This window comes from Hevea brasiliensis, chromosome 11, assembly GCF_030052815.1.
Source record: "Hevea brasiliensis isolate MT/VB/25A 57/8 chromosome 11, ASM3005281v1, whole genome shotgun sequence".
Taxonomy (NCBI): domain Eukaryota; kingdom Viridiplantae; phylum Streptophyta; class Magnoliopsida; order Malpighiales; family Euphorbiaceae; genus Hevea; species Hevea brasiliensis.
The window spans coordinates 19,452,605-19,524,693 of NC_079503.1; the positions used below are offsets into that span (position 1 = coordinate 19,452,605).

General features: G+C 33.6%; 1 protein-coding gene across 1 annotated transcript; it reads left to right on the top strand.

Annotated features, from left to right (window-relative positions):
- Positions 1-8,667: 8,667 nt before the first annotated feature.
- On the top strand, positions 8,668-40,839 carry LOC110660283 (dehydrogenase/reductase SDR family member FEY). Its single transcript, XM_021818533.2, has 8 exons — positions 8,668-9,054; positions 10,640-10,760; positions 10,956-11,073; positions 14,484-14,620; positions 33,202-33,303; positions 34,463-34,555; positions 39,983-40,055; positions 40,308-40,839. Exons 1-8 carry the CDS (start codon positions 8,834-8,836, stop codon positions 40,565-40,567), a joined length of 1,125 nt encoding a protein of 374 aa, XP_021674225.2. The 5' UTR covers positions 8,668-8,833; the 3' UTR covers positions 40,568-40,839.
- The last annotated feature ends 31,250 nt before the right edge of the window (positions 40,840-72,089 follow it).

Genomic DNA, 72,089 nt, shown 5'->3' on the forward strand with positions numbered 1-72,089 from the left:
TCCAGATCGGTTAATTGGTCCAGTTCTCTCACCATCATCAGATAAGGTTATCACGATTATTCGATCATCGGGGTCGTAAATTTTCAGTTGGGGAATAAATAGGTCCATCGGAAAGGGATCAACAGCCACAACCATGGCCGGAACTTCTACCAGAGCAGCTAGAACTAGAAAGTAAGAAGGAAGAGAGGAAAATCAAATGAGGAAAGTCTCTTCTGTCAGGGGTATATATAGGAGAAAATTGGGCATTTATTGCTAAGCAGAAAACGAAGCGGACGCTTCGGGAATCGAGGGGAATTAATGCTTTGACCGGACCGGACCTGATTAAAGGGAGGACCGGAACGATACAGATCGAAAAAAGGGAGGTTGGTATAAAAGATCGGAGAAGGATCATGTTAAGAAGATCAGAAAGGAAGAGAGAGCAGAAAACAAAGAGAACAAGGCGCTTACCGCTGTCGTCATAATCAGAGCCGAGGTAGTTAAAGCGATGCAGGAGAAATCTCAACCGCACGCCCCAGAATCGCCCGCATTTCTGACATGCGCCAGGGTACGTCAGGACAGTGCTGTACATCCTAATCTCCACCGTTGATCTTACTTGTAGGACGAGCTCGGAGCCCTTGGATCAAAGAAGAAGACGACAAAACCAGCGCCTTTCACTCCTAGCCCTTGGATCGCCCCGGACAAGAGAATTTGGGACCGTCAGATTAGAGGAGGAAGAAGACAAATATTCTGAAGTGGATCTTGGCCGTCTATTCTGATTCTCTTTAATTCTTGAGCTTAGGATTATGTCCTTTGAAATCTTGACCCTTCATCTCCCTCAAGATAGATCCTGACCCTTCAAAGGGAACACTCGGTCCCTATAAATACCTGCATGAAAAACTGTTCAGGGGGGGACAAAAAAAAAGAAGGAAGTTACTACAGCGAAAGAACTCTGAAATTTAATTCAGGTCGTTACTCTACTTTCATAAGAAGAACTTTTGGAACCAGTTTTCTGAAGTGTTTTCTTAAAAGATTTGGAACGCTGAAACTCTCCATTTTTAGCTCGTTCATTATCCCGTAGCGTTCACATTTTTCAGTTCCTTGTTATCTTTATTTTCACTTCCATCGCCCATGCTCAATCTCATTTAAACTCGGGTATAATTCTGACTCGATTGCATTTAGTGAGGCGCTCTTTGTTCCAAGGCGAACCTTAGTCTCCCGGCTATCAACTTGCAATCTTATTGCGTTTTGTGATTCTCGGTTAGTTCACTAGAATCGACTCCTTACAGGTCAGTATTCATGTTGCCATTTTATTAAGTTTAGTTCTTGTTTTACGCATTTCCATTTTTCTTTCTTTATGTATGTTATTTTCTTTAAGTTCATATCACGCTAGAAAGATACAGAGAAAGGTTGTGCTCTAGTTTATTTCCGTGTCGATACCTTTGTTAATCTTTATTATTTCTGAGTGTAAGTCATCTAATTCCAAGCGATACATAAGTAGTTGGATGAGATGCAGGTAACGGCAACTAAAGAGTCCTTTTGAAATAATGATAGGTCTGAATAATAAGCCTGGAAAATGGTAAAGCTGAGTCACTAGAATAACTCAATAGGTCATAGGGCAAGACGTCATAAGACAGAGTAAAACCAAACCCCGGATAACTAAATGGAATAGATCGACAACCAAAAATGCTGGTGAGGCGACCATATAGGAAAGTCGGAGGATTCGGTTCGGCATCCCCTGCCCAGTCCTAAGGTACCAATAAGTTAAAGAGGTCTTGCGCAGACCCCCTGACACTTTTGAACGTCAGAACCCTTAGCCTTAGGTCCTCTCGATAGGTAAAATTTAGAGAGATCGGAAAGACCCTTATCCGACTACCATTTAAATAGAAGAGAGCAAAAAGGAGTCTTTATCCGATCCTCAACCAGAATTTCAGCAAATAATTTTAAAAGAGATCGGAGGAGGATTCTTATCCGGTTCTCAATCTAAAATTCTAACAAATATTTTAAAAGAGAACGGAGGAGAGTTCTTATCCGATTCTCAATCCAAAAATTTTAATAAATATTAAAAGAGATCGGAGGAGGATTCTTATCCGATTCTCAATCTAAAATTTTAACAAATATTTTAAAAGAGATCGGAGGAGAGTTCTTATCCGATTCTCAATCCAAAAATTTTAATAAATATTAAAAGAGATCGGAGGAGAGTTCTTATCCGGTTATTAAGCTTAAAAATTTTAATAAATATTAAAAGAGATCGGAGGAGGATTCTTATCCGGTTCTCAATATAAAATTTTAACAAATATTTTAAAAGAGATCGGAGGAGAGTTCTTATCCGATTCTCTATCCAAAAATTTTAATAAATATTAAAAGAGATCGGAGGAGAGTTCTTATCCGATTCTCAATAAAAAATTTTAATAAATATTAAAAGAGATCGGAGGAGAGTTCTTATCCGATTCTCAATCCAAAAATTTTAATAAATATTGAAAAGAAATCGGAGGAGAGTTCTCATCCAATTTCAAAAATTGGATTTTAATAAAATAGCCCTTCAAACAAAACTAATATACAACAGTAACTCACTAAGGTTATCTCATTTACTTATGTATCTGGGTAATCCGAACTTAGTGAAAAATTAAATATTCCTTTTTGTTAAAAGGATTAACATTTCCATTCAAGCCCTCCTAACTAATTTATAAAAATGCGAAGTTAAATCTACTTACCCTTATTAAGGGACGAGGTGGGGTGCCTAACACCTTCCCCATCCGTTTAAGGACCCCAAACTTAGAATCTCTGTTTTGAAGTGGTTTTATTTCAATTTGTCTTCATAAATGGTTTTCTTTAGTTTTCCTCAAAACTAAGGTTGCGACTCCTCATTCTTTTCCACTTCGGTGAGGGTTCGTTCAGGCGACCGCAAAATCCCTTGCGACAAATACCTAATATATTTGGTGCCTCGGATGCAATCTTGGTAGTGGTTTTTGCAAAAGCAAACCCTAGTTCAAAATCGACATTTCGACCTAATAGGCTAGTTTTGGTTTGGCGTGTATATGCTGCTTTAGGGTACACCTAAAGGCCTAATTTGGGTTTGTACGTTATAATGACATAATTGTGGAATGAAAGGAATGATGGATTAGTTTAATTCAGGATTAATGAATATTTTTGGACATTATAAGTGTTTAGGCACCTAAAGTTAATGAATTGGTGCTAATCTATCTATATATATGTATATAATCTAACTATATCTATAAAGTAGAAAGGTATTCCCACGGAAAAGATATGTGTTATTATTTTTCTTACCACATGGCACTCTCAATTCTATTGCCACAGGACGTTCTCCATTTAATTCTCTTTTATTATTCTTTAAAGTATATTATTATTATTATCATTACTAAATTTTAATGATGTAAATGATTTTTTTTTCATCAAATAATCAAAACCCAAGATTTTTGTTATTAAATTTGCTATTTACAAATTGTTATAGTATTTTTTTAATGAAAAATAAAAATAATTAATAATACTTTTATTTAATGTTTATATATGTATGTTTGTGTGTCCACATACATACATACATACATACATACATACATACATATATACACACACACATATATACAAAGTGGTAATTTATTTATATAATTTACTTAATTTCAATAAATTTTATTTATTTTTTGTTAATTAGTTATTTAATTACTTTAAATTATAATTAAGTTATTAATTCTCCAATGATATATATGTAAGTTACAAATTATTTAATAGTTACTCTCTCAATATTATAATAAGTAGTCATTATTATAAGCTAAGTTATAATATATTAACATATATTTATTACATATACATGTAATTTTATATAGTACATATATAATTTTCATTTCTTTTTTTTTTACGCTTTATTTTTTTTCTTTTTCATATCATTAATATTACTTTTAAGAATAATATTAATATTAGTAAATAAAGATAATATTTAAATATATTATATTTCTTTAATATATTAAGAGGATATAACAAAATTTTGATATTAAAAACAACAAAAATGATTACATAATTGAACCAACTTCAAATGATTTTATATCTTTAATAAGTATTTCTATTATATTACTATGTTCTTATTGTTTTTTATTATGAAATGTTCATTAAAAAGTTTAAGAGATAAAAAAATTAATAAAAAAATATGAAACAATATTTAATTAATAAAAAATAATATATATATATATATGAAATAATTAATAAAAAAATTAAGTCATTATTTAAATATCATATATTAAAATTAAAAGAAAAATATATAAATTAAAATTATTAGTAGCTACATGCATTGACACAAATATTTCCCTAGTTAAAATGAATGGCAAGCCCCGAATGGGTATTGTGATGTGTATTGCGGGTTTGAAGCCTCCTAAGTTTTTACTTGGGTTATATTATTATTATTATTATTATTATTATTATTATTATTATTATTATTATTTTTCCAAGAGGTTAGCTTCTAAGTATAAAGAAAAATTTGCTGAAATTTCGACATGATTTTAATATGGTTAATTGTTTTCATACTTTGATTTACTAGTTTGTCATTGATGATTTCTTTGTATGTGTATAGGTGATTTGAACCAATTGTCTTTTCTTTCTAGTCAGATCATTTGTTGTGTAGTTGCTCAGCCTATTAGTTGATATTAAACATGTATTAGTATCAACATTATGTATATAAATTATCATAATCATGCATCATTGTATATTTATATGATAGATGCATAATTTAGGTCATTTAATTCTTAATGCTTTATTTTAAACACTATTATATTATGAGTGAAATGCCTTGGAAGTAGTATTGGGCTATGCAAGCTCCTTTAGTCTTCATACCTCCTTTAATTTTCTTCTTAATCATTGCTCTTTACTCCACGTTCATTGTCTATCTCCTACATAGTTTTATTTATTTATCCTCCTTATATGAGAAGAAGATCAAAATTAGTACTTTGTGCTAGTGATAAGTGGGTACACTTATTTTGAAGAAAATTTATATGTTTTCTTGTGGTGACACTCAATATTAAATATGACTGCAGTCATAAGACATACCAAACATTTATTTATAAAGTAAAAAGATATTCAAAAAAAAAAAAGACATGCGACATTATTTTTTCATGGTATTATCACGTGACATTCTCTATGCTATTGCCACATAACGTTCTCCATTTAATTTTCTTTTATTATTCTTTAAAGTATATTATTATTATCATTATTAAATTTTTATGATGTAAATGATTTTTTATTTCAATAAATAATTGTCAAAACTCAAGATTTTTGTGATTAAATTTATTATTTACAAATTATTATATTATTTTTAATGAAAAATAAAAATAATTAATAATACTATATATATATATATATATATATATATATATATATATATATATATATATATATATATTTCTTCATGTTGCCACATAGGATTATGAAATTATTCAAAGTGGCAATTTATTTATATAATTTATTTAATTTCATTTTTGTTAATTAGTTATTTAATTACTTTAAATTATAATTAATTTATTAATTATTTAATTATGTACATGTAAGTTATAAATTATTTAATAGTTACCCTCTTAATATTGTAATAAGTAGCCATTATTATAAAATAAGTTATACTATATTAACATATATTTATTACATATATGTATAATTTTATATAGTACATATATAATTTTCACTTGTTTTTTTACACTATTTATTCTTTTTCATATAATTAATATTACTTTGAAGAATAATAATAATATTAGTAAATACAAATAAAATTTAAATATATTATATTTCTTTATTATATCAAGATGACGTAATAAAATTTTAATATTTAAAATAATGAAAATAATCACATGATTTAATTTCATTAAATTTTTTTATTTTTTGTTAATTAGTTATTTAATTACTTTAAATTATAATGAAGTTATTAATTCTCTAACTATATATATGTAAGTTATAAATTATTTAATAGTTACTATCTTAATATTATAATAAGTAGTCATTATTATAAGGTAAGTTATAAATTATTTAATAGTTACTATCTTAATATTATAATAAGTAGTCATTATTATAAGGTAAGTTATAATATATTAACATATATTTATTACATATACGTGTAATTTTATATGGTACATATATAATTTTCTTTTCTAATTTTATTTATTCTTTTTCATATCATTAATATCACTTTTAAGAATACTATTAATATTAGTAAATAAAGATAATATTCAAATCTATTATATTTCTTTGATATATCAAGAGGATATAACAAAATTTTAATATTTAAAATAATTGAAATAATCACATGATTAAATTAATTTTAAAAAAATTTATGTCTTTAATAAATATTTCTATTATATTATTATATTTTTATTATGAAATCTACGTTAAAATGTTTGAGAGATAAAAAATTAATAAAAAATATAAAATAATATTTAATTAATAAAAAATAAAAAATATATAAAATAATATATTAAATAATTAATAAAAAAATTAAGGCATTATTTAAATTTCATATATTAAAATTAAAAAAATTTATAAATTACAATTATTTATATATTAAAATTATTATTAACTACTTGCATTAGTATGAGCAATTTTCTAACAAATGACTATAGCCATAAAACATACCAAACATAAGCAATAAAACCATTTGTTAAAAAAAAAATCACAAGTACTTATTATTATTATTTTTTATATAAATTACATGGCTAAATGCGATCAATTTTTTGCCACAGGTAAAAAAGATAATACTAAAAAGTCCATCAAAGTGTGCCATGTTAGCCAGCACAACGACATTACTCGCTTCACCTTTTATTTGATTAACGGAAAGATCCATAAGGCATTAAAGAGATAAATTAAACCAATCTAAAAAATAAATAAATAAATAAAACCACATGTTTTGTTTTTCTAATTTACTTTTATAAATTATGAAGCACACACTAAAAATACACATATAAAAAAAAATTCATATTTATTTACTTATTTATCTATTTTTGTCCAATTAAGTATTACATCGAGAATAAAGTGAGCCAAAAAATAATAAGGAGAGATAAATTCTCTATTTTAATATTTTAATTTTATAATAATTAAATATATACTTTTTTTATATATATTATCATAAAATAGTATATATGTTCATATTAAATTGTTAAATAATAATAATAATAATAATAATAATAATCATAATAATAATAAAATTAAATAAAAATGGTGTGTTTTTAAAGCAAAATAATATTTTTCATATTTATGCAATTTAAAATTATAATGCAAAATATAATTTTATGTTAAATCAAAATTAATCCTATTCCCTCCATGTTGTCATTGATTGGGCATGGAAAGGTTCCCATTGGGACAGATCATGTTTTACATACCTAACCCCAAGTTACTTTTATCATATTGATAGAGAAATTGTTAAGAGTACTGTTCCTTCATTACTTTGATTTGTTACTTCCAGATCTCTTAAACCCATTGCTTTTTTGATATTTGATTGTCGATTGCCTGAACCAGAAGTTCCAACTAGAATATCCACAGCTTCCTTGATCTTCAATTGTCTAAACTCTAAACCAGAGCTTTAGGCCTTTTCGAGAATATCTACAACTTTTTCTCGTTGTAGAAGTGGTGTGAGTCTCGATTATCGATTTGTCGCTGTCTCTTTGAGTTTCTGCCAGAGAGTTGTTGCTGCCTAAAATACAAGTCCCTCACCTTTTGTCCTTTAGTTCGTCAATTGCAGGCGAGAGTGAGCACTTGATTCGATTGTGGACTGCCATAATCTCCATTGTCGAAGGCAAGAATAAGAGATCACAATAGCCCAAGTTGAAGAGGCTTGAGTAATTACGTGGTCATCTTAACTCTAAGTATTGTGTAACGTTTCAGAAGTTCCCTACTCCTATTCTTGACAGTTGGCAAAGTCGTCACAAGTTGTCTCTTACCCTGTGGAGCTAATCAGTGTGAATCTGTACAGTTACGTGTCAGAAACCTCGAACATGCTTATTATTTGGGTTTATGCAAGCATGCCAGATTGGAAAAGGCTGACCTAGGAGCTCTGGTCAAGGGAACCTAAGTGCCGCACGGAGCTAGAACTTTCGTCCCGTGAATTGACATTGGCTATTACTATTCTTCACTTTGCTATTTTATTATATATAAATATGATAATTAGTTGCATTGCAAATCTAAATATCATGATTTGGATTATGTTCTTTCGATGTATAACTTCAATTTTAAAAGATTTATGGAGGGATCGAGAACTATGTAATGTGTTAATTGCTAATAGAAAATCACTCTATTTTAGTGAATAACGTAATTAAGATGAAAAGAATCTGAGTCCATGTATTTTATCACATTAAAAATTGTATTTTGGTGAAGAATTGAAGAAGGAAAGCATTGACATAAAAAAATATCTTCTTCTGTGAATCTTTTATTTCATTAAAAATTCCCTTTCTATTATTTTATTATTCTCAAACTTTTTTTATTATTTTCCATTGGCGCGTTCTTTCTATACGCAGAACAAAATTGAAGATACGCAAATTTGGCCCAAAACTTAAAATTGGGTGAATTGAACCTGAGGGTGATATTGAACATTATTTCATTAATTAATTGCTTTCTTTCCTGCATTGTGGCATAATGGCCCGGCGGGTCCAACCGGCTCATGAGACCGGGTTGATCTTGGGTCTTTTAAGAAGCCAGGGACCAATAGCGTACAGAATATTTACAACTCTATAATGCACTCTTTTTGTCACTGTTCTCCGCTCGCTCACAGATCTTCTTAGCTTGGCGCTCATCTTCCAGCTCAAGCACACTCAACACTGAACTGGGAAAGAAAGAGAGAGAAAGAGAGTAGGGATCTAAACTCTCCAAGCTTCAAGGGATGGCAACGACGTCGCCTCGGTCAGAATCATCATCGTCGACGAAAAAGGAGGGATTGGGGTGGATAGAGTGGCTAAGGGGATGGACGTATGTGATACACGAGATGCTGTTTCAGAGAATCATGGCTAGTCACTTGGAAAACCCTCTTCCTTTGCCTCCCGTCAACGACCTCACTTGCATTGTTACTGGATCCACCAGCGGTATCGGCTCTGAAATCGCCAGGTTTTTAATATTATTATTATTATTATTATTATTATTTTATATATACTATGCAATCTTTAAGTTTGCTTACTACATTCAACCTTTTCTAGGATCCAATTTTCTAATTTTCTAAATGCTTTTTATGGATGGGTTGCTTCTCCATTTTGTGGGTTGAAAGTTCTTTTGTATTTGATGCATTCCAGTCTTTGGTTTTATGAATTTATGGAAAGAATCTAGAGGTTGAGCTCAACGCCACTCGCCTGGCCATTTTTGGATAGCTTATGACAATGTGGAAATGGAATTGAGTAACTATAAAGATTAGCACACCATATTCTTTACATTCGGAATGACAGGAACTTTTATTGCCTTAGGTATAGACAGCTTTTTATTCATAAAAAGAACGTGGATGTGCATCCTGAACCGTAATTTTATGCTCCAATTACTCCAAAATTTGATTTTAGTTGACACATGACAGTGAAGGTTTGATTTTGAAGGGTTAAAGAATTAAGCAATTGTAAAATCTGAGAATTTGTGTAAAATTAATTTGCAAAATCAAAGTTGAGAGAGGGATAGAGATATTTTATGCTCCAGACCTAGCATTCTTTAGCCACACCTAGAGCTAGGCCTAGAAATGCATAATACAATCCCAATGAGTTCTAAAAGCTTTAAAATTTCTGTAACATTCTGATAGAGTTAGGAACTTAAGTAATTGGAAAACAAGAAAATCTGGAAATTGTATTAAGAACTTGAGATTGCAGTGAAGGAATTACACCAGTAGTTCTCTCCCTCTCCCTCTAATTCTCAATACAAATGCAGCAAGAAAAGAAAAACTTCCAAACACTCTAGAGAGAATGCTTGGCCCAGCAACAATGCCGAAATAAAAGGACTAAGCCCTCACCTCACAGCAAATAGCTGCCAATTAACATAAAGAATTCACACCCCCTCTTTTTGTGATAGCTCTTACTTATACTGGTATTAGATGCTTTGTTCTGGTAATAGTACCCATGTGACTCAGCACCCATAATTCTCTCCAACAAATTTCCTCTGCCAACTAATTCCAACTGTATGATTCTGGATGCTTCCCTTCCTGGCTCTTCCATGTGCTGGATCCTTCTTAACATTTCTTCCATAGCATACTCTTACTGATATTGGGCCATGAATCTTATTTTCTGGGCCTTTAGTTGGTTTCTTATCACATTCATATTCATTTTTCTATCAGAAAATTTACTGTTATAACCATGCATTTTTATGCTCTAAATAATCCATAAATGATAGGTAGTTAGACTCCAAAATCACCAAAAACAGAAGATATAGAATTTACTGCAGGCTAGGGAAACCTATAGAAAAACCACACTAAAGACCAATAACACAATCACTTTTGTCGATATTCAGAAAAATAGCGAAATTACAGTTGAATTGATTATGCTGATGCATGTTATGTGATGCATTTTGTTGTTCTGCTGCTATGATGTGCCTGAAAAATTTACATCTTCATTTTTCTTTTTAACCAAGGGCATCTGTGCATTTACTATTTGAACATGAAATCATTGCAGCACAATCTCTTTTTCTTAATGGATTAGTGAACCTGTTTTCTTCTATTGAATAGGCAATTGGCAGAGTCAGGGGCTCATGTTGTTATGGCAGTGAGGAATCCAAAGTTAGCCCATGAACTGATCCAGAAATGGCAGAATGAATGGTCTGGAGTGGGCCTCCCTCTCAATGTTGAGGTATCGGATAATTTCAACTGATCAGTGCATGATATAGGTCTAATTGTATTCTTTTATATTCTTTTGCTAAAATGTATTGTTCAAATGACAATTTTACTGTTATCCAAAGAAAGAGAAAATATCCAAAGAAAGAGAAAATATCTGTTCCTGTGTTTTGCGATTTGAATGATTGACATGTATTTTTTGGTTCTTAAGGTGATGGAACTTGATCTTCTGTCCTTGGAATCGGTTGTGAAGTTTGCTGAAGCATGGAATGCGTGTTCAGGACCTTTGCATGTTCTTATTAATAATGCTGGGATATTTTCCATTGGAGGTCAGTCTTTTTTAATCAATTCGCCTGAATGCTACTTCTTGTTGTTGTGTTATTTTATTTGTGGCTTTAAATTTTTATTGTTTACAACAAACTATGTACCTTTATTTCTATGTTATGTAATCTTCAGGCTTGCAAGTACATTGCAAATCAGTAAGTTCTGACCACTTGTAAGTCTTATCTCGGTGATCTTTAATGGTTTACATGTATATTGGGATTGTTTGTGTTCTCAGTCCAATCCATGTGCTTTTCAGTGATAGAGGCAAGTGGGTGGAATAGCTAAAGAGTGACAAATAGGAAGATGTTGGAATCCCTTAAGATGGGAGGATTAGACGATGTAGTATGCAATCCAATAGCAATGTTCCTGCAATTTTCCGTGACAACTGTGAGATGCATTTTCAAGTCCAATCTGTCTTTTGACTTGGTAACTGTTTTTGTTTGGCGTAAATTTTGGTCAGTCACGAAGGCAAATTGGAAGAAAATCTAAAGGGAGACTCAAATAAAGTGAGAGTGAACTCCCTTCAAATGTGTGGTTATAGTTGTATTAGATGAGGTCATATACCAATCAATGGTAACATTCCTATTGTGTGTTAGCGAGAATTGTCACTGCACACAAGATTTGGGAACACATAAAGAGAACGCTCCTTTTGGAGGAGATTGTTCTTGAAATTGAGGCAGCCCCTATTCATTGTATAATTTTGAAAGAATAAGATGGCTCAACTTGATATCCTATGTCAAAAAATGTATTCGTAATTTGGAGAGTGTATGAGTTGCCTATTTCCTTGAAATTTGAAAGTGACAAGTATCTTTAAAGATATGTGAGCGTCCCTATATTTTACATATGTTTTGCTTTCCTTCCTTTCCGAAAGTTTATGAGATTGATATTAAAGAGAGAGAACAAAGATAAAAGATGAAGCTTCCCATGCTTCATATTGTCAAGCTAAAACTTTTAATGCCATCTCTATTTATATGTTACTCTAGATAAAGTCCGTAATGAGAGTATTAGAGAAAATGTAGGAGTGGTACCAATTAAGGATAAGTTGAGAGAAGAGAGATTGAGGTGGTTTGGTTATGTGAAGCGTAGACATACGAAGGCTCTAGTTAGACAAGTAGAGCACATTAGGGTAAAGGATAGAAAGAAGAGAAGGGGTAGACCTAAACTGACTTGGAGGAGAGTAGTACAACATGACTTAAAAGCATTACACATTTTCGAGGATTTAACCCAAAATCGTTTAGAGTGGAGAAAGAGAATTCATATAGCCGATCCCAAATTTTTGGGATAAAGGCTTAATTGAGTTGAGTTGAGTTGTATAACACATATAATGGCATACATGAATCCTTTTGACTCACTAGTGTTGCATAGTCAACATCATTGATCATGTGACATTGCTGAAAAAGTTCCCATTAACAACAAACCTTTCATGAGCCTATTCTGGTTCATTATCAAAATGTGGCTTGTGTGACAAGGATATTATGCCTGTGAATAATTTTTTTTTGTTTTGTCAAGGTGATTTTATTGGCTATAGCTTAGCTCAATGAATCATAGCATTGGGACTTCAGTGTCTTGACTTTATTTTGTAAAAATTAATAGCCTCTGCAAATTTATGGGCATATATGATTGGCAAGGATTTCCGTAAAAGGGAATGTACATGCATATATGCTGGTTAGTATTCTTTTGGTTTGGTTAGGTGAGGGGTAATGCATGTGAATGATGGGATGATAATTTAGTATAAGTTGGAAGGATAGGAAGCCATTCTATGGAGAATACAACATAGCATGGTAGGAAAGATAGAATATGGATGAGGACTAATGATTTGTTTGATTTGTCATCTTTTACAAGGGGAAGCCTAATGGATTTTTGTAAATAATGACACCTATCAATGCTATGTTTTATTGATTGGTGTGTCATGATGCATGTGCATTGAGTCTCTTTCTCCCTTATGCTGTTAGGTGGCTTGGGCCATTTGGAATCACCCTTTTTTTAAAGGAGAATTGGGTATATCCAGACTTTGGAAACTTTTATTGATCTGCATTGGAGAGAGTTTGATGGTAGATGATAGTAATCTGGCATTGCACTCTTTTTCTTGTTTATGGAGTCTTTATACGGTCAGGTCCTGCATTTTTGAAAACAAGGTTTTATATTTTGATTCATTGTGGGTAAAGTGGTTTTCTTTAATTTTGTGGCTGTGCTTTTGGGACTTTCAAGGAAGTTTCTTTGAACGTTATTCAACAGAATTAGAGAGCCCTTTCTTTGCTTTTGTATCTATGTGTTGATTGGGCTAGGAGGATATCTTTTTCTCCTTCAAATTTTATTTTTTCCTAAAAAATTGTACACCTTGTCAAGGATATTACACTTTTCTTTGCAAAAGAAAAGGGGAGAAAAAGAAGAAACCGATTTCATAAAATGGGTGGAGCTATAATGCGAAACCTGCCTCTATTTTCTTTGTAATCTGAATAAAGTCAATTTGCAGACTAAATTTGCTTTTAAAATCTAGGATTTTGTCTAGTAAGTGATATGGAAATGACAAAGGCAAATGACACCCAATAAAGCAATATTTCTTGATGTGAATGTTATGTTTTTAGCAATGATGGATTTTTTATATTCAATTCTTTTGCATTGTTTTATTTCTTGGTCCATTTGGAGTAAGCCTCTTGATAATATGAGTTTGCTCAACAAAACTGGAATATTATTGATTTAAATTTTACGGATCTGGAAGGGGAAGAGATGCCAAAAATGTGTCAGATGTGCTATTTTTGTAGCAAATTGTAATTCTATTTTATTATTATTTTTTTTTGCTGGAAATGAATGCTAGGATATCTCAGGTTTTGCCTTTTTATTAAATGTAGGATATAATTGCCTTTCTGGGTTTCTGCTTTGTGATTTCTATCTGAAGGGCTTTCAAAGGAGTGTTTGTTGATATTTGACATGATTTGATGGTTATATTTTTACTTTTCCGTCCCGCTTTGCTTAAAGGATACTTTATCTTCTCTTGATTTCACTATACCAGAATTTTTTTATCTTACCTAGAAAGGAATTTGTTTGAAAAACAAGTTTTATGTGAATAATTCAACAAGGAAAAAGTGATGGTTGTGGCAGGTTAAGACTGCAATCAAAATGAAATTTTCGGTTTCCTTTTCCATTTTCCTGCTTTCATTTATTACTCTTATCAACACATGGTTGTTTAGCAACTCTTTTCAGTGTTGTTAATGGTTTAAATGCTTTCTTGATTGAATATTCAGTGGTTAAGTATTGTTGTTGTCATTGTTATTGACAATTGCTTATTAGTTACGGGGATTACTGTTTGTTTGTTTCTGTTTATGAGTCTTATCTGGCATTGAAGTTTGATGTGCTTTTCATATCCATTTACATAATTAGAGAGTCAATAACTGATGCTTTGGCTTTATTTATTTAGAACCACAAAAGTTTTCAAAAGATGGGTATGAAGAACACATGCAAGTGAATCATCTAGCTCCGGCATTGCTTACGATATTGCTTTTGCCATCCCTAATTAGAGGCTCTCCCAGCCGAATTATCAATGTGAATTCAGTTGTAAGTTCCACTATTGACAAAAGTATGTAATACCTTTTTTCTGCTGTAATTTTTTAAATATGTGATTTTATCAGCACCTTTGGGCATTTAGGAAGTAGCACTGACCATAGTTTGCTGAATGGTAGAGACTTTGCATGGTAGATGCAATTTGTTGGATGTGCCTGGTGCTGGAAAATTGATTGAAGAAGGAATTTATTTACTAGATGGAGACTTTAGTAGATGTTAGGTTACAAACCTTAACTATTCAGTTATTGCAAGAAAATAGAGAAGAAAGAATGTTGAAGAAGAGAAAGAAGTAGATAGAGAAGGAAAGAAATAGAGGAAGAAGGGAATAGATTTCCCATTGATAAAGTTGTGGAATGCCTATAGAGAGAGCACTCGAACTCTTTATACCATGTTTCCCACCAGAATCCCAGCTATACTTCTAATAACGGCCTTGTAGAAGACAGAGAATATAGAGAATTTCTTTTATATTTCTTCATACAAAAATGATTTACAAGAATTATAATTTATACACAAAGGCTAGGACTAAATAGGAAACTAATAAATACAATGATTCCTAATTATATTCTAATTGACAGCTAATTTGCTCTAATTAAGGGATTTACACTAATTAAGGGATTCTAACAGGCCTCTAACAGATTTTCCCTCCAAATGAGTAGTTGACTTTTCCACCTTTTCACACTTATTCCAGTCCGTAGTCTATTTCACTTATTCTTCTTAGTTGTATACGTGGTTCTCTTGCATGTAACAATACCCCTCCCATGAGAAAATTCTTGTCCCTAAGAATGTTTGAATTCTGGAAATTGAGCCTGAATGAAGGGTCTATCCTCCCAAGTTGCATCTTCAGTGGGTAGATTAGTCCCACTGAGTCTGAATGAGGTCTTGAACCATTGATTGACTATTATTGGCAATAGTTCTTGTCTGCAACACCCTTCAGCTGGTAATAGTCCTGTGTATGGTTAAAGTCTTGAAGAAAGTTACAGTTGCAATTTTTAGGCAACTTGATATGGTGGGAGAGTTAGGGCAATTAGATCTCAACAATTAGGGTTAGAATAGGGTAATTGTCGTTGAAACAAAAAGAGTTATTTATTAGGTTTAAAGAAAACCCATGAATTAAAATTCTGAATTGAAAAGTATGATAGATACAAAAATTAACTACTGCTGTCCTATTTATACTAGTTAGGACAAATCCTAATCTTCGAGGGAAAATATTCCTAATTAATAGAGTAATAGGAATCCTAAATAAAGACAGAAAACTAAATAGGAATGCTGCATAAAGAAGGAAAACTAAAAAAAAAAAAAATGAAATGCTAATTTAATTTGGATGCTTCTGCATCATTCTCCCTGAATCAGAGAAGTCGGCTCCAATGAGTAAACCTTGACAAATTCCTTATATATGTTTGGATCAACTCGTTTCAGTTCTTCAGGAATCCATATGCTTCCATTTGCTGGTTTACCAAGCCACTTTGCCAAGAATTGTCTGTATGAGTTGATTGAGTTCCCTCGTCTAGATTGAACTTCCTTGACATCCAACACTTCTTCAATAACATCAGCCTTTGCAGTGCTGAATTTGAGTCTTAATGGAAGATACAACACCATCAAATCCATAAGAAGAATACAAGTCCGAAACATTAAAGATCAGACTAATTTGCAACTCAGGTGGAAGCTTAATTAAATAGGCATTTGAACTGATTTTCTTCAACACCTTACAAGGTCCAAACTTCCTAGATTTCAACTTGTGGTAAGTTCCTTTAGGAAATCTTTCTCGTCTCAAATGCACAAGTACTTGATCACCTTTTTTATATTCCTACATACGACAATGTTGATTGGCAGTAAAAGAATATGCTGCATTGCTGGCTGTTAGGGCAGCTTTTACCTCTTCATGAATCATCCAAATGTGATTAGCAAGTGCTTCCGCTTCATCACTTACTCTAGCTTCGTGTGGCAACGGTATCCAATCAAGCACATGTTGAGGTTTCAACCCATAAGTAGTTTCAAAAGGTATCTTCTTTTTTCTTCGATTGACAGAATTGTTATAAGCAAATTCAGCTTGGGGTATGACCAAATCCCATGTCTTTGTGTTGTTCCCTATAAGACATCTTAAAAGATTTCCCAAACTACGATTAACAACTTCTGTTTGGCCATCAGTTTGTGAATGGTAGGTGCAAGAATATTTCAATTCTGTCAAAAATTTTCTCCATAAAGTCCTCCCAAAGTGCCCTGTAAACTTTGCATCTCTATTAGAAACAATAGAAGTTGGTACACCATGTAATCTCACAACCTATTAAAAGAATAATTCAACAATATGAGTTGCATTAGAGGTAGGGGTGGCCACGGTTCAGGAACCGCCGGTTACGGTTCCTGAACCGTCGGTTCAAGTTCAATGAAATCATGAACCTGAACCAAATTGTCATGGGACGATTTGGAAGACGTTCTTGAACCGCTAGTTCCGGTTCGAGCTCCAGTTTAAAACGGTTTAAAGGACGGTTCAAAAAATAACAGTTCAAGACGGTTTGGAGGATGGTTTGGAAGCGGTTTAAGAGCGAATTAAAGGAAAAAATTAGAGGAAAATTTTATTGATTTAGAATCTAAGTTATTTGTAAAAATATTTTAGTTTTTCTTAGAAATCTTTCAATCAAAATAAAATAAGAAAAAAAATAAAAATAACTTATTTTAAAAAAAAATTAATAAGCAAAGACTTGAACTTATTAAAAAACTAGAGATGAAATTAATTTAAAAAAAAAAATTAGAAAAATGTGCATGAACTTAATTTTACCTATGTATCCCTTTAGGATTTAGAGGAATCAAAATTTTCAGTTATAAGTTGAGAGAAGGGAGATTGAGGTGGTTTGGTCATATAAAGTGTAAACATAGAAAAGCTCCAGTTAGACAAGTAAAACACATTTGGTTAGAGAATAGAAAGAAAAGAAGAGGTAGACCTAAGCTGACTTGGAGGAGAATAGTATAATATGATCTATAAGCATTACACATTTCCGAGGATTTAACCCAAAATCGTTTAGAGTGGAGAAAGAAAATTCATATAGCCAACCCCAATAAATTTTTGGGATAAAAGTTTAGTTGAGTTGAGTATTACTTGCCTTTTTTAAAAAAATTATATGATAATTGATAATTAAAAAAATATAAAAGAAAAAAAATTAAAATAGAGGGTATTGAAAATTTTATTAAAGATATAAAATAATAACAGAGTAATTGAGATAGTATTAAAAATTTCAGTGAGCAAATGAAATAATAAAGTAGGAGAATTGTGAAAGTACTGGGAATTAAAAGGAGTGTAGAAAATAATTATTTAGAAAATTTGAGAGAAATTGAAAGAGTATTAAGAATTAAAGAGAGTGTAGAGAATAATTGTGTAGAGAGTTATATATATATATATATATAAATGAATTAGGAGTGGAGTGAGGTATTTATTGAATTATTTTATATTTAAATCGTTGGTTTGATCCGGTTCAGAACCATCGGTTCAATTCGGTTTGGAATCGCCGGTTCTCGGTTTTTAAAAAATATGAACTTGAACCAAACCGTAGAAGGACGGTTTCGGTCCGGTTCGAAGCCGGTTCCAGATTTGACCAGTTTCGGTCCGGTTTTGACCGAACTAGTTCCCGTTTGAAATCGGACCGTGGCTACCCCTAATTGGAGGTTTTAGAACATGGGATAAAGTGTGTCATTTTTGAGAAATGATCTACCACAACAAAGATAGAATCAAATCTCCTTTTACTGTATTTGGAAGTCCCAAAACAAAATTCATACTCAAATAAATCCACAGTTCATCTGGTTCAAGTAAAGGAGTATACAAACCTGTATTTTGAGTACCTCCTTTGCCAAAGAAACAAGTTGGACATCTCTTCACTAGTTTCTCCACATCACTTTGCAACTTTGGCCAATAGTAATGGTCGGTGATCATTTTGAAAGTTGTCCCTGCCAAAATGTCCTCCCAAAACATTTTCGTGAAGTTCTCTAATAATTTGCTCCCTTAAAGAGCCTTCTGGAATGCATAATGGATTTCCTCTAAACAAATAATCTTCATGCAATCTATAGGGCAATTTTTCAGCTTGTGAGGAAGGTTGCAAATCAGCAATTATCTTGCCGAAATAAGGATCAGAACCATACTGATTCTTTAATTCCTCAAGACCTGTGACTTGAGTGCTCATAACTGACAAAAGTAAGGATTGCCTACTAAGGGCTTCAGCCTCAATATTTGATTGTCCTGACATATGTTTCAATGAGAGGTTAAATTCATCAAAGAAAGAACTCCACTTAGCATGTCGATCATTAAGCTTTTTTTGAGATTTTAAATATCTCAAAGCTTGATGGTCAGAATAAATCACAAACTCACGGTAGGCTAAGTAGTGCTGCCAATGGTGAATAGCTCTTACCAAGGCATAGAACTCTGGGTCATAAGTCGAATAACGTCTCCTAAAATCAGACAACTTCTCACTAAAATATTCTAGAGGCTTTCCATCTTGATTTAGAACTGCTTCAATTCCTACATGTGAATCATCACACTAAACGACAAATAACTTCTCAAAATCTGGTAGTGCAAGAACTGGTGCTTCAATCATCAAATTTTTCACTTGTTCAAAAGCTTTTTATGCAGATTTAGACCGCTAAAATTCACCTTCTTTCATAGATTCAGTTACAGGACTCATAATAGAACTGAAATTTCAAATAAATCTCCTATAAAAGATGCCAAACCATGAAAACTCCTAACTTCCTTGATGGATTGAGGTGCTGGCCTCTCAGCAATTGCCTGAACTTTTTCTGGATCTGGTTTTAAACCTTCTGCCAACACAATGAACTCAACAAACACCACTTCTGACTGTAGGAAAGTACATTTTTTTAAGTTTATATACAGCTGTTCCCTTTGAAGTGCTTCCAGCGCTTGTCGCAAATGTTCTAAATGCTCTTCCTTAGTACGACTATAGATCAAAATGCCATCAAAATTCACTGCAATGAAAGAATTCAAGAAAGGCTTGAGTACATCTGTCATGACTCTCATGAATGTACTTGGCGCATTAGAAAGGCCAAATGGTATCACCAACCATTCGAATAACCCATCTGACTTCTTAAAAGCTGTCTTCCATTCATTTCCGCACCTCATTCTAATTTGGTGATATCCACTCTTCAAATCAATCTTGGAAAACATCTGGGAACCCATCAGTTGATCAAGCATATCTTCCAATCAAGGAATAGGAAAGTGATAGTTGATTGTAATCTTGTTTATGGCTCGGCTGTCCACACATTCTCCATGAACCATCTTTCTTCAAAGCTAACAAAGTTGGATAAGCACAAGGACTTTGTTATTGAAAGTCAATCACTATATTATTTCTCTGTATATTTTGTATTTCAATTTAGGATTTCTTCCTATTAGTAGAACACAATTATAGGAATCAATTGTATATATATACCCATGTACAGATTAATTGAAATTAAGGAGAATCATCTCTTTCTACATGGTATTAGAGCTGGTTCATTAAAGAATCTAAATCTAGAATTTCTTTCTTGTCTGTTTCTGGACTGAAACCCACTGTTACCCTAGGTCATCTATTTAGGGTGACTATTTGTTCTCACCAGCCAGCTCAGGAGTCCTTGGCCGCCGACCGACTGTCCCCTCTAATCCGGTCGCCGGAATCCAAGCGCGTGAGGCTCGCACGCCCAACTCAGGTTCTCGTCGTTTCTTCACTTGCTGGCGCGTGGAGGCACGTTCGTCGGCCGTTTCGATTGCGATCAACATCGCTGTCGTCACCTCAACCCCCTCATTCCACCACTGTGTGCTGTTGCCTAGTCCAGTACACCATTAAAGGACTTCTGAGGTTTGGCTCTCAAATCCTCTTTCGGTATTTACTTGATTTGTGATTTTGAGTTATTTTGCGGCTGTAAGCACTTTGGATTAGCGTTTCGGTTAGTTTTCTTTGTCTCAACAAATGGCAGACGATAAGAATGTTATTTCTGATCTGATTCCGGTGATGACTAAGATCACGGAACACAAACTTAATGGTTCAAATTACCTGGAGTGGAGTGAGACTGTTATGATCTATTTGTGTAGCATTGATTAGGATGATCACCTTACCAAAGACCTACCTACTGATGATACACGGCAAACTTGGCTAAGAGAGAATGCTCAGTTGTTTTTGCAGCTTCAGAACTCGATTTACAGTGAGGTAATTAGTTTAATTAATCACTGTGAATTTGTTAAGGAATTGATGGATTACTTAGATTTTTTGTATTCTGGTAAAGGGAATAGCTCCCGTATTTATGATATTTGTAAGGCGTTCTACTGTACTGAGAAAGAGGATAAGTCTCTCACGGTTTATTTTATGGATTTTAAACGGATATATGAGGAACTGAATGTATTGTTGCCTTTTAATCTTGATGTGAAAGTTCAGCAGGCTCAACGGGAGCAACTGGCTGTTATGAGTTTTCTTGTAAGCCTTTCTTCAGAGTATGAGACTGCTAAATCTCAGATTCTCTCCAGTTCTGAGATTTCCTCTTTGCATGATACGTTCACCTGGGTCCTTCGTACAGAGAGTACTCAATCTTCACAGCCTGCCAGTAGTGCTCTTATTAGCTGTAATCCAAATGGATAACAGGGTAATAGAAGAGGAAGTAGAGGAGGAATTACAGGCAACAGAGGTAATCAGTGTAATGGGGAGGCTAGTTCTAATCAGGACTCAAGAAGAGTCATTTATTATTATTGCCATGAGTCTGGCCATACAAAATATAATTGTCCGCAACTTCAAAGGAAAAATCAGCGATCACAGATGGCAAATATGGCAGCAGAGGATTCTACAGTATCTTCCTCTGAGAAAAATGTTTTGATATCTGCAGAGGATTTTGCACAGTTCTCCCAGTATCAGACATCTCTAAAGCCTACTAGTTCCCGTCACTGCTATCGCTGAGTCAGGTAAATTCACTACATGTCTTGTGTCTTCCTCATCCAAATGGGTTATTGATTCTGGTGCGATAGATCACATAACAGGTAATTCTAGTCTTTTATTTGCTTTTCAGTCTAATCTCACTTCCTCTACTGTTACTTTAGCTGATGGTTCTACTTCTTGTGTCATGGGTTCTAGAACTGCGAACCCGACTTCGTTAATTTCTTTGTCATCTGTTTTGTGTTGTCCAAAATTCTCTTTTAATCTACTTTCTGTTAGTAAACTTACTCGTACCTTAAATTGTTCTGTTTTCTTTTTTCCTGATCAGTGTTTGTTTCAGGATCTTACGACGAAGCAGATTATTGGTAGAGGACGTGAGTCAGGTGGTCTCTACATTCTGGAAAATCATGTACCGCGGTCGCTTGTTTGCTCCATTACCTTAACACCTCTTAAAGCTCATTATAGATTAAGCCATCCTTCTTTGTCTACCATGACGAAGTTGTGTCCTCAGTTTCAGTCTTTATCAGTACTAAAATGTGAGTCGTGTCAGTTGGCAAACCATCATCGTTTGCCTTCTGTGTCTAGAGTCAATAAACGGGCTTCATCCCCTTTTGAGTTAGTTCATTATGATGTTTGGGGTCTTTGTTCTGTTACTTCTAAAACTGGATTTCGTTATTTTGTTACTTTTGTTGATGATTACTCTCGTGTTACATGGATATATTTAATGAAGAATCGTTCTGAGTTATTTTCTATCTTTTGTGCCTTTTGTAATGAAATCAAAACTCAATTTAATATTTCTATGCGCATATTAAGAAGTGACAATGCCAAAGAATATTTTTCAGCATAATTTCAGTCTTTATGACACAAAATGACATTCTTTATTAGTCTTCCTGTGTTGATATCCCATCCCAAAATGACGTGGCCAAAAGAAGAAATCGACATCTTCTTGAGGTAGCTTGTGCTCTTCTTTTTTTATATGAAAGTTTCTAAACACTTTTGGACGGATGCAGTTTCTACGGCGTGTTTTTTGATCAATCGTATGCCGTATTCTGTCCTTAATGGGGATATTTTTTATATTGCTTTGTTTTATACAAAATCTTTATTCCCTATTGAATCCCGTATTTCTTGTTGTACCTGTTTTGTCCATGATGTTCATCCACAGGTTACTAAATTGGATCCGAAGTCTCTCAAATGTGTCTTTCTTGGGTACTCTCGGCTCTAAAAAGGATACCGCTGTTTCTCTCCTGCTCGTAATCGTTATCTTATTTCTGTAGATGTCACATTTTTTGAGTCCACTCCATTCTTTCCTCAATCATCTGTGTATGAGAGTCAGGGAGAGGAGGATGATCTCTTAATATATACTGTCCAACCAATGTCTAGTTCTCTCTCACAGCCTGTTCCTTCTGTCTCTAGACCTACTCGACCTCCCGTTGTTCATGTTTATTCCAGGAGATTGGAGATTCCTGACTCAGATCCTCCATCAGCTATTTCGTTGGGAGATCCTGTACCTCATACTGATAATGATTTTGACCTAGAATTACCCATTGCTTTTCGTAAAGGTAGGCGTTCATGCACTTAACCTATCTCTTCTTTTATTTCTTATAATCAATTATCTTCTTGTTCTCGGTGTTTTGTTACTTTTTTAGACTCTGTTCTTATCCCTAATACTGTTGGTGAGGCACTTTCTCATCTTGGCTGGTGTGCCGCTATGAAAGAGAAAATGGAGGCTTTAGATGCTAATAGTACATGGAAACTGTTGCCTTTTCCCATTGGTAAGAAAGTTATTGGTTGTAAATGGGTATTTACAGTAAAGATGAATCCTGATGGTTCTGTGGCTAGGTTAAAAGTACGCCTTGTGGCAAAAGAATATGCTCGGACGTATGGGATTGATTACTCTGACACTTTTTCTCCTGTAGCTAAACTTACTTCTGTTCACTTGTTTATCTCTTTAGCAGCTACATATGATTGACCCCTGTACCAATTGGATATCAAGAATGTTTTCCTTCATGGTGATCTTTAGGAGGAGGTGTATATGGAGCAACTACCTAGGTTTGTTGCTCAGGGGGAGTTGGGTAAACTTTGTAGGTTTCGGAAGTCTCTTTATGACTTGAAATAAAGTCCTAGGGCCTGGTTTGGGAGATTCAGTGAAGTAGTACAGGAATTTGGTATGCAAAGAGTAAGTGTGATTACTCAGTATTTTATAGGTAATCTGAGGCTGGCCTAATTCTTCTGGTGGTCTATGTGGATGACATTATCATCACTGGGAGTGACTTTGCAGGTATTTTATCTCTTAAAACCTTCCTCCAAACTCAGTTTCAGACTAAAGACTTAGGCTTGTTAAAGTATTTCTTGGGTATTAAAGTTATGAGAAGTAAGAAGGGTATTTTCTTGTCTCAAAGAAAATATGTCCTCGATTTATTGACAGAGACAAGAAAATTAGGTGCTAAGCCTTGCAGTGCACTAATGACTCAAAATTTACAATTGTTAGCAGGGGATAGTGAGTTGTTTGAAGATCCAAAGAGATACAGGAGATTGGTAGGAAAATTGAACTACCTTACAGTCACTCGTCCTGACATTACTTATGCCGTTAGCGTCGTAAGTTAGTTTATGTCTTCCCCGACTGTTGCTCATTGAGAAGCCTTGGGATAAATCTTATGTTATTTGAAGAGCGCTCCAGAAAGAGGTTTGTTATATGGTAATCATGGGCATTTGAATGTTGAATGTTTTTCAGATGCCGACTGGGCTGGATCTAAGGTTGACAGGAGGTCAACTACTGGATATTGCGTTTTTGTTGGAGGAATTGGTGTCTTGGAAAAGCAAGAAGCAGAGTATAGTTTCTCGATCTAGTGCTGAATCGGAATACATAACTAGAGCACAATCAGTATGTGAGGTAATGTAGATACTTAAATTACTAGATGGTACAGGTTTTAAGACCGTTCTGCCTACGAAATTGTGGTGTGATAATCAAGTTGCTCTCCATATTGCTTCTAATCCAGTGTTTAATGAGCGGACTAAACATATTGAGATTGATTGTCACTTTGTTTATGAAAAGATTCAACAACAGATCATCTCAACAGGACACGTCAAAACTGGAGAGCAGTTAGGAGATATTTTCACAAAAGCTCTGAATGGAACTAGGATTAACTACATTTGTAACAAGTTGGTCATGATTAACATCTATGCTCCAACTTGAGGGGGAGTGTTATGGAAAGTCAATCACTATATTATTTCTCTGTATATTCTGTAATCCTATTTAGGATTTCTTCCTATTAGTATAACACAATTATAGGAATTAATTGTATATATATACCCATGTACAGATTAATTGAAATTAAGGAGAATCATCTCCTTCTACAGGCTTTTAGTTTTGTGCACCAAACGCTTCTCCAATAACTCCTCGACCTGCATTTGTATTTTAGCTCGCTGCATAGGAGGCATTCTACATGTGGGCAAATTGGTAAAGTTACTCCCAATGCCAAATTAATAGCATGTTGAATGCTTCTTAAAGGTGGTAAGCTTTTTGGCACATCCTTATTGACTTTAATGGGATATTGAGGTGAATTTTCAACTTGGTTACTTTTTGCTACTTTGTTTACTAAAGCATACATGACTCCCAGCTCACTACTTTGAGCTTCAAACTTTTTAGCTCTAAAATACCCATTTATGGTGTTGGTTGTAGAACTCTTAGTTGCCAATTGCTTTACCTCTCTTTCAGAGGATACAAAGTGTACCTCTTGTTGTCTTTGTACGAGTAAGTATTAGGTTTTGTCTTATGAATCATATCATGATCAAACAACCAAGGTCTCCCAACAAGAATGTGTCCAACATCCATTGGTGCAACATCATATAAAGCTTTATCTTCCAAGTTACCTCCAATAGTGAATTTCACCAAACATTGAGAAGTTACTGGTATCACATTCCCCTTTAACCAACCAACCTTGTATAGGTGAGGATGTTTTCATTTTAGGAAGCTTCAATTTGTCCACAGCCTCCTTAGATATGATATTTTCCATGCTTCCTCTAATGACTAGATCACAAACCTTACCTCCACAAATAACACGTGTATGGAAAATACTACACCTCCTCCAATCTTCCTTATCATCTTTGATTGTCACTGTCATCACTCTTTGTACCACTAAGGTTTCACCTTGGGTTGGATGAACATCAATTTCCTCTATCTCCTCATTGTATTCATCAAAAACTGGATCTAACTCTTCCTCAAACTCAGCTAAATTCACCCTTCTTTGTGGATAAGCGAATGAAGTATGTCCCTTCTCTCCACAAGTAAAACATCAGACCTGAGTATTGTTACCTCCTTTAGCTGTAGATGAACTAGAATTGGTTTGTGCACGATGAGGTACTATACTTCTCCTTTATCGCTCCTTTTAACATTTGTTGTTCCTATATTAGTTTTATTATGTACAGTAACCTCTTTCCAGTTTCGTTGGCCTATTTGATACCCACGTCCAACCCCCAAATTGTTTTCTCAATTTGTTTTGCTATGTGTTTTCTAGCACCCTAACATAGAACTCGCTTTTCAGCTGCTAAAGCGTATTGACGAGCATCCTTAAGATTGTGTAAATGAACTACTCCCCTCTCGTCTCTAGTAGAGTGATTCAAATCAGCAAGATAGCGAGAAGCAAGTTGTTCATTACTTTCAGACAAACTAACTCGAATTGATAGGTTATTAAATTCTGTAGCATACTCTTCAATGGACATATTGTTTTGCTTCAAACGATGGAACTTTTCATACAATTTGTATGAGAAGGCAAAAATTGGTTCCACAATTTAGTTTTCATGTTCATAAACTTCTCATACAATTCCATTAAATTCTGTAGCATACTTTTCTTCTTCATAAACTTCCGTGTCGTCTCCTTTAATCAAAGCATTCTCAGCAAGAAATTTTGAGAAGTTTGGGAGCAAGAAAGATACGTCTATTGTTTAAGATTTCAATATTCTTAACGACACTATTGATACCCATGCTTTGTTATGGAAGTCTTTTTCAATTAGGAGACTAACTCCTATAGGATATCCTCGTATAGGATTCCTAATTTATGTAGAAGTAGATTTTTAATCCATTTAAAATAGGAGATGTTTGTGTATATATATATATATATATATATATCTATATCTATCTGTGTAGTAACAAATATATGAAAAATACCTCAATTACATGGTATTAGAGCCACAAGTCCCTGGTTCCGAAGCCCTTTTCCTGAGAATTTCCTCCCGTTCCCCTGTTTTCTTTCATTGACAAACTGTAACTTAGGAGGACTCCCTAGGGCTATCACGGTACCTCACAGCCAGTCTCAGAAGGCGACCCAAGTACCGATTGGCCATCCCTGAAAGTCCGATGATCGGACTTGGAAAGAGTGGCCTCCACACGCCACTTCTTATTCTGGTTCCTGTTCCACACACTGGCATGTGTCCACGCGTGTGGTGTTTTTCGACAACTTCCGACGGCCGGACATCCTTCCTTGGCGTCGCCCCAACATGGTGATTCCATCTTTGCAGGCTGTGTTTGGTTTTGAGGCTTTGTTCTTGGCAGTGTTTGAAGATTCTTTTTTCTTGGGTCACTAGATCTGTTAATATTCGATAGTTTGGGCTATTTGTGAACTATGGACAATTAAGGTGTAATGGCTGATGGTGTGACCAAGTCTATAATTACTAATGTAGTTCCAGTGATGACTAAAATCACTGAAAACAAACTTATTGGCTTGAATTACTTGGAGTGGAGCAAAACTGTTCGGACTTATTTGAGGAGCATTGATAAAGATGATCATCTCACAAAAGATCTACTGGATGATGATGCTAGGCAAACTTGGTTAAGGAAAGATGTTCGTTTGTTCTTGCAGCTTTGGAATTCAATTCACAGTGAGGTAATGAGCCTTATTAATCACTGTGAGTATGTTAAAGAATTGATAGAGTATTTAGAACTTTTATACTCTGGCAAAGGTAATATTTCTCGCATATATGATGTTTGCAAAGCATTTTATTGACTTGGAAAATAAGACAAGACTGTTGCAGCATATTTTATGGAATTTAAACGTATTTATGAAGAGCTTAATGTTCTGTTACCATTCAGTTCTGATATAAAGGTACAACAAGCTCAACGTGAGCAAATGACTGTTATGAGTTTTCTTACAGGCTTACCCTCAAAATATGAAACTGTTAAATCTCAAATTTTCTCTAGTTCTGAGATTTCTTCTCTTCATGATACTTTTAAACGTGTCCTTCATGAAAAAAGCCCTTATTTTTCACATCCTACTAGTTGTGCTCTTATTAGTCGAAATATAAGTGGACAACAGGGAAATAAAGGAGAATATAAAGGAGGGGTTATTAACAGAAACAATCAACTTAATGTGGAGGCTAGTTCTAATTAGGACTCGGGAGGAGTCATTTGTTATTATTATCATGAGCCTAGACACACAAAACGTAACTGTTTGAAATTTCAGAGGAAAAATTAGCGATCCCAGGTGGCAAATATGGTAACAAAAAATTCTACAATGTCTTCCTCTTCTGAGAAAACTATTTCAGTGTCTACAGAAGAATTTGCATAGTTCTCCCAGTATTAGGCACCTCTAAAGCCTACCAATTCCTCAATCACTGTTATCTCTGAGTCAGGTAAATCTACTACATGCCTTGTGTCCTCCTCGTCCTAATGGGTTATTGATTCTGGTGTTACAGATTATATGACAGATAATTTTGATCTTTTATCTGATTTTTAGTCTTTTACTGCTCTCTTTCACAGTCACTTTAGCTGATGGATCTACTTCGTGTATCATTGATTTTGGAACTATGAATCCAGCCACATCCATATCTTTGTCATCTGTCTTGTGTTTATCTAACTTCTCCTTTAATTGACTATCTGTTAGTAAACTCACTCGAAAATTAAATTATTCTATTTGCTTTTTTTCTTGACAATTGTTTGTTTCAGGATCTTACGATGAAGAAGATTATTGGTAAAGAGCATAAGTCAGGTGGTCTCTGCATCTTTGATAAATATGAACCGCGATCTATTGCTTGCTCCAGTACCTTAACTCATCTTGAAATTCATTGTAGATTGGGCCATCCTTCCTTATCTACCTTGAAGAAATTATGTCCTCAGTTTTAATCTTTGTCAGTACTAAAACGTGAGTCATGTCAGTTTGCTAAGCATCATCGTTTACCTTCTGTACCTAGAGTTAATAGACGGGCTTCGTCCCCTTTTGAATTAGTTCATTCTGATATTTGGGGTCCATGCTCTATTACTTCTAAACTTGGATTTAGATATTTTATTACTTTTGTGGATGATTACTCTAGTGTTACATGATTATATTTAATGAAGAATCATTCTGAGTTATTTTCTATCTTTAATGCTTTTTGTGTTGAAATTAAAACTCAGTTTAATACTTCTATACATATGCTAAGGAGTGATAATGCTAAAGAATATTTTTCTTAGCACTTTCAAAACTATATGAATCAAAATGGTATTCTTCACTAGTTTTTCTGTGTTGATACACTATCTCAAAATGGTTCTGCTAAAAGAAATAATCGACATCTTCTTGAGGTAGCTAGGGCACTTCTTTTCCAAATGAAGATACCTAAACATTTTTGGGTTGATGCAGTTTCTACAGTATATTTTTTTATCAATCGCATGCCATCTTTTGTTCTTGATGGGGACATTCCTTATACTATTTTAGTTCCATTATTTCTTGTTGAACCCCGGATTTTTGGTTGCACTTATTTTTGTGCGAGATGTTCGTCCACAAGTTTCTAAATTGGATCCAAAGTCTCTTAAGTGTGTTTTTCTTGGATACTCGTAGCTCCAAAAAGGATATAGGTATTTTTCTCCAACTCTTAATTGTTATATTGTTTCTGCTGATATTATATTTTTTGAGTTTACTCCATTATTTCCTCAAACATCTATGTATGGGAATCAGGTGGAGAATGATGACCTTTTAGTTTACACTGTTAAACAAAAACTTCCTCCTCTTCCTGCTCCTTTTGTCCCTGTCTTCGTCTCAGTCAGACCTCCTATTGTTCATGTTTATTCAAGGAGATTGCAGATTCCAGACTTAGATCCTTCACAATCTTTGTCGTTGGAAGATTCAGTTACTACTAGATCCTCCACCATCTTCGTCGTCGAAAGATTCAGTTGCCACCGTTGATCATGATCCTACTTTAGATCTTCCCATTGCTCTTCGCAAAGGCAAAAGTACATGTACTTACCCTAACTTTTTTTTTTATATATGATTATTTGTCTTATCCTTCTCGATGTTTTGTTACCTCTTTAGATTCTATAAAAATCCCTTGAGACATTATCTCATCCTAGTTGGTGTGCTGCTATGAAAGAGGAGGCTTTAGATACAAATGATACATGAGAATTGGTGCCTTTGTCCACAGGTAAGAAGGCTGTTGGATGCAAATGGGTTTTTCTAGTAAAGATGAATCTTGATGGTTCTATAGTCAGATTAAATGCACGTCTTATAGCCAAAGGATATGCTCAAACATATAGGGTGAATTACTCTGATACTTTTTCTCCTATAGCTAAACTAGCTTCAGTTTGATTGTTCATCTCCCTAGCAGCTACATATGATTGGCCTTTGCACCAATTAGATATAAAGAATGCCTTCTTTCATGGTGATCTTCAAGATGATGTATATATAGAGCAACTACCAGGGTTTGCTGCTCAGGGGGAGTTGGGTAAAGTTTTCAGACTTTGAAAGTCACTTTATGGCTTGAAACAAAGTCTTCAAGCTTGGTTTGGGAGATTCAGTGAAGTAGTACAATATTTTGGTATACAAAAGAATAAGTGTAATCATTCGATGTTTTATAGGCAGTCTAAGGCTGACTTAATTTTACTGGTAGTGTATGTTGATGATATTGTTATCATTAAGAGTGACTCTGCAGGTATTTGATCCCTTAAACACTTTCTTCAAATCCAGTTTCAAACAAAAGACTTAGGCCCACTTAAGTATTTCTTAGGCATTGAAATTATGAGAAGTAAAAAATATATCTTCTTGTCTCAGCAGAAGTATGTTTTTGATTTATTGATAGAAATTGGGAAATTAGATGCTAAGTCTTGCAATGCATCAATGACCCCAAATTTACAACTTGGAGCAGAGGATGGTAAGCTATTTGAAGATCCAGAAAAATATAGGAGGTTGGCAGGTAAATTGAACTATCTTACAATAACTCGTCATAATATTGCATACTCAATCAGTAAGGTAAGTCCGTTTATGTCTTCCCCAACTGTTACTCATTGGGAAGTTTTGAGACATTTTGTGTTATTTGAAGGGATTTCTAAAGCGAGGCTTATTATATAGTAATCATGGGCATTTAAATATTGAATTTTTTTCAGATGCAGACTAGGCGAGTTCTAAGGCTGATAAAAGATCAACAACTAGATATTGTGTTTTTATTGGAGGTAATTTGGTATCATGGAGCAGTGAGAAACAGAGTATAGTCTCTCGGTCTAGTGCTGAATTGGAATATAGAACTATGGCACAATCAGTGTGTGAAATGGTGTGGATAATTCAATTAGGAGATGAGGTTGGCCTTAAGACCTCTTTGCTTGTACAATTATAGTGTGATAATAAAGCTGCTCTTCATATTGCTTCTAATCCTGTGTTCCATGAATGAACTAAGCATATTGAAATTGATTGTCATTTTGTCTGGGAAAAGCTTCAACAAGAGATTATCTCAACACAACACATCAAAACTGGAGAGCAATTAGTAGATATGTTTACAAAAATTCTAAGCGGATTTCGCGTTGACTACGTTTGTAACAAGTTGAGCATGATTAACATCTATGCTCCAACTTGAGAGAGAGTGTTAGAGAAGTCTTTTTCAATTAGGAGACTAACTACTATAGGATATCCTCGTAAAGGATTCCTAATTTATGTAGAAGTAGATTTTTAATCCATTTAGAATAGGAGATGATTATATATATATATATATATATATATATATATATATATATATATATATGTCTATTAACACCTTTGAATATATGAAAAATACCTCAATTACACTCTTAAAGGCATCCACTTGAATTGAAGAATTCAGGTTGAGGGTAGAAGCTTGATCATTATTATCATCTGATTGACTATTGAAATGCTTAAGAAATCCTAAAATTTCCTCTTCAATCTTTTGTCAATCGTCATCCTTCACCAGGGAATCAATAGTAATTGTTTTGTGGACTTGACTAAACACTCCAAATCTAATGCTTTGAACACCTTCTAATTCCATTGTAGAACAAGAACTCCCTTGATCTCCATTTTGTGGAGTCGGAATTCCCTTGGGACGGGCAAAATTCCTTGGCTTGTAACTCCATTGGCTTCTTTGTCTCCAAGGCTCACTTCTTTTCCTTTGTCTCCTAGAATCTCCATTGCTAGCCGTCTCAACTCATCAATAATTGCCCGTTTTAACTCAGCTGCCTCCCTTTTGATTTCTTCTTTCAGATTCTTGAAATCTGTCCTGAGCATTTCCACATCCTTTCAGCTTCCATGATTTAATCAAGGATTGTGATGTGAAGGGTTGGGATGGTTTTAAGATCATGAGAATCATTTTTGTAGTTATCTATTGAGTTATATAGGAGGATTCTTTGTCCTCTATGGTGTACTCTCCTCTCTCTCTCTCTCTCTCTCTCTTCCTCCATAAAATTTTCTTTTTTAAAAGGAAAAAAAAAAGACGGAAGATAAGCATATGCTTTCAGTTTGTCACTGGTCTTCCACATTTTCAGATAGATAACCAATTTCTTTCAAATTACAAGCAGCAGACAGCCCATAAACCAGTTGCAACCCATGCCAGTCTTGATCATCTCATCCTGTTTCTTCAAATGCCAACCTTTAACCAACTGCATAATTGTATTAGGGAGAAGTCTCTACCAGATAAAGAGAAACATAGGCAACTCTCTTGTCAGTAGTCACTGAATAATGGAGCATAATATGATTGATTAACTGTCTACCTTGCTCTCATAGATGACACCAATTAGCCTAACTTGTAGCCCCTGCAAATAGTTGACACTAAGAATTTTTGCACATGTTGCAATCCATCATAGGAAAGGAAAATTTTACCGTATAGCCATACAACCGGCCATGTTATATGATAGTGAGTGTTGGGTACTAAAGTAGTCGTATGTGTCTAAGATAAGAGTTGCGGAGATGAGAATGTTAAGGTAGATGAGTGGTCATACTAGACTAAATAAAGTCCGTAATAAGAGTATTAGAGAAAAAGTAGGAGTGGTACCAACTGAGGATAAGTTGAGAGAAGGAAAATTGAGGTGGTTTGGTCATGTGAAGCGTAGACATACGGAGGCTCCAGTTAGACAAGTAGAGCACATTAGGGTAGAGGATAGAAAGAAAAGAAGGGGTAGACCTAAACTGACTTGGAGGAGAGTAGTACAACATGACCTAGAAGCATTACACATTTTCAAAGATTTAACCCAAAATCGTTTAGAGTAGAGAAAGAGAATTCATATAGCCGACCCCAAATTTTTTGGATAAAGGCTTAGTTGAGTTGAGTTTACAATCCATCCAAAGAAAGCTAATTTTCTTGCACTTTTATTTGCGTGTTTTGCTTCTCTCATCAATTACTGGAATAGCTCATCGTATAACATCTAAATTGTTCTTGTGCGTTTGCTATCATACTCTTACACTTGAATGTCTGGGAGTGTTTTTAACATATTTATCTTGTGTGTAGATGCATTATGTTGGCTTTGTTGACACTGAAGACATGAATGTTGTTTCTGGGAAGCGAAAGTATACAAGCTTAGTGGGATATGCTAGCAGCAAGTTGGCACAGGTGCTTTTAGCCGTTGATATTTTATTGCCTTGACAATTCAGTCTGGATACTCTTTCTGCATTTTAATTTGAGTTTGGACAATGAATGAAAATGTTTCCTTTAACAGGGTATTTTAACACTTTTAATGTTTATGCGTGTATCAAGTTCTTGATAATGTGTTGTTAAAAGTGTGCTTGAGGTGCAAGTGTCAGGGCCTCAAGAAGCAAAAGGCTGGGATGTTAGCAAGGTGTGTGCCTTGCACCATGCACAAGGCGCAACCAGGCACGCCTCAAGCACATTTCACTCATCCTTGTTTCTTTTTTTACCAACCACTCCCATTTATATCAATACAACCACCTCTCCCTAGGAATATTGCTTAACTTTTGAGGCATTATAGTTTTCAAGACATTGGTGTCTTAGTAGTATATTTTTATTTTATTTAGATTGCAAAAATATTGCTACTTGATTGCTTATTATTCTTTAGTTTTATTTTATTTCACTTTTGATGGATTATTCCCATGTATTTAATAGTTAGAATTTGAAATGTAGGCTGGTTTTTAAGACATTAAAATCTATAATAGTTTAGCCTTGTTTTATTTGGATTGCAAAAATATTGTTACTTGTCTATTTGAGTGTTAAATATTATATGGTAGTGATATAAACAGTTGTCTTATATAATATATTATTTTATATTCTTTTTTTTTTTTGTGCCTCACGTCATTTGGATATGCGATTAGGCCTCAGGATCCCTTTGCGCTTTTGTGTGCCTTGCGCCTTTAATAACTGTACATATTAATTGGCTACTCTCTCTCTCTCTCACACACACATGCATTACAAACCTGCACACTCACATAATGGCCCTGTTTGTGAAGAAACGGATATTATGCTACCCAAACATCCCGTTTTAAGATTATTATTTCATTTTTGAGAAAGAACATACCTAATGTTTCCTTTGAAAATACTAAAAATTACTTTTCATTTACACCTGTGTTAAAGTGAGTCAAACATGGAGATGTTATAAAGACATGTTTTCTTTGCATACCAAACAACACATATTTCTATTCTGTGTTCACATTCAATTGCCATTTCCAAGGTAGTGGAATGCATATGTAAGCCGACACCTAAGTATTTGTGAATGTTAATGCGATGAATTTTAAACATGGTGGCCTTTGGATTGCAGGTCATGTTTAGTAGTGTTCTTCAGAGGCGCCTTCCTGCAGAATCTGGCATTAGTGTAGTTTGTGTATCACCTGGAGTTGTCCATACAAATGTTGTAAGTCACTTTGGGAAATTCATTTTCTATTTATATCTTGAAAAAAAGGACTTGCTCACATATATGTGCATGCAATGTATATATACAAGTATTTGCGTGTATATATGTAGATATTTATGTGTGTTTGTCAGTTCATATTTTGAATGAAGTGATGTGTATGATGTTTGCTATATTTACCTAGAAAAAGCTTATATGATGTAATATTCTGCTCTAAAAGAGTGAACAAGGCTTTTACTTGCAAAAGAGAGATATTTCTCCTATATTAACCTGATCATGAAATTATTTTAATTTTTTCTTATTGGTGTAAAGAGTACAACATTTTTACATTAACATCTTCATTTTCCATAATAAGTGGAAATAATGCTTCTGTTTCTTTTAGTCAGGTATCTTCTAAATACTCTTGCCAATGCTATCAAGTTATAGGGAACCAAAATCTTAAATAAGAGTGTTTTGTATTATTGTTAGAGTCGCTGCCGAGAAAATGACATCCTTAAATATGCCTAAATCTGGTGACAATACTGGTTACTGGCTCTGTAAAGAAGACTTTATGCGAGAAAATAAGAGTGTATTTAAGTAAAAGAAGAAAGGGAAAAAAAAAAAAAACTGAAAAGGGAACACTTTGTTCTGCTTCTCATTAGCCTTATAAACAAAAATACATCCAGTGCATAATCAATACTTACTTCCGTAAATTAAGGAAGTTTGTCTTCATCTTTCTGGCTTAAACTAAGCTCCTATACAAGATAAATTTACACTGACAAGTCATAAATATTACAGCAGAAGACATCTGTTGAATAGAACAAAATATCAAGAGACAAAATATAATGTAACAGCACTTAGTGTGTATCACAGCCACTAAATGCAAAACAATCAAGCCATATATTATTTTATGAAAGTTGTGGTTTTATGCTTGTTCATAGTTAAAACAGCACTATTAGTTCTCTGATAACTTCTAGAGATATGTTGCTGGTATTTTTCATTTTTAAAACATTTTTGGACCATGCAAGTCCATTCATTAGTTCTTTGTGTGTGTGCATTCCATTTGCCTTTTGTTGTAATAGGTACACTCTTTTGTCTTCTTTTGCTAGTTTTATTACAAATGTACTTCATCATGATGTAGAATGCAATATAAGAAACAAATTAACTTAAATATACGGTTTTGGGGAAAGCATGAAGTCAATTGAAAATTTCATATGTTCATCACTATTTTTAGCTTTACATATCTTTTTTGACTTGGTGAAATTTAATCATTTGGTTGTAGGGGTTAAATAAATATGTTGGAATCTCAATCCCTACATTAAAGGGATTATTATTTCTTTCTCTTCATATATATCTTGTTTTCTATTTGTATTAGTTTCCATTCAATTAGATTTCCTTGTAAAGCTAGGAATCTTGTATATAAATAGGTATATGTATAAAGTCATTGATACATATAAAAAATACAGAAATTTCTCTCAAATATATTTGTTTCATCATGGTATCAAAGCTTTGGATTCATTAGGGCAGGCTTTAGTATTGTTGATTGGTATTGTTTATGTGTACTATTTGCACGCACTATTTATCAGTATTGTTCATGGATACTGTTCACATACTGTTTATGTGCACTGTTTATCAGCACTGTTCATAGCACGTGGACCTCCGACTTTTTCAATTGTTCCTCATGTGTTGCGCTTCTACCCAGCTTTTGTCCTTGATCTAATCATAAGCAAATATGTCTAAAACCGTGGATTACTCTGAAAGAACAAATGATATTGATATTTTTTTCCAATAAAGAAGTTCAATCCCTAAGGTATTTGTTGTCTCGTCTTGAATCTCAATCTTTAACTGTTGGTTCTTCCAATTTTGTCAAATAAGGTAATGTTTTTCCTATCAATCTTGACAAATCTTGTTGGGTCATAGATTCTGGAGCAAACAAACATATGGCAGGCTCTTCAAATAAATTCTTTGCCTATTTTCTATGCTCAAGAAAGGAAAAAGTCCATATAGCAGACGGTTCCTTAATAATAATTTCTACTATAGGTGCTGTTACATGCATTCCCAATATAAATCTCACTTCACTTCTTCATATTCTCAGCTTTCTTATTAATCTTTTTTGTGTCAGTTCTATCACCCAAGCTCTTCATTGCAAAATTTAATTTTTTCCTACTCATTGCATATTTCAGAAGTTAAAAATAGGGAAAATGATTGGCAATGATAGATTGCGAGATGGTCTGTGTTTTCTAGATGGCAATTGTAGTTCCTCAAATCTCGATGCAAACCAGGCTTTGTTAGGACAGACTATGAATGCTAATTAGGAGATTATCCAGTGGCATAAAAGATTAGGATATCCATCTTTTTCTGCTTTAAAAAAGTTATACCCTAATTTGTTTAGAAGTTGCAACTCAAAATTACTAGTTTGTGGTGCTTGTGAATTTGCTAAACACACAAGACAATCTTATCTTTCAACAGATAATAGAAGTTTAGTTCCTTTTATGACTATTCATTCTAATGCATGGGGATCTACCCAAACTACTTCTTTGTGTGCATATAGATTGTTGCACTAAGCTGATATGGGTTTATTTGATGAGAGCAAAAATTGAAGTGTTTTTTTATAAAATGATTTGCGCACAGTTTGATGCTAAGGTTCAATTTTAAGAACTAATAATGGCACAAAATATGTTAATGGTGTTTTTTTATGCTTATTTGGTTTCAAATGGTATAGTGCATCAAACTAGTTGTGTCAAGACTAGCGAACAAAATGGTGTCTAAAAGAAAAAAATAGACATTTATTGAAGATGGCTCGATCTCTTATGTTTACTATGAATCTACCTATACTTTATTTGGGGGATGCAGTTCTTGCTACAAAATATCTTATCAATAGCTTGTCTGTAAGAACATTGAACTTTAAGAGTCCTTTAAAGGTTTTACAAAGCCTTAATTCTTATATTGCTCCTCCAAAAATTTTTGGATATGTCTGTTTTGTCCACAAAACAAATGTTGGGAAGTTAGAACCTAGAGCTTTTAAATGTGTGTTTGTAGGTTAATCTAGTACTCAAAAAGGTTATAAATATTATCATCCTTCTACTAAGAAATATCAATATAGATGTTACCCTTAGAGAATGAGAGCCTTATTTCCTTGTCAAGTCACTACTTCAGGGGAAGTACTAGGAGGAAAAGAAGAAGTTTTTTTTTCCTAACCAGGTTATTAGACTTGGGTCACGCCTTGGTAATGAGCCATCTAACCAGGACCAACCACCTCAAGGGGAGATTATTAGGCTTGGGTCATACCTTAGTAATGAGTGATCTAATCAAGACCAATCACCTTCTTAAACCTCAGGGAGATTAATTATGTTGGATTTGAGAACCTACATGCTTCGGAATAAGACAGATACAACCATTGAACTTGATACACTTGATCAATCAGCATCCCTGGAATCAATTCTTGATGTGGTGAATCTCCTTTACTTACTGATGATCCTAATTCTATTTTTGAGTTGAATTCTACTATTGATGATCTTGATGTTCCTATTGTTCTCAGAAAATGAGTCAGAACTTGTACTAAGCATCCTATTTTTAATTTTATTTCTTATGACTCCTTTTCTCCTTCCTATAAAACCTTTGTCTTGTTTGTTTTTTCTATTTCTATACCATAGGATTGGAAGGAAGCGTGCCTTGATCTAAAATGGAAGACTGCTATGGTTGAGAAGATGAAAGCTTTGGCAATGAATAGGATATGGGATCTTGTTACTCTCTCTAATAGAAAAAAAAAAAAAAAAGTTTGATGCAAGTGAGTATTCACTGTGAAGCACAAAGCAGATGGCTCAATTGAGAGATACAAAGCCAAACTGGTAGCAAAGGGATTGACACAGACATATGGGGTATATTATCAGAAGACTTTTGCCCTTGTTGCAAATATGAACGCCGTCAGGATTTTATTTTCCTGTGTAGCAATTCTTGATTGGAATTTACAGTAGTTCGATGTCAAGAATGCTTTTTTGCATGGAGACTTAGAGGAAGAAGTGTATATAGAAATACCTCTAGGATTTGATGATAAAAAAAGGCTTTTTATGGCCTAAAGCTGTCACCTAGGGCATGGTTTGATAGATTCAGCAAGGCTACGATCTCCTTTGGCTTCTGTTAGAGTAATGTTGATCACACTTTATTTATAAAACATTATAGAGGTAAGATCACATAATTTATTGTTTATGTGGATGATATAGTAGTAACAAGAGATGATGAGGAAGAAATTGTAAATCTAAAGCAACGTCTAGCACAGTAGTTTGAAATTAAGGACTTGGGAAAATTGAGATACTTTCTTGTAATAGAAGTTGCCAGATCAAATAAAGAAGTATATATTAGATCTTTTGGAAGAAACAGGCATGTTGGGTTGTAAACTAGTAGAATCTACCATTGAGGCAAATCATAGATTGCAAGCTGGAGTTAGGTGTTAGTGGATTTAGGGAGATATCAGAGATTAGTTGGCAAATTGATCTATCTTTCACACATTAGACCAGATATAGCCTTTGTAGTAAGTCTGGTGAGTCAATATATGCATGGTCCTCGTGAATATCATTTAAAAGTTGTTTTTCGCATTCTAAGATATTTGAAATCTGCCCCTAGGAGAGGACTTCTTTTCTCAAATCATGGACATCTTCAAAAAAAGACTTTTAGAGATATAGATTGGGCTGGATCTATGGATGATAGAAGGCTAGCAATGAGTTATTATACTTTTGTTGGTGGTAACCGGATCACTTGGAGAAGTAAAAAAGAAAGTGCGATTACTAAATCTAGTGCAGAGGCTGAATATAAAGCCATGGCTCAAGGTTTTTGTGAATTGTTGTGGTTATGAAAGTTAATGGAAGAACCAAAATTATCAGAAACAAATAGTTTATACTTGTTTTGTGATAACAAAGTTGCTATCAGTATTGTCCACAATCCAATACAATATGATCTAACCAAACATATAAAAATTAACCTACACTTCATAAAGGAGAAAACTATAGATGGATCGTTGAGTGTCTCTCATGTGACTTCTAAAGATTAGTTAGGCGATGTGTTCACCAAGGGACTCAGCAGCAAAATGTTTAATCCTTTAGTTTGTAAGCTAGACATGTATAATAGACATGAACCAACTTGAGGGGGAATGTTGGAATCTCAATCCTTACATTAAAGGGATTATTATTTTTTTCTCCTTATGTCTATCTTGTTTCTTATTTGTATTAGTTTTCATTTAATTAGGTTTCCTTGTAAAGCAAGAAATCTTGTATATAAATAGGCATATGTACAAAGTTATTAATACATATGAAAAATACAGAAATTTCTCTTAATACATTAGTTTCATCAAATAATTATCTGTTGACTTAAGTGATCCCCGTTGGCTTCATATTATTGATCAAACTTTCAATTAATATCATTGTCTTACTCTTATGTTTCAACTTTATTCAAATGCAGGCAAGGGATCTTTCCAGATTCGTGCAAGCAGCTTATCACTTAATACCCTATTTTATCTTTAGTGCTCAAGAAGGTGAGTATCCCAATGGCTTGTACACTGTTTCTTCCCAATTCGTTGGTGATGATGATGACTGCTTTGGCATTGGATATTAATAGGAAGAAACAAAATGAGCTGTCTTGCTATGATATTTTAAGAACAACCTGCCTTCAAATCTGCCGTGAAAAAAAAAAAACCTACAAATCCGCCGTGGAAAAAAACTATTGTTTACTTCTATAAGAAGATGAGAAGTTTGAGCTAACCTTTTTTGACTTGCCACTAATTCAGGTTCAAGGAGTGCTCTCTTTTCAGCCACCGATCCTCAGATTCCAGAATACTGTGATTTGTTAAAATCAGACGACTGGCCTGTATGTGCATTCATCTCTCAAGATTGTCGACCAGCAAATCCTTCGGAAGAAGCACACAGCATCGAGACTTCTCATAAATTGTGGGAGAAGACATTGGAGATGATTGGTCTTCCTGCAGATGCAGTGGAAAGATTAATAGAAGGGGAAGAAATTACATGCCGCTATGGGAATCATCAGTAGTATTATTTGTTGCCATGACACAAGAAATTACTAGTTCTTACCAGGTAGTCAACACGGAATGGTCCCAAAGTACCATTTGGAGCGCTTTTTAACATTAATTACAAAGTACTATTTTGTAATTTAAGTTGAATTACTTAATTGTGGTGGCAATATGGTAGTAGGCTTGCTTATGCAATGCAATGGTCCCAACATTTGTAAGCTTCTAACTTTTCATTGTACCCTCAGCATGAAAATTATTATAAATTAATACTATCAGAAGCCTTTTTTTTTTTTTAATTAGATAACCCTGGAGTTGAATAAAAATGCAAATTTCACTTGATTTCTGAGAAATGGAATTTGCAGTTCTTCAAACATATGAACAAGAGCTGCATTGAAAACCAAAGAGCAGGGAAACAGCCTCCTCTTTATTCTGTTGGTAGAATCGTGTTATCTTGGATGAAGCTTGTTGATTCAACAGCTAAATTAAGGAAATGTAAATCTGCAGCTACCTCTGCCTCTGCAATTTCTGCAGAAATTTTCTGGTTTTTCTCCAAGCGACTCCTGGAATAATTTCGCCCCTTTGAATTTTCTTATTTCCTAAAAATCACCCCGAGGATCAACCTGTTGCATGACTAACTTGCACGGCAAAGTAATATCAGTGTTTCCATTTGTCAAAACCTTTTCAATTTCTGAAATTTTATTCATTCATTGTGCATCATGGAATTCAAGCACTGTTTGAGATGCTTGAGCCAAAGTGTCATCTGATTATTGATTCACCAAGCATAGTTTGTTGGGGCACTATCACTTTTCTTGCCAACTTGTAAAAAAACAATACCCAAGCAGACAATAATCACACTAATAAATTAGGCATGCAAAGATACCTAAAAGGAAATATGATTGTTTTTCAAATAAATTGCTTCAATTGAAACTCAAATTACCTCATAGTTTTAGAGGCAATGTCAAAACTACTAAATTAAAATTCATTAATAAATTTTTACCAAGATGATAGATAAGATTCAAATTTTCAATTTAATGAGAGTGTTGTTTGAGTTTTACCAACTAAACTAGCTATATAAAACCACTTGAATAAGATTACAATGCTTGGTCTACGTGAATTGCATTACTTCTCACACTTGTTACAAATGAATGGCTTTACCTATTTATAGCAGCCACTTCCTTAATGGACGGTGGAGATCTATTTTATTTATTTTAATGTAAAATGGAAAATAATTTTTACTTTATTTTTAGTGTTTGGGGCTCTTAGGAAAATGAATCAATAGAAAATATTTTTTTGATCAAAGGAGAAAACTAAGTTATTCTTAAGAAAAACTTCCTTTTTTTAATTCATTTTCTATTTTTTATACTTTGATAATCTTTTGATAATCTTATGATATGCGTGAAATTGTTAAGTTTATTAGGGGTAGCTATAATCTCTGTAACTTGTCTATAAAAAGAGAACTTCTGTAATACTTGTGTTGCAATGAATAACTGTCTTTCCTATAAATCTTCTTCTTCTTCTTCTCTCTCTATTCCTCTTTTTCTCTTGATTTCTCCCCTTTCTTCATAATTTTCCTTTAACACGCATCAATGGCATCAGAGTTGGTTGATTCTTGGCCATGGTTGAATTACAAGTTCTGACCTTCTTTTCCTTTATTTTCAATTCTCGTTCTCCTTATTCTTCCTTTCTCTTTTGATTCTACTCAATTTCTTCTAAATTTCTCCTTAATTCTTCTCAAATTCTTCTTTCTTTCTTGAAATCTTGAATCAAATTCTTTCTTCTTATGTTGCTTTCTAGTTCCTTCTTCTATCTATTCTTTAATTTCTCATTTCAAGCATTTAAGAAACATATTTCTTTGAAAGGATTTCAATTTCTTGAAATTCTTCTCTATCCTTATTCAATATTTTATTTTTCACTTTTAAATTTTCTTCTGTAAAAGTACCAATAACAGACCATGGAACTAGAAAATATTATTCAAGGTATGCTTGAAATTATCAAAAGATGGGAAAAGAAAATAGAAATTTTTAAGAAGTTAGTTCATGAAGAAACAAAATTTCAGGGTTCTGACAATGGGAACAATGGAGGTGAAATGGGATTACTAATTCAAGGAGGAAATACTGATGGAGGCCAAGCTGGAAAAACAGATCTTTGGCAATAAAAAATTAATGTTCATCTCTCAATCACAAAGATTCTCTTAGAACTACATGAAAGGAAGGAACAAGGTCTTTGTCTTTGGTGTAAAGAAATATGAACATTGGATCATGATTGTGACAAAGAACCAGTGTGGGTTACCATCATAAATGATGTTGAAGATGTTAAATCCAATAAAGAAGATGGGAAGAGTGTTGATGTTGAATATTTATCCTTGTCCTATAAAGAGACCCCAAAAATTCAATAAATTTTGATGAAATGCAAGAAAGTGATGAAGAAATTGTGGAAGAGCATTGGGCATTTGATTTGGATGAAATTTTTGTTGAAAAACTTGCATAAGTTGAATTGAACTTCTGTAATTTTGATGAGTTGGTTGAATAAGAAGGTGCAAATGTGATGTATTGTGATCCCAACCTAGAGAACTTCTCACTGGTTAACAACATTTCATAAGATAGAATAAAGAAGCCAATTGAAGATAATAATTCCGATGGAGATGTGGGGGACAATATTCCCAATGAGTTCGTGTTTACACCATGGTGTGGACTTTTTAAAAAATTAACTCTTGATTGGTAGAAGGCTACAAATAATTAGAGGAGGAATGTGAAGTTAAGTAGCATTGATTGTGATGCTGAGAAGTCTCTAATGAGTAGGCTCAAGGTGCAAGGATTTCCCAAAATCTTAGTGTTTGGTGCTGATAAAGCTAATCCAATTACTTTAGCAATTGAATCATTTGCTCTGGAGCATCTAGAAACCAATGTTGCCATCAGTTTTATTGCTTCCTTGCCTGACATTTTGGACTTCAAGGCAGAAGAATTGTCCACCTATATTGAACAGTTGTTATTGTTTGCTAAGAAGTTTAAAAGGAGTCTGTTAGACCCAAGGGTCTTAATCCATATTTTGATCATAATAAATAATTAGTGTACTACAATCTGCCTTAGAAGTATTTGTGTTAAGATTGTAGGTTTAAAATTCAAAATTGTGAAGTTGCTTCAAAGTCAAGATTGAATAAGAGCAAGCAACTGAAGCAAAGATCATGGGAGACTCTATAATGTAATTTTTTTTTTTTATACCATGTGAATCTCAATTAATTAATTATGTTGGGTTAAGTCTAGGTATTGTAAAAATTTTCTTAGTGCCTTACTTTTTACCTATTTCTCAAAGGGGAGTTAAATGAAATTTTCATTTTTTTGAGAAATGCAAAATTAGTTTTTGAAAATGCTTTAATTGGAAAATTTATTGAATTATCTTTTCAATGGTTCAAATGGATTGAAAATTCGATTCCGGGGCAAAAAGTTATGCAATTTTTAAAGCTTTTGTGGTTTTTAGTCCAATGGGAACTTTGGTAGTCGAAGTAGGGGACTTCAGTAGCTGAAGTCATGTTTTTAAACTTGCTATTTTGGCACTCCAACTTTTGGCAGCCAAAGCAAGAGACTTCAGTAGCCAAAACTAGGTTTTTAAAACTCGATAAAAAGGTGTTTTAAGTGGTTGAACAGCTATTTTTGCATTTAATGTACCCCCAACAGTTATTTTCTTATCAAAACTATAAATAAAGACCATTACAATTGGAGAGAAGTTACAACAACTTTCTATTTGAGAATTTATTCATTTTAAAAGCATTTTCTTACTTTCTTTCTCTAGAACTTGAGCTACTACATTTAATTTCTTGAGAGCTTGTTGTTCAGCTGTATTTGTTGTGTTCTGAGAGTAAGATTGAAGTTGTTGAGAGTATTTATTATAACTAGAGTGTGCTAGAGCATTAAATTGATCTTGTAAGAAAAGGGATTTGTAAAAAAATAAGGGTTTGCTTTTGGGGCTTCGTAAGGGGTTTGTTTATCACCCAAAGAAGAAATTTTTGCGGAGTTAACTCTCAATGAGAGTTTTGAGGAGATAACGTAGGCTTGAGATAACCAAACCTCTATAAATCAATTATGTCGTCATTCTTCCTCCACCCTTCTTTGTGTTTATTTTTCTTAAATTTCTTTTAACCTTCAAATTTGTGATTAGAACCCAATTCACCCCCCCCCCCCTCTTGGGTTGCTTAAGGGATAACAAAATCCTTACAGCTAAATTTGGGCAATAATAGACAAATAGCCAAATCTTGAGAAGCATGTAGGTGTTGGTGGTTATGGATATCTGGCTATGGTAGCCTTTAGTGTGAAGAAATGAGAACCACTTAAAAATGTATTTGAGCTTAAGCATATTATAGAATTTGTCAAGGAATCTGGTTATAGAAGAAAGATAAATTTGGCTCTTGTATTGAACTTATTCTTGAACAAAATAAGGTGTAAGATGTTCTATTGGGCTTTTGAGCATGATCAAATGCAAGATGAAACAAAAAGTGCAGCAGAAAGTTTCTATTTTGCTTTTTTTTCTTTTGGCTTTTCAAAATTGCAATGATTCAGCTTCAATTAAAAACTTTCTTACTATAAATACTACTTGGATATATGTTGATAGTTGTTACCTAGATATATGTTGATAGCTGTAGTAGAGATTGTGTTTTTTAATAGCGTTTTTCAGGTTCCCTTCCTTGAGGACAAGGAAGCTTAAGGGGAAGATATTGATACATCTGAATTGTTAAGTTTGTTAGGGGTAGCTGTAATCTCTGTAACTTCTCTATAAAAAGAGAAGAGCTTGTAACTGTAATGTCCCTCACCCGACTACAGTGTAGCCGAGCAAAGTGTGCTACATTCGGTGCCGGAGCACCCTATCTTATCTTACTTTATTCCTTTCATATTTTGATCTCGATATATTTTAATATTAATAAATTTTTCGACGGAGAAACCAGCGGAGTTTCCCCTATTTTATTACCAGTTGACGTATTTTACTATTTACCTGTTTGAAAGTTTCAATAATATTTTACAAATAAAATCTCATCAATTATTTTCATGACCATCTCATAATTCACATCTCATTCATATATCTCAATTTCATATTCATTTCCATGCATTATCTATATATTTCAAATCTGTCTTCGAATCCATACAATCTCATTCATGCTCAAATCACATAAGTAAAATTTTTAAATTTCTTTAATTTACATAATTTCATAATTTACATGATATATAAATTAATTACATATGAAAAAACTAATTTATTAAATTACATTACATTTCTATTAATTACCTGCTCATAATCTACATTATAATACAATATCTAGCATTTTATACTAAATACAAAATATGATCTATATGGGCCCTATCTACATGCATTGCTGAGGAGGTGACAACCTTGAATACTCCAGCCACTTCTGCAGATCTGGACTCCAAAAATCTTAGTCAAAGTACCTGCGCGAGGAAACAAATCCATCGCGCTAAGCATTGCTGCTTAGTGGTGCAATAATAGAACAAGAAAATAAAATATACAAATAAAGAAAGAACGAAGCATAATTTGAATATTTAAGAATCAATTTAATTTAATACAATGTGTCTAATATTAATTATCTTTTGTTCTCATTTGTTTCGCTTTGAAAGCGTTTAATTCCGAAATTCACAGGGATAATGTACAACATACAGAATTAATAAAAATACTCAGTTTATATTTATATGGCAATAGAAGGTACATTTAAAATATTTAGTTAAGTTATACCTATTTTTGCAACTCTTTTATCATTTTACTTAACAATTTTTATGTGGTTTGGATCATTTCATAATTGTAACTAATTCTTTTGAAGTCTTATTAACTCATTTATTTGATTTCTAATATTTTTAATTACTAATAGTCTTAATTTATTTTAATAAATTACACTGCCCAAGTAACCTACGACAGGCTGACTAAACTGGATAACGGGTCGTTGGCTCTGGACACCGCGGTGCCTCGGGCCGTCATACCATGGGACGCAGAACGTCAACCACGTATGCAGTCAGTATGGCTAAAAAGCCATGATATCACATAATCGGGCATAAAAGCCATGAATACAGGCATAGAGCTATGAATATAGGCATAAAGCCTTTTGCAGTACTGCTAAAATAATACCCTATTGGCATGCCAAACTATCCAATCTGATACACATGTCTAGGCAATACAAGGGCACATAATATCATTAAATATTAATATATTGTATTTTATGACTTCATTATTTCATGATAAATTTCGATTATAATTCATACATTCATTTGATCATTTATATGATCACAATTCACATCAATTATCCTTTTATACCATTGTACTCAAAACATTTTTCTTTTCTCATTTATACATTCAAGAATCTACTCATGTAATTATAATTTTTATATTTCAAGTTGAGTTATTAATATGTTATGAATTCCATTTGTGATGGGCATATAAGCCCTAACTAATTATTCACATCAATTTGGTGACTTATTTTTCATGTTTCAAGTAATCCATAAATATTTCATGGATTTCAAATTTATGGCCTTAATTTCTTTTTAACAATTTTGACTAGGATGCATAGTCCACATTTGTCATACAATTCTAAGCATTTAAGCTTAGAATTGGTTCTAGGTCTTCATCTTAATTTACTAATCATTTTGATTACTATTCACCTTACTAGTCAACCCAAAATGTTGACCTTTTTATACTTAATAGATATATTAATTCTAATTACACCAAGATCCCACATTTTTAGTTTTACATTTGCTAGTATTAATTGCCAATTGCAATTTAAAGTCCCCTAGATGCATTTCTAATTTCAAATTTTGAATTTTCAAGTTTTGGTGTCACTATTCACCTTATTGGTCAACAAAAATATTGACTTTTGGATAGAAAATAGGTACATTGGTTTTAACACACCCAACATACCACATTTTGCATTGAAAACTTGTTGGCATTAAGCAGTAATACAATTTCTAAACTTAAACCAAGGGAAGCAGAATTTTCAGTTTTTGAAGCCTAACTTTACTGTTCCATTAAGCACTGTTGCAGTGGGAATTTGAGGAAATGTTAAACATAAAAGTTGTTCCTTATTTTGTCTAGTTGAATTTATTTTTTTAAATCACTCCATTTGGAGTTTTGTAGCTCCAGTTATGGTCCAAAAACCACAGCTGGCCGGATTGGAAAAACTGCAGAATTACCAAATCTACAGTACCATGAATAGTGATTGTGACTGCCATTTTGGTTAGGTTCTGGTCATAATTTGGGGTAGGTTTCTTCATGAAAGTTGTTTTTCTATGTCTTAACTTGTTGCTGTAAAAATTTCAGGTCAATTGACCATATCTACAGTGAGTTATGGCCAAATGAATAGTTACTGTTCATTTGGTCATTTCTGCAGGTGCTGTTGCAGGGTATCCGGATTGGGGCCAACTTTTGGTCCACTTGCTTTGGTCTTTTGGGCATGGTTTCTTCAGCAAAATTGTGCCATTATAAGTCTAGTTTCATGTCCAATTGGCCAAACACAAATTGGACCTACACAGCCAAAGTTATGGCTGTCTAAATGGGCTGGAATCACAGCCTCATTGCTGCTGTCTCTAGGCAGCCTTCCCATTTCAATTTACCATACATTAGCTCACTTCAAATTATGATTAACTTGCCTCAAATGGTCACTAATTGGCCATTAGAATGTCCATTAATCATTTCATAAGCCAAGTCCAATTTTTCACTCCCAAAATCCTAATTTTCCCTTTCAATTCACCCATACACCTAGTTAAGCACTTTCATTCATTCTATATGTGTATATACACCTTAAACATAATCTCTAATTCATTTTAAGTCCATTAAAACCATCAAAAACACTCCATCATTGTTCCTTCCTTAGGGCTGCCAAAATTCATGGTGGACATACACATATATTTGGTTCATTTAATTCACAAATTCTTACTCAATTCAAGTCACTAACATGGAAATAAAGAGCTTAAGGTGTATAAGTGCACTAACCTCTTGTAGGGCAGAATTTTCCAAGCTCAAACTTCACTTTCCTTCCTTTTCTAGGCTGCCAAACACTTCCCCAAGAGGTATGGACAAGTTTTAATGAAAGGTGTCTAGGGTTTTATAGTGGAAATTCATGGGAAAATGGAAGTGATGCAAGAAATTTTTATGGAGGGCTATGGAAGAGAGGTCACGTTTTGAGGAAGAAGAAGAAGAAGATGACCAGAATTTTTGGTCCATTTTGTATCTTTTAAATGTTTTAAGAATGCTTGTTAACTTGTGATTGATTGGGAGTAAGATAATGACATCATGTGATGTCATTATCCCTAATTTTCTTTATTTTTCTTTTCTTTTCTTTTCTACTAACTTTAAATTAATTTTTCATCAACCTTAATTCATATTTTATGTCATAATAATTATTTACTCAACTGGACAAGTCGGCCAAAAATCGTCTCTGTAGGCGAAATGACCAAAATGCCCTCCGTTTGGCTTAATGGGTCAAAATTGTCTGTACCGATTGAAAAATTTTTCTAAATATTTTCTTGGCATTCTAATGCCATAGGAACCTCAATGACCCTTCTCTGGAGTCCCAAAAATTATTTTATGAATTTTTCCCCTGGTCTAGGGCTCCTCGTTGCGAGAACCGCAACTTCACTCTGGTTACCCATCGCTTGGGCACCGGCTCGTTTAACTTGATTGTATTTTATTTCAAAAATTTTTCCTAAATTTTTCTTATTAATATTTGAGTTAATTATGGTTTCTGACTTTAGTTTAAATATTTTTCCGGACGTTCTAGCTGTCCGGACCTACACCGGTCACCGGAACAGTAGAATGTACGGAGTTGCTACCGAGAGGGTTACACTTGTGTTGCAATGAATAACTATCTTTCTTCCCTCTAGATCTTCTTCTTCTTCTTCTCTCTGTATACCTCTTCTCTCTGTATACCTCTTCTTCTCTAGATTTCTCCCTTTTCTTCATAATTTTCCTTTAAAATGCATCATCTTATTCAAAGCACTTCATATATATATATATATATATATATATATATATATATATATATATAGAGTTTAACATTGTAACCAAATAATAGAAAATATTTTCATTATTGAGATTAGAGAGAATTGAAGAATTTCTTGATGTATTTCATAGTGTTACAATGATTCAAATTTATACACAAAGGCTACAGCCTTAATAGGAAAGAAAATAAAAGCTAATAAATACAAATATAATAACCTGAATTTTTAAATTACAAACTTTATATTCTTATATGGTATTAAAATATTAATTTAATAGTATCTATCTAATTTATAATTATTAAATAGTCTAATTTTAATTGAAATGGTTAGTTTTATACATTAATACTAAATCAATTATCATAATATAGTTTGATTAAATTGTTATTAATTTTATAAATATTATAATAATTATTATTACTATATTTATTAAATCTATTTTCTTTGTTGTCTAATTATACACAAAATTTTATTTAGAACCCAATTAAAAAGAATTTTAAACCTATTAAATTATACCAAAAAAGTATTATTTGTATATATATTATTATTATATTATAAATATAAAAAAAGAAAAGAAAAAAAATTTGAGGTGACATAGTGACAGTGGAATCACTTCCACTGTCAATTAAAAAAGAAAAATTTCAAAAAAAAAATTTTTTTTCAAAAGAAAAACGGGAGGAGTTTCTCCCCCCCCCCAAAAAAAAAAAAAAAAAATCCTCTCTCATCTTCTCCCCTCTTCTTCTTCTTCTTCCTTTCTCTGGTGACCGATCGACGACCTCCCTGATAGCTCCACACTCACCGGCGACGTCACTAGCGGCAACAGCAGTCTGAAATCCAGCCAGCAGTAGAGAGAGAGAGAGAGAAAGAAAGAGAAAATGGGTCCCAAACTTTGAATGCTCGTATCCGGCGATCCCGACGTCCGATTGGAGTGATTCCAACGGCTATGGACTCTTATGAGAGAGATCTTTCAGATGATACTAGCCTCGCCAGATTTGGTGGTCGTTTCCGGCGCTGGCGATGAGAGAGAAAATCGATTTTTTTTAATTTTTTTTTTACTTTCTGATGAGATTTCCGGCAATCCAACCGTTAGATCGACGATTCAAGACCACCTATGGACTCAGGAGGAGGAGAGGAACATTTTGGTGTGACCAGATCCAAAAGATGTTGCAGGCGACCGATGATCGGCCACCGTGCGCGATGTCTTTGGCGAGCTTTGGGGATGATTCAACTTTCAAAGGCTTCCTCATAAATTTTTGAAAATTTTGAGACAATGATAAGCTTTGAATAAGATTATTTTCATTATTTCTCAGTCTGTGGTACTTAAATGCAGTGTTTCTTAAACAGGAAAAATTAGAGAAAATTTCTAAGCAAAATATATAATGAAAGTAAAATTATTTGGAGATATTCTATGGTGTTTGTTGAAATTTTGAGTGATTGTAGAATACTTTTGAAAAATATAAATGGATTTTAGTTAGATTTTTAGCATATGGGCATACAAGATTATATGAAATTATGATATTTAAATTTTATATGATTGAGTTGTGGTTGGGAGACTTGTGAATATAAAAGTGTCTTTTGAAACCTTTTACAGGTTGGATAGGTCTTAGGTATAGGAGAGACTCTGCCGAATTTTCGGCATATATTAGGATGTGTTTGCCTCTTTAAATTTATTTTTATTTGAATTAGTACTAATAAATTCACAATAAAATTATATAGATGATCAGGGTCAACCATCTTTCTTCACCCAATCTCTACCATCATTTCTGGTGTACTGTGAGTAAAATATTAATTTTAATTATAATTTCAATATTATTATATGTTCTGTTAGTAGTATGCTCTAGAGCATATCATATAGTATGTATCTTATACATGTTTTTATTAATAAAAGCCATTTCCACTTTTCTATTTACATAATATATTTATGTGTAATAGAAAAGGTCCATTGATATTTTGTTAGAAATTCTATTCTTAAGTTGTTAAGAATATGAGTGAAAGTATTTCTAGTACAAAGTATCATAAATAGGTTCACAATCGAGGATACTTCACAATAAGGATATGACTTATCCAGAAAGATTGTATTCATATTTGTTCCCAAGTTATTTATATGAGAAATAAATAACTTGGAATGGTGAGTCTCATGCTATATGACAAACATGATAGGCACTTATATATGAAGAGTAGGCCGAACCAGTAACACTTATGACAAGCACATGGAGTTTACTCTTGTCAATGTATTGTCATAAATCATATCAGTGCATATAATCTTTAGACCTGAGGTAGCACAGTTATCTTGTATATAGGTGGTTTGAGTTTGATACTGCTTTCATACTTGTACTGTGTATGGGTATATGGGCATGTGTTGGCTTCTACTAGTTATATATGGCAGTAGGTGTTGATCAAGATGGAATATGTTCCTCTAAGTAAATAGGAATAAAATCCTATGTTCATTTAATTGTTCTTAATGTTTCAAGTTCCTGGCCAAGACAGATAGATTTAATCAGAAAAGAGTTTCTGATGAGAAAATCTTTTAATCAAGAACTAGAATTAAAAGAGAACATAATATTCATAGCAAATGGGGTTTGACATAAACCATGACTCCAGCTTGAGTTGGGATTTTGTAATAGAGAGATTCTAGTGCATGGTAACATATGATTATAGGTTCATTTAAGGTAAACCTTATTACTGATTGGGTGGCCATGGCATGCTATGCTAAGTATTAACCATGGTCTATGAGGTGCATAAAATGATTTAGAGAAATCATTTATGGTAAGAAAGAGTTCTGATGATATTACGAGTTGATATCATGTCTCATTGCCAATTAGTGATGAGCCTAGTAAGTCACACACATACACAAGTAATCACCAAATTAAATATAATTTAATTAATTAATTAAATAGGTTTAGTTTGCAATTAGATTGCAAAGTCCTTAGCATAATTTAAAACCAAATCTAGATTATTGGATATATAGTATAAGTTAAATTTATATTTAAAGTGTTTAAATATGAATTTAATTAATGAGAAATTAATTAATAAAGATTAATTAATTGATTTACATTTGATATAAATTGATTAGAAGAAGAGAAATAATTATTTTATATTGAGAACTCAAAATTAAGACACAGGAGCATTTTGGTCATTTCACAGAGTGACATGTGGCACCATGAGATGGTGACACATGGCACTACACATAAGCTTGCCAATTGTCTTTAATCATGTAAGATGATTAAAATTAAGATTAAATATAGGTTTGACACTTAGCACAATGTGATTGGGTCAATTAAACTTAGAACCAATCAGAAGGTGACATGTGGCAAGGGTTTAAGTGGTGACCTAGCTATATAAGTGTTGTTATGAAAAGAAAAAAATAACAATAAGCTGCTGCCTCCTCTTTGTGCCGCCACCCAAAGGCTCCTCTCCCTTCTCTTCTTCTTCATCTCTCATCTATTCCAAGAGATTAGCAAACAATCTCTTGAATTAAAAATACTAGAAATCGTTTCTAGTGTTCTGTTTACATCTGTAATCTCTTAAAAGGAAAAACTTGATTTTCTAATTCATAGAAAAAGCTTTAGAAGCTGTTCAAGGGTTGTCATAGGTGACCTTGGTGTGGACAAGCTAGAGAGACAATATCTAGTGTCCTAAAGACGCATCCCAAAGGCACAAATACGTTGCAGTACATCAAGAGGTTAGTGTATTTGTTCTTGATTTAATCTAGGGTTCTAAAATTAATCTGATTAATTCTAAAATCTTACAAATTCAAAAACATATTAAAAGAGATTTAATATGTTATTTATCATTGAAATTAAATAGATAAAAATAAATCTTGCATGATGCATGTGACCCTAGATGAAAATTTTTTTGAATTCAATGGTATAAACTTGTGTTTTTCATGTTTCTGCTCCTACATGTTCAAGCATGCCCATGCATCACTTATAAATATGTATCTATGTAGTTAAACACTAGGCACATTTTATAAGGCATTCTTAATTGATGAAGTGCCATGTTTGTTGTTTATGGTAATTTGGAGCAGTGTGCGTGCGTTGGCGTGCGTGTGGTATTGGATATGGATAGGACGAGTAGACGCAGCTTGAGAGACATTCGCTGGGACTCGGTCCTTTCTGGATAAGTCGGGGTAGGCACAGCTTGAGAGACACTCGCTGGCAGAGGTTGGATTAAGAGAGCTGTATAGGGGATCAGCTCCCATATATGTACTGTTTGAATAGTATTGAGTGTGTGAGTGCTCTAAATTGCCTTTTTACTGTTATGATGTGATTTGTATGAAAATTATAAAGATGTTGCATTCCATTCCTTAAAATGCATTAGCTTTAGATAGCTATAGAAATTGTGGTTAAAATTAGTATTTTACTCTCTGAGTTGAATGCTCACTCCTGTTTACTTATTTTTTCAGGCTACAGGAGGAGACCTTTTTCAGAATAATCTGCTTCTTTTCTCGTAGGTTATCAATAATTATTTAATTATATTATTATTCTCTAAATTTGTAATTTAGAACTTTGGATGTGTTAGTAGTAGTATGGACCTTGTTAGAAATCGTGTTAATTTAAATTCTTAAGATTAATAAATGAAGATTTGTATGGTATTTAAATAATTTGTAAGTGATGGTATCAGGGTTGAGCGGAGCTCCCTTGACTTCAGTTTTTTATGGTTATCGGATTGGGTTGACCCGAATAAAAATATTTTATTTTATTTAATTTTATTTACATGTTGGGCCTAAGTTTTTGGGCCTTAGTTATGGATTTGAGAATAGTAAGGCTTACTACAAGCCTCGAGGGCTTTATGCCGGCCCAGGTCCTAGTGCCAGTCCGGCTCATAGGTTGAGTCGTGACAACAAATATCCCTAATATCACTAATTTGCATTCTAATTTATAGCTAATGCACTGATTAAGGGATTTCAACACATTCTAATTCACAGCAAATGCACTAATTAAGAGATTTCAACACTCCCCCTCAACTTGGTTCATGTATGTTGCACGTGCCCAACTTGCAAACTAGGGTATGAAACACCTTGCAACTTAACCCCTTAGTGAACACATCAGCTACCGGATCTTTCGAACCTATGTAAGAGACACTTAAGGAACCATCCACAATTTTTTCTTTTATGAAGTGTCTCTCAATGTCTATATGCTTGGTCCGATCATGCTGAACTAGATTATGAACTATACTGATTGCAGCTTTGTTATCACAAAACAAAAACAAACCATTAGCTTTAAACAATTTTAATTCTTCCATCAACTTCCATAACCATAATAACTCATAGATACCTTGAGCCACTGCCCTGAATTCAACTTCTGCACTGGATCTAGCTATCACATTTTGCTTATTACTTCTCCAGGTGACTAGATTACCACCAACAAAGGTATGATATCCTGATGTTGATCTCCTATCACCAAGAGCCCAGCCCAATCTGCATCTGTAAAGGCTTTAATCTGAAGGTGACCATGCTTTAAGAAAAAAAGTCCTTTCCTAGGTGTAGATTTTAGGTATCGCAAGATGCGAAAAATAACCTCCAAATGAGATTCACGAGGATCATGCATGTACTAACTCACTAGAACAACTGCATATGCTATGTTCATTCTAGTGTGTGAAAGATAAATTAATTTGCCAACCAACCTCTGATATCTCCGTAAATCCACTGATTTTGCAACTCCAGCTTGCAATTTATGATTGGCCTCAATAGGAGACTCTACCGATTTATAGCCCAGCATTCCTGTTTCTTCCAATGGATCCAAGATATACTTTCTTTGAGAAATAAAGATTCCCTTATTTGATCTGGCAATCTCTATTCCAAGAAAGTAAATTTATTTGAATCATATTCAAATCTGGATTTTTAAGTTGAATATGAGATATTCAATTTAATTTAAGAATGTATGTTTTATTTAATTGTTAAATAGTGATATGCATGATGGATGATCATGGACTATAAAAGACCAATGTGATTGGATTTATTTCTTTTATGTTTCTTTGGGATTGTAAATTAATTAATTTATTTTAATTTATTTTGGGCATGTATTATTAAGTTTGTAATAATTTTTGGGTTGTAATTTCATTTATTTAAGTTCTTGTAAATTCGCCTTGGTATGCCAAGGATTACTATGTAATATTGGATTACAAGAAGTTCAAGGAGGTCAAGAGCATTGGTGGGACCAGTGGGAGGAATTCAAGATCAAGTGTTGATTATATACTCCTTCAGCAACTTTTGTAAAATGAATGAATGAAATGCACCTAGGAATGCCCTGATTCAATTCTTGGTGGCTCAGAATTGAATCCCTTAGAAAGTCCATGATCATACCATATTTACTGCTTATCCATGAATGCATGAGATGTATGGGAATGTATGCAATTATATGATATATGCATGCTAAATGGATAATGTGCAAAGTGAGACCTTAATAGTAAATAGAATGACCATAAAATCTTCCAAACAAATGATTAAGTTGGAAATGCTATAATTAAATTAATTATAACATAGGCCCTCCATTGGGGCAATTATTTTAAGAAATTTTAAATAGTTGCATAAGATGCAATTTATTTAAGAGATTTTCTTAAGAATAATTATTAAGCATGAGATGTTGTAAATATGTAAATGGTTTAGTGGCCAATATTGGATGTAGCTGAGGACATTAAAATTATTTGCATAATTATCGCTCAATGGGATCAACTTAACTAATGCAAGATAAGTCAATAATGGATGTACCGAGATTTTTAGCATTAGGTGCTAGGTAAAGGATTTAACCTCACATGATATTTTATGTTCAAGTAGTTTATAACTTATAGTTTATTGTAATTCCAATAATTTATTTACCTTAGGATTATCAATAGAATTATATGAATTCAATCACCCACTAGAAATCCATCCAACTAGGATTTCCGCTTTCTACTTTGGAACAGAGGATTCGCTAAGTTAGTGGGAGGACCAATTTGATTAAAAGATCATAATCATTTTGGTTAATTACATGATACATTTACTAATTAATCTGGTTATTTTCTGCGATTAATTTTACGATAAAAATGAGCACAAAACAACCACCACCATCCAATATCCTTGCAAGCATACTTGATCACAACAGTTGACAGGACCTAATCATGCGATTGGCTAAGAAATTTGAAACTTGTCTCAACCTTGAACATATAGGATATGTTCTAGATTCAAATGTTCCTGGTCCCTTACCTCCAGAGGCCACACAAGAGAAACATGAAACTTTGGACAAGTGGAAGGAGCATGATATGAGAGCTAAGTGTTACATGCTTGCTTCCATGAGTAATGAGTTACAGAAGCAACATGAGAACATGCAGAGTGCGAGTGAGATCCTCCTTCACCTACAAGAGTTGTATGGTGAGCACAGTAGGAATGCTAGGTATGAGATATCTAGACAGCTATTCCGTATGAGGATGTCTGAGAGACAAAATTTTGGGGATCATGTCCACAAGATGATTCGGCTGATTGAGCAGTTGGAACATCTTGACTTCAACATGGATTTCCAACTACAGACGGATTTGATCCTTCAGTCCCTTCCTGAGTCTTTTGGAAATTTTGTGACAAATTTCCATATGACTAAACAGGAATGCACCTTAGCTGGTTTACTCAACATGCTGGTTATTGCCCAAAAGAATATGCCAGGCAATAAAGGAAAAGAGGTAGCTTTGGTTGCATCTTCTTTTGCTGGAAAGTCCAACAAGAAGAAGGGCAATAAGAAAAAGAAACTTCAGATTCCTGGTCCTTCCAAGAAAATAGCTAAACAGAAAAGGAAAACCAAAGCTAACAAAGGCAAAGGAAAGTGTTTCCACTACCAACAGGAAAGTGTTTCCATTGCCAGTAAGAAAGTGTTTCCACTGGCTAGAGTATAGTAATCTAAAAGAATGCAATGCCATGGTGAAAACCAACTCAAGTTCAAAATATATTTAGCACTTAAGGTTATGTCATGTTGTAGAAGATAGGATTGCAAAATTGGAGAAAATGGGGATTCTATCCTCATTGGGCTCTGAGCCTACTCCAACTTGTGAATCTTGCCTTCAGGGCAAAATGACTAGATCACCCTTTGTTGGACAAGGGCTAAGAGCTGAAAATATTTTGGAGCTAATACATAGTGATGTATGTGGTCCATTTAAAGAAATGTCTAGAGGGGGCTTTCATTATTTTATTACCTTTACTAATGATAAATCAAGGTTTGGGTATTTGTATTTGATTAAATACAAACATGAATCCTTTGAAAAGTTTAAGGAATTTAAATCTGAAGTAGAAAATCAAACAGGAAAAAGTATTAAAGCTCTTCGATCAGATCGTGGAGGTGAATATTTGAGTACTGAATTTGATGAATACTTGAGAGAGCATGGCATTGTTTCTCAGCTGACTCCTCCAGAACGCCATACGGTGAATGGTGTATCTGAAAGGAGAAATCGTACCCTATTGGATATGGTACGTAGTATGATAAGCTATACTGATATGCCAATCTCCTTTTGGGGATTTGCATTAGAATCAGCTTTATATATTCTGAATAGGATTCCATCAAAATCAGTTTCTTCCACAACTTATGAAATATGGCATGGAAGAAAACCAAGTCTTAAGCATGTTAAGATTTGGGGTTGTCCAGCTTATATCAAAAAGCTGAACACTGATAAATTGGAGACCATATCAGAAAGAGGTCGATTTGTTGGATATCTAAAAGATAGTTTTGGATATTATTTTTATTTGCCTACTTCACAAAAGGTTGTGATAAGTAGAGATGCCACATTTCTTGAACAACAGTTTGTTTAAGAAGGAGGCAAAGGAAGGCAAATAGAGTTAGAATTGGAGAATTCTGACCAACCAATGCATCGATGGATATAGATCCATCTAGTCAACCAATACCCGTTGATGAAACATCTACAGCTGTTCCTCATAGAACAACCAGGGTATCTCACCCACCAGTGAGATATGGTTTTCCTCATGAAGAAGAACAAGAGTTGTCTACTCATGAAGAAGTAGATCATGGGGATGATCCACTTACCTATGAAGAAGCTATATCAGATATAGACTCTTCAAAATGGATTGATGCTATGAAATCCGAGATTGATTCCATGTATAAGAATCAAGTTTGGGATATTGTTGACGCAAATGTTGGTATTGTACCTATAGGGAACAAATGGGTTTTCAAGAAGAAAATTGGTTCTGATGGAAAGGTAGAGACCTATAAGGCAAGGCTAGTAGCGAAAGGGTTTCGCCAAAGGCAAGAAATAGACTATGAGGAGACTTTCTCGCCTGTTGCCATGCTTAAATTAATTAGGATTTTATTAGCAATAGCTGCATACTATGATTATGAGATTTGGCAGATGGATGTCAAAACAGCTTTTCTCAATGGATACATTGAAGAAAACATTTTCATGGAACAACCTAAGGGATTTGAATCCCAAGATGGTTCCAAGGTATGCAAGCTAAAGCGATCCATTTATGGGTTGAAACAAGCTTCGAGGAGTTGGAACATCCGTTTTGATGAAGCCATTAAATCTTTTGGTTTTATCAAAAATGAGGATGAGCCATGTGTATATAAGAAGGTTAGTGATGTGCTATCACTTTCCTTGTCTTATATGTGGATGACATCTCGTTGATGGGTAATAATACAGTATGTTGACGACTATAAAGGTATGGTTGTCAAATACATTCTCCATGAAAGACTTAGGGAGGCAACCTATATTCTTGGGATTTGCATCTATAGAGATAGAGCGAAAAGAATAATTGGTTTATCCCAAAGTCTATACTTGGAAAAGGTGTTAAAGAGGTTTAACATGCTTGATTCCAAGAGAGGATTGTTACCAGTGAGACATGGTATCCACCTTTCTAAAGAGATGTCTCCAAAGACACCAAGAAAGAGATAAGATGGCAGGATTCCATATGCTTGGCTATTGGAAGTTTAATGTATGCAATGTTGTGTACTAGGCTGATATCGCATATCTTTGTTAGTTTGACTAGCGGTATCAATCCAATCCAGTTTGGAACATCGATAGTCACAAGAATATCCTTAAGTACTTGAGAAGAACTAAGGATTTATTCTTGATATATGGAGGTGGAGACTTACAATTGGATGGTTATACCGATTCGATTTCCAATCGGATATCGATGATAGAAAGTCTACCTCTGGATATGTGTTCATTTGTAATGGAGGTGCGATCGGTTGGAAGAGTTCCAAGCGAGCACATCGCAGATTCCACTATCGAGGTGAGTATATTCTTTGCATCGAGATCTTTGCAAAGGAAGTCGCTTGGATAAAGAAGTTTGTGTGAGAACTTACAGAGTTCCTTCCATTGAGTCAGCTCCATTACACCGTGACAACAATGGAGCGATCATACTGAGCTAAGGAACCAAGGTCTCACCAGAAATCCAAACACATAGAAAGGCGCTACCACATTATCAGAGAAATAGTTGGGCGAGGCGATGTAGCCATGCAGAAAATAGCATCAGCTGAAAATCCAGCTGATCCATTCACTAAGCCTATGTCACAGACTCAGTTAGACCGACATCTTGAGAAGATAGGTCTAAGATATTGTAATGAATGGCTCTAGTGCTAGTGGGAGATTGTTAGTAGTATGTCTTAGAGCATATCATTTAGTATGTATCTTGTACATATTTTTAATAATAAAAGGCATTTCCACTTTTCCGTTTACATAATATATTTATGTGTAATAGAAAAGGTCCATTGATATTTTGTTAGAAATATTATTCTTAAGTTGTTAAGAATATGAGTGACAATATTTCTAGCACAAAGTATCATAAATAGGTTCACAATCGAGGATACTTCATAATAAGGATATGACTTATCTAGAAAGATTGTATTCATGTTTGTTCCCAAGTTATATATATGAGATATAAATAAGATGGAATGGTGAGTCTCATGCCATATAACAAACTTGATAGGCACTTATAAATGATAAGTAGGCCGAACCAGTGACACTTATGACAAGCACATGGAGTTTACTCTTGTCAATGTTTTGTCATAAATCATATCGAGGCATATAATCTTTAGACACGAGATAGCACAGCTTATCTTGTATATAGGTAGTTTGAGTTTGATACTGCTTTCATACTTGTACTATGTATGGGTATATGGGCATGTGTTGGCTCCTGCTAGTTATATATGGAGGTAGGTGTTGATCAAGATGGAATCTGTTCCTCTAAGTAAATAGAGTTAAAATCCTATGTTCATTTAATTGTTCTTGATGTTTCAAGTTCCTGGCCAAGACAGATAGATTTATTCAGAAAAGAGTTTCTGATGAGAAAAATCTTTTAATCAAGAACTGGAATTAAAAGAGAACATAATATTCATAGCAAATGGAGTTTGACATAAACCATGACTCCAGCTTGAGTTGGGATTTTGTAACAGAGAGATTCTAGTGCATGGTAACATATGATTATAGGTTCATTTAAGGTAAACCTTATTACTAATTGGGTGGCCATGGCATGCTATGCTAGGTGTTAACCATGGTCTATGAGGTTCATAAAATGATTTAGAGAAATCATTTATGGTAAGAAAGAGTTCTGATGATATTAAGAGTTGATATCATGTCTCATTGCTAATTAGTGATGAGCCTAGTAAGTCACACACATACACAAGTTATCATCTATTTAAATATGATTTAATTAATTAATTAAAGAGTTTAATTGATTAATTAAATAGATTTGGTTTGCAATTAAATTGCAAAGTCCCTAGCATGACTTGAAACCAAATCTAGATTATTGGATGTGTAGTATAAATTAAATTTATATTTAAAGTGTTTAAATATGAATTTAATTGATGAGAAATTAATTAATAGAGATTAATTAATTAATTTATATTTGATATAAATTAATTAGAAGAAGAAAATAATTATTTTGGGTTAAGAACTCAAAATTAAGACACAGGGGCATTTTGGTCATTTCACAGTGTGACACGTGGCACCATGAGATGGTGACACATGGCATAACACATAAGCTTGCCAAATGTTTTTTAATCATGTAAGATGATTAAAATCAAGATTAAATATAGGTTTGACACTTGGCACAATGTGATTGGGTCACTTAATCCCAGAGCTAATCAAAAGGTAACATGTGGCTAGGGTTTAATGTGTTAACCTAGCTATTTAAGTGTGGTTATGAAAAGAAAACATAACCAGCAGCCTCTCCTCTCAATTGTCACGCCACTTTGAGCCTCTCTAGCTATTTCTCTTCATCTCTCATCAATTCAAAGAGATTAGCCATCAATCTCTTGAATTAAGAACGCTAGAAATTGTTTCTAGTGTCCTGTTTACATCTCTAATCTCTTAAAAGGCAGAACTTGAATTTCTAATTAATAGAAAAGGCTTTAGAAGCTGTTCAAGGGCTGCCATAGGTGTTCTTGGTGTGGACAAGCTAGAGGGACAACATCCGTGTCTCAAGACGAATCTCAAAGCGCAGAACGCTGCAGTGCATCAAGAGGTTAGTGTAATCGTTCTTGATTTAATCTAGGGTTCTAAAATTAATCTGATTAATTTTAAAATCTTAAATGGCAAATACAGATCCAAAAACATATTAAAAGAGTTTTAATATGTTGTTTATCATTGAAATCAAATAGATAAAAATAAATCTTGCATGGTGCATGTGACCCTAGGTGAAAATTTTTGAATTCAATGGTATAATCTTGTGTTTTTCACGCTTCCGTTCCTTCATAGGTGTCAACCATAGTCTATGAGATGCCTGAAATAATTTAGAGAAATCATTTAAGGTAATAAAGAGTTCTAATGATATTAAGAGATAATATCATTTATCATTACCAACAAGTAATGAGCCTAGTAAGTCACACATCTACACAAGTTAATCACCAAGTAAAATGTGATTTAATTGATTAATTAAAGAGTTTAATTAATAAATTAAATAGATTTGATTTGCAATAAGATTGCAAAGTCCCTAGCATGACTGGAAATCAAATCTAAGTTATTGAATGTATAGCATAAATTAAATTTATATTTAAATTGTTTAAATATGAATTTAATTGTGAGAAATTAATTAATGAAGATTAATTAATCAATTAATTTATATTTGATATAAATTAATTTGAAGAGGAGAAATTATAATTTTGGATTGAGAACTCAAATTAAAAAGTACGGGTAAATTCGTCTTTTCATATGGTGACACATGGCACCATACAATGTAACACCCCCATTTGTATAGCCTAGTATATTTCACTGTTCCAGTGACCGGAGTCGGTCCGGACAATTAAGGAGATTAGAACCACACTTAAAACAATTAGATAATCCATAAACACAAATAATTAGTAATTGCCAATTAGTTAAGTATAAATAAGAAAAACAGAACATAAGAAGTTAAACGAGCTGAGAGTCACAACGATGGGTGACCTTCTCAAGAATGACTACGAAGTCGATTTAAACTCAACTTTCAAATCGTAAAATGTGACGCTGCGGTCCTTAGGACAATTACGAACAAAGTGAAAAAGAGAAAATCACGAAAAAGAACTATTAAGCCAGTCAAATAATTAGGTCAAGGAGTCAGAAAAAATATTGAATTATTTGCAAGCCGGGATGAACTGGCGAGGGGCAATTTAGTTAATTGACCCCGAGAGCTGACTCCTGACCTAACTGCCAAATAAAATCGGAGAAAAAAAAATGTCGGAATTGAGAATTAAATTAAAGAACTAATAGAAAAATAAATAGAAAAAAAAAGAAAATGAAAAAGTTAAAAAGGTGATGACATCATGCATGACATCATGCATGATGCCATAAAAATAATAATTAATATATTTAATTAATAATATTTTTGGTCTTCCTAAAGACATAAAAACAAAAAGGAAAAGAAAGAAAAAAAAAAAAAAAAGATAAAAGGCTTCTTCAAGCCACCCTCACTCTCCCTCTCATCTCCATTAAAATACCTCCATTGAAGCTTGTATCCAAGCTTTGAAATCCTTACTAAACTTCAACTTCTCCCATAATTGCTTCATAAAAACTTGTCCTAGTCACTTGAGAAGGAGATTGGTCATTAAAGAAAGAAGAAAAAAGGAAAGCTTAAAGATACCTAACAAGGTTAGTGACTTAAGATGCAAAAATAGTTTATTTGTTGTATTTTTAGCATGATTAACTTGTAAATAAACTTAAAATGAAAAGAAAATTTGTTGAGGGACCAAACTGAAATTTGGCCAGCATGAAGGGGAGGGTGATTTGCATGGTTTGATTTATTTGAATGGGTATATGAACTTTAATTAGTTGTATGGTTATGATTAAAGGCTTTGAAAGTAGCTAAATGCAACAATTTAATGTGGTTAGGGTTTGGACTTAGGGTTTAGAGACAAAAAAATGTAAGGAAGTGGTAAATGATGTCTTTGACCTAATGTGAAGTGAGAAATGGTCATTTTTGACCTAATGAAGAGTGTTAGAGGTGTTTGAATCAAAGCCAAATTCAGATTGCGAGTGTGGTCATGCTGCTGGCAGCATGACCAGGTTATCTTTGAAGGACCAAAAATGAAATTTTACAAGTCCAATTGGTATGGGACCAATTGGGAATGAAAATAGACACTAAATGACACAATTTTCATTTAGGAAGCATGCCCAAAAAGTGACCAAACCTAATGAACAAATTGACCAAAGTTGAAAAATCTCAGTCTATCCCTGTACAAACTGACTAAAACTTTCATGGAGAACACAAACCCAAATTCTGCCAGCAACCAAGTCATTTGGCCACCCCAAGTTGGTGACCCAAAACTGCCAGCACCAAAAATTGCCCAGAATTCTAGGTTGTGTCCAATCCGGCAGCTATTGTTCAAATAGCTATAACTTGAGCTAAAAAACTCCAATTGGAGTGATTCAAAAAGAAGAATAAACTTAAGACAATAGGGAACATTTTCTATGAAGGAAAGTTTACCAAATTGCAACAGTAAAATAACCAATGGAATAGTGCAACCTAAGGTACCAAAACTGAAAATTTACAATTTTGCCTAAAAGACTTAGAATTTGAATAAACAATCAAAACCAACAAATTTAATGACCAAAAAGTGGTATGTGGGTGAAGTTGGAATTCCCATACCTATTAAACCTTAGAAAGTTAATAATTTGACTTGAATAGTGTAGTGAATAGTAACCCAAAACACAAAAATTTCAAGAACGTCGAGTTTAGCATATTAGAGCTAGGTAAAAGTGAAGTTATATTTTTTTCTGGATTTTTGCTAAGTTATGGTACTGAAACACCGTGAAACTGTGTGTTTCAGCTGAAAAAGACTTGGAAGGTCTGAGAGACTGAGTCAAGGCCTAGAGGTGACTCACGTCAGGTTTGTGCACAATAATTCTTGTTTAAATATTTTATTCTCAAAAATTTGACTTCTGTGATTAATTATGTATTGTGTTGCCATTTTATGATCGCAAATATGACTTTGGAAATTGATCAGATTTCTCACAAATTATTTGATTAAATTGTTTTGAATTGATTTTGTCTTCACACTTAGCATGACAGTGCCTTATTATTCCTCCTCCATTTATGGGGTGAGATCGATTATTTTTCCTCCCTCTTTGGTTTACCAATTGAGGTTGTAGATCGGATGAGTACTCATTAGCTAGCTAGCCACCTCCCTCATTGATTTTGATTAGTGGGGTTGTAGATTGCTTTGTCGTGGTGTACAACACAGCATTGATAAAAAATTTTGTGTCATGGCTTAAGTTGTGTATGACTTGGCAACACTGTGTTTATTAAATTATTTGACTAAAATGTGTTATTATGAGCTTTGATAATTTATGAAATGTGATTGAGGAATATTTAAATTGTGTTTTGTTAATGAATGATTTATGTATTGTATTTAAAATTTTTATTGTGCACCACTGAGTATTTTTATACTCAGCGATAGCTTATTTTGTCATCATGAGATAAGAGCAAGGAGAAAGCAGCAGAGTGAGCTGCTATTGAATTGAGGACCACACTGATCTTTTTGTACGGGTATTATTTTATACCCATGTAGTTAATTTTGATGTAAATATTGTAATGTTTTATGTATCAATGTAAAGTTGAGCAGTTGTATAATAAATTGTAATAATATTATTTTTGGATTTCCTTCTGTAAATTAAGATTTGTATATGTGAATTTCATATTATATGCACAGTGGATGGAATTATGAGATATTTTAAATTGATAAAATTTTTATTAAATTGTGGAATGATTTGAATTGTGTTGATTTGAGATTATTTGGAGGTTGGGAGTTGTGAAAAATTATTGGAAGTGTTTTTCTCAGGTATTTGAAGAACTCTTTTCTCAAAATACAGACAGCACTCTGTCGAAATTTTTATAAAATTTGTGGAAAAATAAAAATGGACAAAAATTTTTACTAGTTTATAAGCTTTGAATAAATGATTTTAATTCCTACCAAAATGCTCACCACTTCCACAATGCAAGAGAATAGTTTTAAAATCCCTTGTAGTGTACTTAATGAATTATCGGTAGGTAAAGTTTGATAGTTTATTAAGTATTCTACGGGATCATGTTATGCCTTACAGAGGGGTAAGGTGTGACATACAAGCTTCCCACTTGTCTTCCCATGATGGAAGACCACCTTTTTGTGATTTAATTGGAGCTTGACACTTGGCTTAATGAGATTAAGTCAAACTAAAGTAAGATTGGATCTTGTGGTGACATGTGGCAAGGGAGTAAGTGAGAGTTGACTTTAATATATAAGGGAAAAGGAAGAAAGAGAAATCATTCTTCTTCTTCCTCTCCATTTGGATGGTAACCATGGTCCTCATTCTCCTCTCTTCATTTCTCAATTGATTCAAAGAGAAAATATTTATTTCCTTTGAATTAAAATTGCTATAAAAAGTTTCTAATACCCTATACACTTATACATCCTCACTAAAGCATAAAACCCCAATTACAAGTGGTTGGCAAGACTTGGGAAGTCAAGATTGGGGATGGCATTGATACAAGTTGGTGTGCTTGTAGTGAACAAGCTAGAGGGAATACAATTAGAGTCCTAAAGGCATCCTAAGGAAGAGAGATTGATTAATTGTGCACCTTAGAGGTTAGTACTCAAAATCTCTCTCTTAGTTAGGGTTTAATAAATTAAATTCCTAAAGTTCAATTCTTGATGGCAAATGAATGTTTAGCACATGCTAAAATGTGTTTTGGTATGTTTTTGGGCATTGAAAATTGATTAGGCACATAACTCATCAAGCATGATAAATGTAACCCTAGATTAAATTTCAAATTTCAAGGTTCTAATGCCCTAATATCCATGCTTCCTAGCCTTCAATTGGTATCAAACCACTATATTTTCCATTAGAATTGATTTTGAGGCTTAATTGTGTGATTGGGTTGAGTTTGGGTTGATTTGAATTTGGTTCGGATCAAGAAAACCCTAAAAATATCAAACTGCCGCAAGAAACACGACCTAGACCGTGTTCTGGGTTTTCACATGGCCCAGGGCATGTTTCCAGTGTACACGGGCGTGCTAACGTGTGCACAGGGGCGTGTCGTTCAACGACATGGCCTGTGTCCCTCGCACTGTAGCCTGTGTAGAAGATAGCGTTTACACGGGCTACCCCGTGTTTTGGCGCTCCTCAAGCAGTGTAAATGTTACACGGGCTGTGTTTTCTCTGAAGGGGTGTGTTGGGATTTTTTTTGGGCCTTTTATACAATTGTTGTATAATTTAAAGCCCATAATTAAGCCCAAACCTAATTAAATGATTTAATTGGGAATTCCAATCACACAAATAATTATGAAAATTATTTTTCATGGAATTAGATTTGGAAAAAGTTTCTAAATTTAAAAATTATTTGAATGAGATTCAAATTTAAATTTTAGTTGAATATGTGATATTCAATTTAATTTTTAAACATGTATATTTTTTTTAATTGTTAAATTTTAATATGCATGATGGATGATCATGGACAATAAAAGACCAATGTGATTGGATTTATTTCTTTTATTTTTCTTTGGGATGTAAAATAATTAATTTATTTTAGAGGCATGTATTACAAATGTTGTGATAACTAAGGATGTATTTTCATTTATTTAAGGACTTTAAAAGTCCATATTCTTGTATATTTACCTTGGTATGCCAAGGGTTACAATGTAATTGGATTGCAAGAAGAAAGAGGAGGTCAAGTGTAACACCCCTATGTTCGGTAATGCGTTCTACTGTTCCGGTGACCAGTGTTGCCCGGACAGCTAGGATGCCTAGAACTATACTTCGATATGAGTGAGGAGGCATAAAATAATGAAATACAAGAAAAGAAAATACAATAAAAACAAAGGAAAAATAATAGCAAAGAAATATAACCAAGTTAAGCGAGCCGAAAACCCTAGCGATGGGTGACCGCATCGGGAAGTCACGGCGTGGACCGTTGACTAGCCCTGGACCACGGGGAACCCTGGAAAATTTTTTTAGGAATTAAATAGACCCCTATTGAAGTATAAATATTATTAGAAATATTAAATAAAAATTAAATAATTAATACAAAGAAAAGTGGGAAATCGAAAAACGGACAAAACCCGATTATTCTGAAAAATCTGAATGCAACCCGAACAGGGGCATTGTGGTCATTTGACATCCCGAGTTGTCTTTTAACCTAAATGTCCATTAAAAATAAATAATATTACACTTGGAATATATAATGAAAAATTAATTTAGGGGTACCTAATGTAAATAGCAAAAATGGGAAGCTTAATGTGGGAAAATGAAATTTTAGATTAAACTAATAATTTATTTTGACATAGTGCTCCACTAATTCATGAAAGTGGACCACTACCACTTCATTTGGACAGCAGATCATCTTCTTCCCTACTTCTCCAAGAACCAGCCAAATTTCTCCCAAGAAAATCCACCATTGACGTCCATTTGAAAGCTTCATGCAAGCTTGATTTAAGCTTCCTTCTTTGCACCTTCCTTCATTAAAGTTAATCCTCACACCATGGGCAGTAGATAGGCAGCAAGAAGACCAAGTTTTGGAGAGATTTTGAAGAATTTCCAAAGTGGTAAGTTTGTATTTTTGGGTTATTGCTTCATTAAAGTTAGTAGGAATGTTATGGGTGTTTGATTTATGAAGAAATTTTTGAGTTTTGACGTTGAATGGGAATGTGCACTTTTTATAGCCATGGAAGCACCTTGAAAGCAGTTTATTTGTGCTTGTAAATGGTGAATTAAATGATTGATTAAATGTATATTGTGTAGGAAATTATTTGGGTGATGTATACTTAGTATATGTAAATGTAAAATGAGATTTAAAGCTTGGAAAGTAATGGAATGTAAGTGTACCATTGTGGCAGTTTTTTAGCTCTTGAAGAATGCTGGAATTCATGCTTGGTTTATGGAATAATGATGTTAAAATGTGTTGGTTGTTATGGCAGTTTGAGTGTGTGTAAGGTGGTGTGAAGTGGGACATGTAAATGAGCATAAAAAGGTGATTGAATTGTTGTAAATTGGATTGAAAAATTCTGCACTTGTTGGTGTATGTTGAATGTAATCGTAAGCTGCCAAAATGACCTATAATGTGTTGTGAATTATGTTTAGGTTGTGGTACAACCAGAATTGGTTTGAATGTTAAGTTTGGTGAGTGTTAAAAGTGATGCTTGATGTGTATGCAAGAAATGCAATAAGGCAGTTTGAGTTTTAGGCCTATAACTTTAAGTGTGAAGCTCCAATTGGTATGAGACCAATTGGAGGTCAAACTAGGCACAAAATGTGCCAACTTTCATGAAGAAAGCTTGCCAAAATTTTGCTTGCAAGGTAGCTTGAAAAATGACCAAATCCAGATTAAGTGCAAATGAGGCTTGAAAATTGACCATTTGGGCAGCAGTTAGTGTTTAGGCCATAACTCACTCAAAACAGGTCCAATTGACCTGAAATTTTAACCATGAATAGTTATGACCCATATCTACAAGTCTTATGAAGACACCAAAGCCCAGAAATGACCATAAGCAAGTCAAAAAGCTTGCACAAGTTCGGGTCCAAAAACTGGCCGAACCTAAAATGACCTAAAGTGACCTAAAATGACCAATTTTGGTGCAATTTGACCAGCAATAGTAAAATGACCATAACTTGGTCTACGTAACTCAGAATGACCTGAAATTTTGCCCCGAGTTCTATAAGACATAGATCTACAAGTTTGTAGTTTTGACCGAAACCCGAAAACCAAGGAAACTAGGTCCTCCGGCTAGGTCAAACTAGTATCCCGGAATCCAGCAAATCGCAAGAAAATGCAGTATACATAGAAATGAACTTGGTAACATGTACCAACCCTAAAAGACTATTGAATGTGACATGTTAGTAACATTAAAACCTAATTTACCTAGAACGCATCGAGGGTCAACATATTAGGTTGACTAAAGAAATAATAGAATTCGATAAATTAATTATTGAATCTTATTCTTAGAGACAGTTTAAATGAGTACTGAAACACTTCAAATTGTGTTTCTCAGTTAGCAAAGACTCAGGGAGGGGAAGGAAACACTGAGTCAGAGCCAAGAGATAGTTATCAGAGGTTTGTGCACAACTAGTTTTTAACTGATTTTTTTTGAATATTTCATATGATTAAATGACATACTTTTCTTATGTATTATGTTTAACAAGCATTGGATTTAATTCAATGATTATTGAAAATTGTTATAGTATGTATGAATTTAGCTTTGTGAAATGGTATTTCCACAAGTATTAAGCATTGTTATGGATTGAATAAATTATGTTCTGGAAAATTGTGATAGAATATGTTTTGAATTGTGATGGTAATTTTCATGGAAAATGCAAATTTATGATTTAAATTGTGATGAGCATAAAAATTATTGAATATTGGAATTGAATTTGAATCGAATTATATTGTCACTTATGCTCACTAAAAGGATTGTGATATTGTTTTATATCTCACTATAGATGCTTGACTAGGTTATTACCCGTCTCTCTCATTTGTTGAGAAGACAATGGAGTTAGTTGTGTTTTGATTACCATGGTATGTGCACAGGCTTAGATTTTCCTCTGATTTGAGGTTAGATCTAAGTTTTTTTATTGTTATGGCCCTTGCGGAAGATTCATTATTGTGATGGTACTGTACACGATGATTCGACCTCCCCGACCATAGGGAGTTAGAATCTGATTCGACCTCCCTGACCATAGGGAGTTAGAATCACATCGAATATGGCCCTTTCGGATTAGTCTTGCATAGTTAGTGAGATAAAGAATGATTTTTGAGATACATAATGATTTTTGAGATACATAATGGCTTTTGAATGGTAAAGAATTGTGATTTCAACTATGATTTATGTATAATTGATTTTGTTGGAATTACCTAAATGGTTAGTTATGATTTGATAAATTGAATTTCATGATCGAAGTCATTTTATACAAATGATTTACATTATTGGCAATGAATATTTTGAGTTTTAGAATTTGATGAGTATTCAGATTTCCAAATTATTTACTGTCAATTTTGTCAATGTATATTGTACTATGTTTTAAATTATAGTTGTGCACCACTGAGTTCACCACTCAGCGATAGCTTTGTATCTTTATCACAGTAAGAAGAGCATAGAGCAGTGAGTAAGTTTCTTTGAAGAAACTTTCAGTTCAGCTCCAGGTATATTACAGGTATACCCATGTACATAGGTTTTGATGTATGCATATAATAATATGTATGTAAATTATTTGAGCAGTTGTATAAAAACTCTTGTAAAATATTTTGGTATGTAATTAAATGTAAATTATTGTAAATATAAAGTTGAGATTTCATTTACTTGAATAGTTTTGTATTATAAATTTTGAGTCTTGTAATCAATAAAATGTTTCTTTATGATGAGAGTAGTTTGAAAATGAATTGATTGTTTATTGAGAATTGAATTGTGAATTGAAATGAAGTTATTGAAGTTGTATTTGAGAAAACATATTGGGAGCATTTTCTTTTGCAGGATTGAAGAACTGTTTTCTCAAAATACAGCCGGCACTTTGCTGAAATTTTGAAAAAAAAAAAAATTTATAACACCAGATTTTAACCGATGATTTAAATTTCACGAAAATTGTTTTAAAATCCCTTGTAGTATATCTAATGGGTTATCAGTAGGCGAAGTACGGTAATTCATTAGGTGTATTACGGGATCATGTTGCATCTTACAGGGGGGTAGGGTGTGACATCAAGAGCATTGGTGGGACCAGTGCAAGGAGATCAAGATCAAGGGTTGATTATGTACTCCTTTAACAATTCTTGTAAAATGAATGAATGAAATACACCTAGGAATGCTCTGATTCAATTCTTGGTGGCTCAAAATTGAATCCCTTAGAAAGTCCATGATCATACCATATTATTTGTTTATCCATGTATGCATGAGATGTGCATGAATGTATGTAAGTACGTGATATATGCATGCCAACTGGATAATGTGCAAAGTGAGACTATAATAGTAATTAAGCCGACCACAAAATCTTCCAAACAAATGATTAAGTTGGCAATGGTATAATTATAGTAATTATATCATGGGCCTCCATTGAGGCAATTGTTTTAAGAAATTTTAAATACTTGCATTATTAGCTATATGAACTTGGGAATGATGCATTTGTTTAAGAGATTTTCTTAAGAATAATCATTAAGCAT

Coding starts and splice junctions, on each gene's coding strand:
- LOC110660283 (XM_021818533.2), top strand. CDS start 8,834: ATGGCAACGACGTCGCCTCGGTCAGAATCATCATCGTCGACGAAAAAG. Junction 9,055..10,639: donor ATCGGCTCTGAAATCGCCAG/GTTTTTAATATT, acceptor TCTATTGAATAG/GCAATTGGCAGAGTCAGGGG. Junction 10,761..10,955: donor GCCTCCCTCTCAATGTTGAG/GTATCGGATAAT, acceptor TTGGTTCTTAAG/GTGATGGAACTTGATCTTCT.